The sequence below is a fragment of the Anarhichas minor genome, unplaced genomic scaffold (genome assembly GCF_050575085.1).
Source record: "Anarhichas minor isolate MPS153535 unplaced genomic scaffold, ASM5057508v1 ptg000074l, whole genome shotgun sequence".
Lineage (NCBI taxonomy): Eukaryota > Metazoa > Chordata > Actinopteri > Perciformes > Anarhichadidae > Anarhichas > Anarhichas minor.
Window position 1 is genome coordinate 9,017,284 of NW_027466520.1, and position 61,425 is coordinate 9,078,708.

Genomic DNA, 61,425 nt, shown 5'->3' on the forward strand with positions numbered 1-61,425 from the left:
GATGCCCCTCCTGCAGCAGCAACCAGCAGCGGCACCCTCAGCACTGGGAACTCAAAGTTAAATACAAATTAAACTAAATGCACTATGAGTGGATTCATGAAACAAAAGCTATGTGTCATTATGTATCTGTTTGCTGATGTATGTGCAATGCATATTAGTTCAAAAGATCAACAAGCTAAATGAGGAGAATAAAATAACTCTTCTGTTGGTACCATGGTTTATTGGATGCTGTAAGCAAACAATCAGTGCCGACTGTGAATCTGGCCTCTACCCAAAATAATCTGTGTTTTGGTGGCAGTATGACATTGGTGACTCCTCCATCAAGGGTGTTATGGCCCACAGAGTGTCACTCCACAGTGTCTATGGCACCCCTACCAAGTGGCCAATGAGGTCAGATGATGAATTACACGGTCAGTTTAACCCAGGGGCTTGGGACTTCATACACAGAACAGATTGCAGATGGTATGTTAGCTGAAATCCAGGACACCTGTGAAGCAGCAAGTCACTGTTTTCCCAATGATATGGACAGGAGGACAAAGTGAAAGACATGTAAAGGAAACACGAGGACAAAGGATCTGCCAAACCGTGCTTTAAAAAATGGCATCTCATATAGTTACTCGCCATACTATAACTAGAGCAAAGAATTTGCAGACCAGGCGTAACAATTCAGCAGACGTTTAGGTTCATAGACAGTGCAGCTGCCCCTCTTGGGCTGAGATTAATTGCTGGATGGATAAAGCCGCAGTGATTGACAGATGAGTTGCAGCATTGAGGAGACATGCGAGAGATAAATGTGGAGCAGTTCAAAGTGAAATTAGCATCGAGCACTTTGAATTGCTCGAAGGGAAGTATGCTAGAACCAAAATTGGAGTTTATCTTGCAAAATGTGATTTTTAGTCATCAACATTAGCAACACTTGGCAATTTATAGATGTAACAAGTGTCCATGTTTTTTTTCTGACTGTGCATTCAAACCAGAAATCCCTGCCTTAACAAGTATTCTATTGACAGTGTCCATTTACATTGTATCGTGTGTTGTGTCCTTGCATTTTAAATTCTCCACTGAAGGTCATGTTGCCTGCATCTGTAAATAAGATGGTGTGCGCGCAGGCAACGGAGCACATTTGACCTTCTGGATGTTTTGTAACATATATGGACTGTTTGGACTCAGTGAAATCAATGTGTCTTCAATAGAAGAGAGGAATGAAGCACCAATTGCACTTATGTACATTACAGTTTGTTTAATGTATTAATATTTGCAGGTATCTCCTTCATAAATCTACAGTTTAGAGCTGAAATAAGTAGTCGAATAAACAACTTGAGTCGATAATAAACTATTCTTTCTAAATATATATATTTTTAAGTATATTTAGTTGTTTTTTTTACTGTTGATCGGACAAAACAAGCGATTTTAAGACATTAACTTGGGGTTTGGGAATTTGTGATGGGCATTTTAAGACCCAAAAATGTTTTGATTAATCTATAAAATGTTTGGCAGATTAATCGATTGCAATTTTTTTTTTTGCCACAACCCTACTAAAATGTTATTCCACTATATTGGGATTTAGTTTTCCAACATAAACATTGCACAACTGACGAATACATTATATTTTTTTTTACTCCGAGAAGTTTTTTTTATTTGAAGTATAGTTCTCTTTAACCATGTGTCATTTTGCACAAAAAGAGAGAGAGTTTTGAGAGCGAGTGTGAGCGAGAGTACAGGCTTATAATGGCATGCTGCATTGCAGACTAACAAAGGCACCTCAACACAAATGAAGCCACAGGTAGTTTATGTGCCATCTACTGATGGAATTATTTTCCCACTGGCTCCAGGTGCAGGGCTGGGATAAAGGCAGTCTATCACCAGAGACACAGACAGCTAATGTAGCATAAAGAGCAGCTCAAAATTCAACCGTGGTCGGTGCAACCTTTTCTTGTAACTGGGTGCTGCTTAATGAACTACAAGGCGCTTTGAATGACAAATAAATTGTGTTTTTTTTTAGGTCAACAAACTGCTCAATGCATCACTAATAAGGTTAATTTGAGTCCCACCGGGCAGGAGGCATTAGCCTAAGTGTTTATCCGCTTTCGCGCTGTCCTCTGTTAGACTGACGAAAAGAAACAGTACTGGCAGTGCCACTAGAATGACACAGAGGAGGAGGCGAATGCCCAATTTGCTCATCAGGTCTGAGCCAAATGAACAGGGTGCAATCACGAAGTACTTGCTGTTTTGTATATGCTACAGGATAATATACTTGTTGCAACCGCTCTTTTGCATGCTTAAGTGAAGCTGATGAGGCTTGATGTTTGGGAAAACAAGGTGGTAATTCAATTGAAGCTCGACAATGAGCCATCAGGAGATGTGACTCAAATAAAACGGAGTAATGCATGTGTAAAGTATTGATGTGTTTACCTGTCCATGTAGTGCTGTGTGTGCTGCAAACATATGGTTCCCGGCCCCGCACGGATTTCTCATTTCCCCAAACTGATTACAATTACGAATTCAGGCGAGGCCCGGAACAGCACAATGGATATCGCCAGCCAAATGACAGACTTCCTTTACTGAAAATGGCAAGACTTTGAGGCTGCTGTTGACTGAATTTATTCTCTGAGATGCTTCCACTGCCTCGGTGCCACTCAGTCAAACAGATGGTTTAAACATGGCGGAGAGCTAAACCAGAGGCTGCTGTTAAATTCTCCAGGTCTACTGTTGCATACAGTGGGCCCGATAAGCCTCATTTGAATAATTCCCATACAGCTCTGCTGTTTTATCTCAGAGTTTACCCATCAGAAACGTGTGGTGTTGTGCTCATAACGTTGTCGGACATCACAGCACCACTGTTAATCAATAACTCTGGGCACTGCATTGTATTTTGGCACAGATATTATTGAAGTCCCCACAGACTGTGAGATTTATAATAGGCTTTGCAGAGAAATTGACATTTTAAATTCTTTTCAGCCCTGGTGTGTTCGTGGAATTTTGGAGAAACCAGTGTGAGCCGCGCTACACTGTGGGCTTCGAGCTCTATGAGAGTGGATTGTACAGTAGAAAGAAAGTGACTAAGCTTCAGTTCTTGTGTTGGGGGGGGGGGGGGGGTCTAAATCCCAAGTCTATTAAATCACTCTGTATAACAGATTAGCAGGAGCCTATTAGTTGAAAAGACTTCTGAGATTTCCCACTCCCACACGTATTCTGGAAGTCACCATGGCCCCTCTAAAGTCTGCATTACCTGTAAAACCAAGCACTTTAAGAGTAGTGATAACAGGCCAATCTTTGGGACAGGATGTAATTAAGAGGAGGACTTTGGAGACAATAGTGCGTCTTTATCTAAGAAATCTCAAGAGGGTTTATTAAAAAAACACACACACAGAGGAGGAGAGAGACAGAAAAGAGAGAAAGTCATTGGAAGTTCAAATTCTGATTCATATTGTCCAGCGTACCCGAACCAGTACCATCAGCATACACACATAGGGAACTGAGTCCAAGACTGCCTCTGCAGCAGGAGTATGTGAAGATGGATATTGTCTGCTAGGTGCCAAGACTATTTTGGGAGCCTGAGCCCCTGGCTTGTCCCTGGGCACCCTCTGATCAGCTTTGTCATCAGGTGTGAGAGCGGCTACACAATACATACATCCTGATGCTCACACTTCAGGAAAGTAATGGGTCTTTGTCCCCTTTTTTTTCTGAAAAAAAGAAATGCCCTTTTCACTACCTCTCCATTCCTTGTAGAAATTGGAAACACAGAGCGGTAAGGAACACTCTCAACCATGATAACCTTGAAGTGCGTGGCACTTTGGCTACATTTTAGGGTGCATCCCAAATGCAACAAAGAGATAATTATGTGTTTTTAACCAGAAACAAAGCTCTGACTGTGGATGAGCAAACGCAGGGTGAAAGACGTGCTTTGATGCTTCTAAAGCGAACAATATTAGCACCACATTATTCCAACATAACTCTGCAGCCTTTTCCGTGTTTGATCACGCTGGTGGAACTCGTTCTCTGACATGTATGTCTTCGTGCTTCCATTTCGTATCTCATTGCTTTTCTCTGCTTGCCTCTCCATGTTCCATTGCGCGGCAGATCTCCACGAACTGAAATTAATTCTGCGGCGCGTGCTTATATTGTTCCAGCACACACTCATACACACACATAAGCGATCCGTTCTCTACTCTCTCTCTGGTGTGTGTGTGTGTGTGTGTGTGTATGTGTGTGTGTGTACGCGCGCGCGCAGATGAAGTCGTGTCCTGGAGAAGTTTTCAATGCGTGCCTCAGAAGTACGTGGGGACTGTGGCGCATTGGACGGCCGTAGTGTTGAATGAACGGGAGGAGGAGGGAGATCGTACATTAACTCCTGCTGGCTGCGGGGACTCTCCAGTTGACAGAAGCCAGGCAGAGGGATGCACGCGGAGCAACACTGACAGCTTTTGGAGCAGAAGCGACACATGGAACTCAAACGAAAACGCACTTAATTATAATTAGTTTTGCCTAGCCGGTGTTTTCCAAGGGATTTTACGCACCGCAAAGGAGTGACGAAAACGCTGCAGGGATGAGTGTTGCGTGGTTTTACATGCCCCTGAAGGATCCCCTCTCCTGATAAAGGGACCAAAGAGGACAAAACCCTGTCCCTGGTATTTCCCCAAAGAAGATTGCAAAGGTGGAGCGATTAGAGAAGGGCTGATGACGGGACTATTAATCCTTTCAGTGCATCAAAAGCACCAAAGGGTATTAGAAACGCTTGGATGGAAATCGGGCGAGTGTTTAGAACTGTTTTTGGTTTTATATGGAACTGGTGATTAGTTCATCAGCAAGGATATTTTGTTTTCCTCTGAAGATTTGAATTAAGGAGTAGATTTGCTTTTTTTTTTTTTGTTTCACCGAAAGATTGCATGATATGAGCAGTTTCCCGGAGTGAATTTTCAGAAACTCTCATCTCAATCTTTTTTTTCTCTTCAAGTATTCCTAAATCTAAATGGAATTAGTTGAGTCTGAAGCCGTTTGTGAAAGGAACAGACATGGTACATGGGCACAGCTTCCATCACGGTAAGACATCCGTGTTCATCGGCTGAGGCACACTTGCTCCAAGCTCGTATTGCGTGCTTGTACCCTAACGAAAGAGAAGTGTACTTATCCTTTAATCGGCGTTAAATGACGCTGAGCGACAGATTTCACTCAAAATAGGAGCATGGTGTGAAGATATTAAATATCAGGGGGTGATACAGACACACTGTAATCAGCAACCTGTAAACTCAATGTTGAAGGTCACTCTATAAGTTGTTATCTTTCGGGAATTGTAATGTTTTGTTATTTTTTTAATTTCTAGTTATTTCTTGTGAAGCTTTTATTCATATCTTTTGTGATATTCATCATTTTTAATACATTGTGGTAATTGTTTAGTTTTTTAATTACTTTTTCTCGTCAAATTTGAGTCATTTCTTTATATATTTTTTCTTACCCATTATAATCCATTGCTTTTGTTGTTTTTTCGGTTATGGTTTATGGCTGACAGACTACATATGAGTCATTCAGATTAGGTGTTCACACAGATTTACAGTACTGGCCTATAGAGGTGAAGTTCTGAGCTGAGTCTATTAGCATTATAAAGGTTTACTTTACATTACATGTAAAAATGATCATAATCGATAAGATGCGAATAATGACCGGTTATTGCAATTATATTGGTTATTGTGTGCTGTTTGGGGATTCTTTAAGGTCACAGTCAGGCACAGGTTTAATTGGCATATTGCTGATGTGCAGTACATGTAAACTAAAACCTGGTGACTCAACCCTCCCTCAGCTGAAATAAAGCTGTGCACAAAACAAAGGAAATTACAGAGAAAAACACATAATTGCATGTCTTGGTCCTCAGTCAAAATGCATTTGTCTTTCTGTTCTTACAGTTGTTGCAAGTCTTCTCATACTTGGGTTGTCTGGAGCAACAAGGAAGGATACATCAGGTAATCCCCAATCACCACATCCGCGTGTCTTGACTCCCTAAAAATCCTCTCTTCAAAGCTTTAATCTTTGACTTTTTTGTCTTTTCTCTTTGCTGTATGTATCTTTAGTGAAGAACAACTCTGGAGTGAAGCCTGCAGGTCAATGTGGAACGTGGGTGAAAGAACCAGTAGGAGGGCTCTTCACTTCTCCCAATTACCCAAACAAATACCCCCCAGGCACAGAGTGTGTTTACATCCTTGAAGGTAAATATTGTCTTTTAAAGAAGCAATGTGATTCAGCTATTTGTTAAAGCTAAAGCATTTCTTGGGTTCATCCTTAGAGAGTGATGTGATTTGTTGGTTTATTAGACAGGCTGGTATTTTTTTCACATTAGGGGGGGGGGGGGGCATTTGATTGTTCAGTGCTGATAATCAGGTTAATAAAATCACCAAAGTGAATGTTGAGGCCATTAACTATCACAGATCGAGTGTTTTAGAGATAAATTGACTAACAGCCAGGACTTGAGGTATTGAGTGCGTGGGCGTGCTGATAATGAAACAAGTTGCACCTTCATCGATTAAAGCATGACTAATATTTCACTCCCTCCTGTGTGCTAGGTGGTAATTATTTGTATTGTCTTCCAGCACCCCCAAGGCAGTGTATCGATCTACACTTTGAGGAGAATTATTCAATCGAGTCCTCTTGGGAATGTAAATTTGACAACATCGAGGTTCGGGATGGACCGTTTGGCTTCTCCCCGATTCTCGGACGGTACTGCGGTCAGCACAGCCCGCCTGATATCAGGAGTAGCGGCCGATATCTGTGGATAAAATTTGTTACGGATGGTGAACTGGAAGCGGTGGGATTTTCAGCAAGTTACAACTTCACTGCAGGTACATGTTTCTGTTGCTGTTTCGCCCTCTTGCTGCTCTTGTCAATTCACTTCTTTCTTTGTGAGCACGTCAATGCTTTGTGGCCCTAACAGCAGGGTTCCAAATGAGTAACAAACATCATCCAGGAAACTCGCCCTTGTGGGAGCCTCTTGCAATTTTATTGATTGTCTGTCTGCACACACTAAGTATTTCCATTGGCAATATACTGGCATTGGCGGGGACACTCTTGTGACTGGCAAAGGCTGTTATTTCTTCTCTCTCTATATCTGGACTGATGTGAAGCAGCTCGGATTTTAATTCGGTTCAGCAGCACCACTCCACAGTTGACGGTGCTGGAAGAAGCAGAGAGAGCAACTAATCAGTATTGTCCAACACAATCGTGGCAATTACGGTTGTGTGTAAAACCTCGGCTTTCGTAATTTGCCTCATCTTCGGTTGAGATGCCATTACTGAAGAAGCGTGAGGGTCGATGACAAGGAATCAGGGCATAACCACGATTTAATGTTCCTTCGCCTACATTTGACTGGGACTAATAACACGGTCGACTTTTTTTAGTTTTTAGAGCATTGAAAGGCACAGTGCCAGGAAGCATGAACAGCATATGCCAATTTGTCTCCACATCCACTGCACCTTCAGTGGTATTTTATCATCTAAGACTTAAGTGTGTCATTGTTGATAAACACTTATGCAGTACGTCAACCTTTCACCTGAAAAACATGCTAATAGCGACAGGCTATTGAAAAGAGAACAATCGAGATGAAGTGGGACTATAGATTTATCTGTAAAGGCTTTGTGTGTGTGTGTGTGTGTGTGTGGTTTTCAAGACATCAGGACCCTGAAGCTCTTCATGGGAACTTAGTGAAGAAGTGCAGTCAATAGGAAGGAAATAAAGCAGAAATACTGCTAGCAGTTAAATTGCTTATGAAAAACGACTCTAAGGTAAAGCTGCTGTAGCTCCAAGCATTCAGTGTAAAAGCATCCCAGTACTAAACCGTCAGTTACAATATTTCTCATGCATTTCAGTGAGGGGGGGGGGGGGGGGGGGGGGGAGAAAGCAAAATATATATTGACACAAAAATCAAGAGAGTGTGAGTTATGGATATGTTCTGTGTTCTAGAGCTTGTTGTCTGCTGAGTCATGAATCTCCGAACCTGCAGCTGTGTTCTACACATAAGCTTTTTTTTAAGCTTTGCATCATTCAACGTCTTGTGCAGACCGTGTTGATCCCCCTCAAAGAGCCCATTTATTAGCAACATAGACGTTGGCTAGAAATTAATGCACAGACTGTGTGTATAATGGTGTACGTTATCTGGCTAGCTACTTCTTTAATAAATATAAGCATTTATAATAACTGTATTTTTGAGTTGACATATACATTACATACGAGATAATCTGCAAAACTGGCTTCTCTAATGGATGTCTTCAACAGAAATTTAAGTACAGTGGGCATTTTGCAAGAAACGTCACCACCAAAAATACTTCAAGCGACACAGATGAAAGATAATTTGTTATTTCCAGCTCTTGATAGTCAGAGATAAAGCAGCCAGACTACGTTTTCTGAAATGTGCAGTTGAAGTATTGTTTCTTCTGCCTGCTTCTCCTGGGAGTCTCATTGAAAATTTGCTGAGAGGAAAGGGAAAAAAAACCTGCCTCTTGACTTGATAGGAAATATCTGTAGCATATGATTTACATAATTAAAGGAGATAAAAGTCCTGAATTCACTTTACTTGATACTCGAATCCTTGAATGGTGTCTCACATCTGCAGCTGCTCTGCAAACCATGGTAAGTCACACAGCCCTCCTCTGATGAATGGAAGAGAAAAAAGAGGCAACAAAGGTGACATGACTCAGCTCCTCTTATTCTCTTTCACTCTCTGTCATTTTAGCAGCGGAGAGATAAAAACTCATGCCTCTCCTTCACATTCTGTCCTCTCAGAGCCTTGTGCTCCTGGTGACTAATGTGTTTAGTACAGAAGCCAGTGGATGAACCAGCAGTGACTAGAATCTCATAATCATATTAAATGTGGAGGTACTTCAGTGAACCACTTAACGTCTGCAGATGCTACGTATGCAGTTTATTTGAGGCACCAGAGGAAGTGAGAGATGCCGCTCTAACAGTCTCTAGAGATTCACTCAGAACAGTCACTGAATTAACTCGTCTGTCCCAGTGATGTGATGCGCAACTTATTTGTCAAACAAATTACACCCAGATGCCTCATGCTTGGTCCTTTCTTGCGTCACAGAACTTTTACAGCAGTCTTCTTTTTACGTTGTAGCTTGTTTTTGTCACCATTTCAATATATATGTGAAAATCATGCGCGCAACTATCTCATATTTGCTTAGTTCAGCCACGAAGACACACTTTAAATGATGAGACTATCTACCTGTGGATCAGTAAAAGAAAGCTCACCAGGCAATGGAGTCCAACCGGCAGGCTGCATGTGTGACTCACAGAAGTAATTAAACACACCCACGTGACTAATGGTCATAGTTAGTATTTAGTGGTGGGCTGGACAGCAGGTGGAGGGGGTCAAACACAGGACTTTCAACCACGAGAGAGACCTGTGTTAGAGGCCGGTGTTCGTGTCCCAAAGTGTTGTTGTCAAGTGACGCGTTTGTGACATTTTTCCTAAACCTTACCTTTTGGTTTGTTAACTTACTGAATGAGCGTATTACATGAAAGTGAGGAAATACCTCTGTCCACCAGACACATTAGGGCTCCCAAAGCACTGTTTTTGTGCGGCTTAAACAAACAAGACATGTTAAGTAGCAAGATTTGCAACCCATTACCGTGCATTCTGGATATTTGATCAGGATGAGGACAAACGCATGGTAATGCAAGCTTTAAATGCACACATCTGGATCAGGTTAAGCCTTAAGGTTAAGCCAACTATAAATGCAATCCATACAGTGGGACCGCTATTTTGAGAGGAAACCCATCCAGCTGTAAAAGCTCACTCAACTCCTCCCCTTCCGGACAGCTCAAGCAACCCTGGTAAAAAAGATACGATCGTAGCAGTAGCTAGCAAGTTGTCCCTCACAAAAACAGGAACACTTCTACACTGGTTTGTGTGCCATGTGTATTTATAAGTCTGTAAGTACTGTCTGACCAAAACTAGTATATTGAGATCTGATCACAATACAGGAAGAATCAAGATAATCAGAGCGCTCAATAATACAGGTGTAAATGCAAAAGCCTGTGGATTGGATTTCAATATACAAATCACATATTAACACCAGGTGTAAATAGCCAGACTTGCTGTGTTCTGTTTCCAGTCTTAGCTTTAAGCTAAGCTAACTGGCTGTTAATATATACTATCCAGACATGGAAAAGGTATCCAGCTTCTCATCTTGCTCTTGGCACAAAAGTGAATAGGCGTTTTTAAAAAATGTCAAACTGTTCCTTTAAGTGCATATTGATGCACCATTAGTGTCTCTTTTAAAATGCACGGATGCAGTACATTTAACCATGACACGTTATCCTAATGGCACTTTGAAGCATCAGGCAGAGCCTACTGTAAGTGTATGGCAGGAGTCATCACGTTCTACTGCTCCATAAGTCCAAATATAAAAGGCAGCTCAATCAATTAAGTCAGGGAAGCTTGGCATAGAAGTAGCAAACTAGAGGAGTGGTAGTAGGAAAGGGCTGGAAGCCAAAGGCCAAGGATGTGTTTGAATTTGCATAATAAAAGCTGGAATGATTTCTATTGTTTCATCCAGTCTGCCTTTGTCACTATTCTGCCCAAACATATTCAAATTGGAACATTAATTTAGTGTAATAGTTTAAATTGTGTCAACATAAGGGTGTAAGTATGATATTGAGCCGCTGTCTATGTGCTAACAGAACCAAAGCATAATCAGTCAACTTCAGCTGTCTGTCGTGAACAGTATACAAGCTTCATAGCACACATGAAGTTTCCCTCCGTAGATTCACATCCTCTCTGGAGGTTGACAAAGACAAGGTATTACATTGTGACCGGCAGCCCTATATGTTCTCACACATGCTATAGAATTGCACGTAGAATAGTTGAATACAGCATGTGCAGCAAGGGAAATTACAGAGTGGAGGAAGCATGGTGTGTATATTTCTGTGTGTGCAATTCTGTTGGGGGATTTGGTCAGCATTTCGCTTTTCAGGTCGTCCTTGGGCGCCGTGACCTTAGAACCCTGTGGACTGGTAGATTAAGTGGTGTTTCAGCACCTCAAGCCAAAGCAAATAAAAGCTGCAAGCTGTCCCCTTTTTGCTTCTGCACTCTGATCACTGGCTGTGTGCAGAGCCAAAACCTGGTGGTGAGGCAGATGCTGGTCTTTGGACACTAGGGCAGTATGTGTGCATTTCCTTGACCCAAGGACTCATGATACTGTTCCAAATATTGTGGGGCAATTAAAAAAAAATACAGCATGTTGCCCATTAGTTTTTCAGCTGCGTCTTTTGTGTCAATACATTTAAAGAAGAGACGGGAAGACTTTTCTGTGTTGAAATTTGAATTTGGATTTGTGTTAAAAAAAATCATATTAGTGGCTATGGACTGTGGAAAATGCTTGATTAAATTCGTAATTTGTAATTTAAATTTGAATATTATGCTAATTTGTGCCAAACACAAACTCATATTCACTATAGTGAAAGAAAAAAAACATTAAAAAAGGGCATCCTATTTTTCCCCTTGTGGAAAGAAATAGTCAAACGAAAGCTGGTCAGCATCCTATTCAGGCGCATATGTTGCCTGAGTCACCTTCAGTAGCACTGCCACTGTATGTTTTCTTCTATCAAGAATTCAAGCCATTTTATTTCTGATCAAGATGACACTGATTGATCTAAGCCGCTTAATGCCCAAACCAAGCTATAAATGGACTGAGAATCATTTTGAAATGAAATGAGTCGATTGACATTTAGGATTATTGCTAGAATAGGATATATGAGCCTATCATAAAGGAGACAGGACCAATGATATTGAATCTAGATGGGCTCAAAATGGAAAATTGAACCGTAGAGATTGACCCTTCGCTCTTGGAAGGAACTGACTTCAGCAGCACCATTGCCGGGGCAGAACAGAAAGTTCAGCAACTTCCCAGTTTCACATCTGCCTCCAAAGTCATTTCCCAGTGGCAACACCCGACATTTAAATGTTTCAGTCCCTTTTTTTGTTCAAATGCATCCGCTGAACTCCCAGAATGAAGTCCCCTAAAGACCCTGACATTCAACCGATTGGCAGTAGCCATATCATAATTCATGATTGTTATCATTTACTGTAATATAGGACAGAATTGAACCTACCCTCCGACCAACGCATGATGAGACAGAAGTAGCTTTTGGGAATTTGGCCAAAACATACATAGCAGCATGGCCAAGGAGATGATGAGAGTGAGAGCTGTTATTCTGAAGCTTCAGATGTTTTATCTGTCAAGATTTGGGTAAATGAGCAAAAGAAGTCAAACATATACACTATAATATTTTACTGATTGGGGGGTTGTGACTGTTTTTTGCTTCTGATTTTCAAAAAAGGAAAACATGGAAATGTCAAATTTCTTCTACACTACATGATCTTGATATGTTTTAGGGGAGAAACAAACCATACAGTTGCAGAATCATGACTCATACAGTCGTCTAAATAGATGTCTCTTAGTGAAAACTGAGCATGTGATTTGTGGTCTGACTTTTTCTATTGCGATATCTCTCAACCTAAATCCAATAAGGACTTTGTCCCACACTGCTATAGCGCCTAAGGCACTGGGAGTAAAATGTCATGTTCCATGGCCCAACACTGGTAGGGATTTAGACTCACAAAGGTGCACAGAGGAAAGGTAGATCAAATTCATGAGATAAATCTCCTCTGGTGCATTTTTCTCTGTTCTCCCAAGATCTCAGTGAAGAGTGTGTTTGCCTGAATGAGCTGCTTGCATTAAGTCACTGCTCATAAATCAACAAAAAAAACATCCCAATATTTAGCACTTTTATCAGTGCTTCCTGTCGTTCAAACACATTTTCTGGGAGTTTTCTTCCTGATTCTTCTGTGCTGCCGACTGTTTCTCTGATTGTTATGGGTCTTTTCTCTGCTGGGAAAATCTGTAGGTGTACATTACTCACAGCGTAAGTATACTCCCCATGTGTAACGCAATAAACTGAAGAAATTATGCGGGTCTCTGTGTCATTTTAAAAACAAAAAAAGTTGATGGTGGTCAGACCTGTGTTTGGAGAACAGCCTATCTCTTTTGGTTTTCCCGTGGAGCCCCTCATAGCTTAGTGCTTTTGAGTTCTGGCTGCCACATCAATCTCATTTCCCAAAGAATCTCCTGTGCTCCAATGTGAGTGAGGAAGAATGACGGTTGCTACGTTTGAGCTCAGCTGAAGACACCCATCCCTAGCAAAAGGAGATGGATGGAGTCAGTTAGCATTGCAGGCACACCTCTTGCAGCTGTGGAAGAGGACGGTCTCACCCTCGCTCTCCGAACTCATCTCTCTGTCTCTCTGTTTTCAGCAAACACTACCTCTTTTCTTCTCTCCTGGCCTGTCTCCCTGACACGCATGGCTCATGCTCTCTATGTTTTATGCACCAGATCCATGTGAAACAAGGTGTCCCATTCACTCACCTTGGCGTACGTGTTTAACATGCTTTCTGTGGTGCTCCAGGATATTCATGCAACCCGCATTAAAGGATAGTTCCAGTTTTTAACAACCTGGTTCTTATTTTTCATAGCTTTGCCCATGATTTCTTTCTGCAATAATTACACTGAACTTAACATTTTTGTAATAAAGATCCATTATACAGATGGATCAAACTTCCCATTTCAACTTTGACAAAACAAATCTCTTAAGTTGTAAGTAACAGGAATTATCCTTTAAGCGTGAACCCGCCATTAGGTTTACTCACTAGCATTTAAAACGGTACAATTTAAGTGCAAAATCACACAATTGAAATGGCATTGCTTTGGAAACTTTGTTGAACTTTGACACACAAAGCTATTGTACCTCGTGTGTTTTCTAAATTTTGAATTAACAGTTCATTCGTTTGTTAACGGTTGAGAGGCAGGAGTCAATGATACAGATAAGCTACGTCTTTTGAAACTGTAAATTCATGTCTCTAGGTTCCTCTTGAGATTGCGACCCTGTATCTCAATAACATTACCTGAATAAAGAAAAGTTAAATTCTATCATTTAAAAAAAAAATATTCAGCAACTAAGCTAGCTCGCTAACTGACAACTTAATATAATGACTGACGACGAAGCTCAGCAGGATAACATTAGCTACTGTGGAGAGCTTTTGTGACTGACTAGCAATAGCATGTTCCCAGCTGGCTATGCTGTTAGCAATTCAATTGCCAGCGACACCGACTTGCAACTTGTCAGTACATTACTACGTTTCTAAAACCACACACTTAACAAAGACGCCTGGATGAATTTCGCTGAACCACTTTCTGGTGTGCCTTCACCTTTTATTCTCTTTTTGCCTTATGTGACTCCTCTCCTTTTCTTCCTCTGACACCGCACCTCGATCCATACTGCTCAGCAGAGAAGTCCCGGCACAAAATGTTCACCAGCTTATCAGACTACGAACCTTCACTCAGGGGACAACCAATCAGAGTTTATCGCCCCGAGGAACTAAACTCACTATCCAACAGGACGGCTGATATTTACGTCCTTTGGCTGTTTCAGCCGCTCCCAGCCAATTACCCTGCAGATCAATCAGCGGCTCCGCCTGTCTCCTGCTTCCATCCTCTGTGGCAGTTTGCTACCCATGCATGCTGTTCAGCTACAGATGCTGTGGGGGTCAGGGCGCAGCTCTGTTGTAGCTGGAAGACTGCAGTAATGTAAACCATGCTGGATGTGGGGGTGTATTCGTTTGTTACCCGGTTTGGGGATTGGAGTAAAGGGGTTGTGTCTGGTATTGACTGACTGCACACACCATATGTATCAATACCCTTGTGTACCTAGAGTATGCTGGAACATGTGTGTGTGTGTGTTTTCTACACCATGCATCTCTCCAATCTGTAGCACAATTTTGGCCGCCTTCCTATTCAATCCCCTGTCCTGCGTCCACAATAGAGCGACCTATTGTGTATTCACACCATTGTACACACGATCCATATGGTCTTTGCTCTCAGAACTGCATTGGAAATTAGCTGGATTGTTCCAAGTGTGTTTTTCCCCCTGTTCCGTTGCTCTGTAGGCATAACAACTCGCCTAGGGCTCTTTGTTTCATTAGCCTATCACCGTGGTGGATCCTTGGCTGTCAAGCTGAGAGCCTGACTCTCTCCATTATGCTGTATTAGGCAGCAGTGAGATTGACCTGTGTGTTTTATCTCTGCACACATTAAGGCCTCAAACGTCGTGGAGAGTTATTCTCTTAAGGGTTGATTGAAAAGGTCTTTTCATTTTTGGAAGGTGAATGTTTTGTTCGCTCATCGCTCCTGATTTGTACCCCTGATTTTTGAAGGTTGTCGCAGAGCAGATTGCATTCCATGCTTGACGGGTTTTGCGTTTGTTTTCATCTTCATCTTATCAGGATGCTTCCTTTGGGAGATCCTGTATTAACATATGGGGATAAAAATGCTAATAACTGCCTTAAAAGGACTTTGAGTGATGGTCTGTTTTCTTTACCCACATGTTTCTCCACCATTTTCTTACATCCTTTTTGGCAGCGGATTGGACTTTGCTTTCCCTGTTTATCATCTCAGAGCAAATGTCTGATTCCGAAGGGAGCTAAATCACATTGGGCATCAAGGTAATCTAATAGGTAATGGCAAGCTTTTGTATATCCGCTAGGAGAAGTATGTCAACGTTCAACAACTAATGAGGGTAAAACCATGATGGGATTATGAAATGTGGAAATTGAGTAATCCTCAAAACATTTCAGAATAATAAAACATTTGTAGATTCAAACAGACGCCGACAACAATATATAATACTCCCATATAGGAAATAATAAAATGAGTTGATGGTACATTTCGTGAAATGAAAGTGCAGCTTGGGTCATATACTGTTGGGACCTGTAGGGTTAATGCATATCATTACCATTTGATAGGCTTATAGAAAAACCATGACAAGTGGTTTATGGTTTAAAAACTGACTGTAATTCTGAGTCCATCATATTTAATATATTCTAGGGTTCCCTAGGTTCAACCAAGGAAGGAATATTCACTGTAATAATAATGGAACAAAATATGTTTACAGGGCAGAACAGAATAGTCTGTATCAGTCTGTATCTATGCAGGGTGTAGAGAGGTGGTTCAATTGATGCCTGCTCGTTCATACCCATAATGGCAGAATTTTGAAGCGGGCCAAGGCAACATTTTATACAGAAAGACCTGCTTGACTCTACTGCTTCCCCCCCAGTTCTCCACCCGTCTGTTTGAAGGATTGATATTGCACCCAGAGGATCCATTATGTGAGCTTGCGGGCTGCTTAACAGCTCCTACAGGAAAGACCGGGTTAAATTTCAATGTTTACTGTTTGTGGTCCTGAATGTGCATGTGACATTTGGTTTTCTGGGGGTGTGAAACAGACTGCGCGATGTTCTTTGTAGTTGTTTTCACTTCACTTTGCTGAAGGTGGCAAGCATTTGCTTGCCTTCCGAAACCTTGAGTCACGAGAACTGAAAGAACTCTCAGCATGATAGCGCCACAAACATAAACATGTTCTTAGCAAGGTGTTGGTTTCCGTCAGCTTCTCTCGCACATTCTGTCGTCGTTTATCCTTCTCAAAGCTCAAATTGCTCATCCATCTGTGATAATTGAGGTGCAGGAGGGTGCGAGAGAACAATTTTACTTTCTTCTCGGTGCACCAATTGAGCCCGGCAAGTCAATTAAGACCATCGTCTTCTATTGGACGTCATTCTGGTGGAGATTGGAAAGTGCAAGGACCTGGAAAGGTCAGGAAGTCGATCATGTGTGTTCATCTCTCTCTTCTCCCTCAAACAAACACTAACAGCCTGCTGAACAGCATGGCCTTACTGGCATTTCATTTTCCATTTGGCAAGCTCGATTAATCACAGCACCCCTATACAATGCGACTCACATGGCCACCCATCGTTGCTGGCTTTCATTATTCCCCCACACTGGGAAATGTACAGCTCAAGGAAGCTGATGTGGAGGAAGAGTATACTGCTGCATGTACGCGCTACGTACAGTATGTGACCGATGCAAAGAGACAAAGAAAGAAGAAAGGAAAGAAGAATCTGGCGACACAAAGAGAGATTTGGATTGCTGTGAATAGGTTATGGCCACGCTGTGTCCTCGCAAGTCTGATAAAAGATTGGGACTGCTCCATGTCCCCTCAAGGCTCTTCTGCTTCTATCTGAATATTCATTGAGCTGACACTGGCTTTTCTCGCCACCGTCTATAAAAGGATGCCAATTGGCTTTTACCTTGTGGCCACTAATAAGCCTCTGTGCCTAAAATGCATACAAACGACTCCTCATGATACACAGACACACATTTCTGCACTTCCTTATAAACAGCCTTGAAGTTGCTTATTGCCCTTACAGTTTATTGTTTGTATGGTTGGATTGTTATGGCTGAAAAACACAATACTAGAAACTCGTTTTTCTGTGACGGATGCTTTATATCTCCAGGATTAAAATGTTATACACATACTGACTTTATCTTTCATGCATGCACTATCAATTCTGTATAATGAAATATCAGATCTGCAGCAGGGGGATCAAATTGTTTTAGGAAATGCTGTAAAAATGGTCATGTTTGTGAGGAAGAGAAAATAACGTCTGTTTCCCTGCAAATACTTATTCATAACCACCCTCGCCATGTATAGCAATCTTAAAAATTCAGGCATAATCCTTTAGGGCCTCTTCTTGCAAAATGTAGAATTCAAGTGAGATTGAAATCACCATCCCTTCCCTAGATAGCCGTGTGCCACAAGGACATCATTTTCTTTTTCTTAAATTAGAAAAGATTAGTTTAAATCTGCGGGACTTGACTGAGAATTCTGTCGCCCTCTGAGCAACACTTTATTTCTTAATATTTCAAAAGTACACCAACTTTACCTTCTGACTTAGTTGATATTTCACTCTGTCCCTTTTCGATATGAGGTGAAAATATGTGTGCTGGCTGTACTGGTGGTTAATACCAGAGGAAAATAATTTGTCTCAGTGCCAAATGAACTTCGCTTATCATTTCAAAGACCTTTTACCGTGCTCGACTGGGGTGTCTGCGGTGGAGCAAAAATTCTGTCCAAATAATTCCATCTAAAATGACAATGCAAAAGGCCATTCTACCACAAGCATGGAGCATATGTTTGTAATCACGCATTTGTGAACCAATCTCCACTGCCACAGCATTGTATTTCAACACAGCAAAGAGCAAGGTAAGAGGGCTTGAAACAGAATCCCAGGATCACTCATCAGACAGAGAAATAAAGAAAAGTGGGGGGTATGAGATGGTGGTGGGATTAGGTTTAAATCCACCTAAAAAGAATCCTCATTGTGTGTTTGTAGTTTATAGGAGAGATTGGCTGATCTGGAGGGAAGTCGGAGTCATTGATTTTATCCTGCTCTGCCTCCGAAGAGGCAAGGCTTTGTGGAAATTGTGCTAGAAAGAGCTCAGTGGAAATGTTTAAATTGAGTGTGTGGAGAGCATGGCTTTGGCGTGGCTTAAATATTAATTTGCTGGTGGCACTAGCTCTGCAGTGAGGTTTTAGCTCCTAGCGGTGGATCCCTTGACACGCTACTTGTCAAACATCTGGTGTTTCGCCCTTCCGGCTGAAACAAAGGTGATTTTAAGAAATCTGGCATTTTAGTGCTGAGTTGCAAAGCATTTACGGGTTTCCTGTTATGGAAGGCCTCCCTCTTGCCTCTCAAAAGCCTGAAGCTGGCGGGCGTGTTAGTTGTAGTTGAGCATATATACTCAGCTCTGATTGGTTGCACTGAAGTAGTACATTTCCTGTGTTTACAGGGAGTGTAGCTTGATGAAGCTCTGCCATATTGAATGGGGAAGCTGCAAGAACAGGATTTTTCTACTAGTGTTTAAAGCGCTTTGAGTTGAGTAACTCCTGTGTGGGGGGGAAGATTACGTGAGACTTTCGTTTCATATATTGTCCACAGCATGTGTCCATATGCTGTGTGCACACCTCACTGAGGTCCAAACTCAATCTGAGCCAGGCCCCCTCGGAATGTGGTCTTAATTAATCAGATCCAAATGTGAGCTAGATCCGATCTGGGAACCAACAGTCTTGACATCTGTCAATGTGATGTAATGTCGGAACAAGCATAAACAAAACAAAATCCGGCTGTTAAGTTCGTACGTATAGTAGTTTTACACTAATCATCAAGATACCACCCCTCTTCTACAAGGAGGCACCTCAACCAAACTGCAGGAGTCGCTATAGTGCAGTGCCAAGTGGCCAACTGGCTTCCCACAGCGTGATCACAATCAGTTGCGTTTGTTGAAATGTGCAGCCAATCCTATACGCTGCCAAGAACTGAATCTTCAATGCGCCCCTTATAAAGTTTTATGTGAAGGGTAAATCCATAAGTTTCCAAACATTGCTGCCCTATTCAGCAGGAAGCGCAGTTGCAATGATGTTATGGTATGATCCACAGCAATGACGCCTATTGTTGAGTTGGCAGTTTAGTTGTTAGAGTTTTGGGTTTTCTGCTGCTTTACTTTAGTAAAAAGACATTGACAGTGAACGTAGTGTTGATTTTCTTTTGGCACAGCTTGCGTTTTGTCAACACAATTTAAAATCTCTTTTGGGTGTTCTCGGTGTAATCCTGATTAGGATTGGGGTTTTTCCATTTCATTAAATGTGAGAGGGATTTCATCAGCTAGAGGCTGGGGTTCAGATGTGTGAAGCAACATAAATTATACTATTTCCCTCCTATAAACTAACGGATGGGATTATGACCGAGGCATTAGAAACCGAGTGAGTGAAAAGAGTTTACATGAGGGCAGGGTAAGTCCACCAACCAGCCTGTATGTTGTGCCAAAGGTTTTATTACATGTTCAGTCATGGAGGAACGGTGCAAACTCCATCTTAATCACTTTCCCACCTCTGTCATTGCACCCTTTTTGTATTTTTTGCTTTGAGCAATCTGTGCTGCAACTTGGCCGGAAATGTGATTAGCCTGCTCACCGAGAGCAGCGTTTCATTACAGTGGAGTGAGATCTTTATTTGATCCTACTCTTTTTGCACATTTCTCCGTTAATACCCCTTCTGATGTCTGATTAAAACTCTCACAGTAATGTGCCTTCAACCCCCACCCACACTCACACATACTCGCACTCCCTCGATCAGACACAAAAAGCCAATTTGAGAAAATTTAAAATATTTTAAAAGGATGTATAGTTATCTTACCCGTTTCCAACGGACATTTTTATGTAACTCAATTGATGCATGACTGCTTCCATTAACTTCTGAGCCCTAAGTTGGTATAAATACTCTTTTCAATTTAGATAGTGGCGACTGGTGAATGGGGCGTTGCGTTGCCGTGCATGTAGAGTATCCGCCACACTTCTTGACGAATCGCTCATTCTTTTATGATCCGGCTCATGTTCACCCACTGCAGCTCTGCTGGCACATTCAAAGAATCAGCTGCCTCCAGTGATGTGGAGACATCTCTCAATCTTTTATGGTGACTAAAGCCTGAAATTGCATATGTAAATCTTTGATAACAAAACCCTGTGCCACCATCTGATTTTTTCTTTTTTTTTTATTCATTCTGAGTCATCTCAATCAATTTGCATCCCCTTTCTGTCAGCAAATTTATCGTCTTCGTCATCCACTTCTTGACTCTCTTGCTCAGCTTTTTATGCAGTGCCGGAGCAACCTTGTATTTTTTCCCCTCACACCCATTCCTCTGAGGCGCATAGTTTGTAAATGTGTGCGAGACAGTCAGAGAGGGAGATGTAGCGACACGCTAATGGGGTTTATCAAAGTCAACCTGAATACTCTTAACAGTCTGGGCCTGAACATCAAAGCGTAGTCTCCACTCCACTGCCAACTACTCTGGACATCCATCAAACACTCAGGCAGGGGAGAGCCTAAATTGACTAAATTGGATGACGGAAATGTTTGCATTGTAAGGACAAATACTCTGATGAAGGTCTAATCCCAGCGTGTCACTTTGACTGTGATAAAACCTGAAATTTCGGGGAGTTCTCAAAGGTGTGTGGCAAGAAGCTCCTCTCTATTTGAAACCGTGTGAAAGAATGAAGAAGCAGCCATCCTTGTCGGTAAATTATGCCAGAATGCTGCGAGGCCTGCTCCAACATACTTTATGACATGCTATCGATTCAAGAGAAGATGAAAGGAAGTGCTGTGTGATTTGATTTCTCATTCAGGGGTCTTAATTCCCCCTGACACGCATCGAGAAACAGACGGTCCTTTTGATTGCAGTGAATCTGACCAACAGGGTTATTCTCTCTGGGAGATCAGAGTCTTTCTCCCCATTTTATAGACTTCAAAGGTTGCATACAGAAATATATGCAGTGTATATACAGTATATATATATTCATATTTTTGATAGCCGTGGACACACTTTAGTCCATCATGAATCTGCGTGTGCTGTGCGTGAGAGTAATGTTTGCATACTTTCCTGGCAGTGATAAATGAAAGTATATTTGTATAATTAATCAAAAATATATTGACACTCTGCACAGTATGCCCATGTAAGGGAAGAAAATCCATTATGTGAATTGCACTTTGCTTTCTCCCCTGGTCGCAGAAACAGATATTTGCATGCTTCACTTTGAATTGCACAGTTGCATATCATCTTCTGCCACATGCTGCCACTCTTTAAATGGAGCTTTGTAGTTAGGACTGGACACCATATAGAAATGGATTTTGGTATTATGCTGCTGTGCCGTGAGATTACAGCCCCCCTTCTTGTTCGTATTTATGGCTGAAATACTGTGAAAGGAGAGGTTACAGATGAGATAAACGGGACATATTGACTGTGTGCTTCAGTTTATAGCCAAGTCAAGCAGGAAACAGCACAGTCCTAATGAGAAGCAATGTAAAATGTCTGAATGAATTCAAATTATTTCCTAAACGTGTTTACAAATCAACATAGTCAAATAATTGGCATGTCAAGGACGCCTCGTAATGAAAAAGGAAATGCAGTTAATTTAACAGCCATGGTAGCAGCTCTGACATAATGTTTACTATGTACACCATCTTAGTTTAGCATTTTAGTTTGCTAACATTTACTAATGTATTAATGTACTAACTTAACCTGAAACACAAAGGACACTAGGCATACATTTTACAGGATGAGTCCGACCTGATGGTGGCCTTATATAAAATATCAGTGAATCACCAGAGTCATTTGGATTCATCCTCTGGGCACCATGAATATCTGTACCAAATTTCTCGGCAATGCATCCAATGGTTGGCATACTGTTGGCAGATATATATATATATTTTAGTGTCAACCCAAAAATCCAGTCGTGGTCGGGACAAAGATGCTCATACACAGTTTCACATATCATTGTCAAACCATATATCTCAAATTACAGCGGTAGATGCAGTGTAAGCACACTGCAAAGGCCAATGCGCCAGTGACACACACATCCATACACACACATTTTAACTGTATAGTTATTGATTGTTCCTCTATGTTGCTGAGACAGATGCTGTTTCTCCCAGGATAGTACTACACCACTTGGCTGGTGGCCTTTCTTTCTTCCTTTTCATTTCTCCCTTTCTAGCTAGATAGCTATCCTTCATCAGCAGTCACATGCGGGCACACACCCAGACACACACACACACACGCTCACCTCAAGTCATCACATCACTAATCACCTGCCTCTCGTATTTGAATTGAGACAGTTTGCAGTCCTTCACATTTGTCTTTTTTCCCGATCTCTCTCTGCCTCTATCAGCTTCTCTTTTGCCCGTTCTCCATCACTTGCTTTTCACATTTCTCGATTCTGTTTAAAGGCGTGTATTCGTTTACTTCCTTCCTTCTCTCCAGCCTCTGCCATTTCTTCACCATCTGCTGTTTCCTTATTCTCTTTCGACTCCAAAAAAACCCGCTGTGTCTCTGTCTCACTTTCTCGACAGCCAAGACCAATTTTTCTCACCCGGTCTTTGTGTTTCAGCCCGTTATTTCTGCCATTTTGCAGTAGACAGGTTGTACCCTGCCCCCGCCTCTTAGCACCAAGCTGGGCGTCTCGCTGACTTACCACTCACCCTTGGTTGATGCGGTCTGTGTCTACTTACTGGATGATTCACAAAGTCTTCGTTTCTGCTGCTTCATTGCCAAACGTTATTATAGTTCAGAGCACTGAGAAAAAATATTTCCGACCAATCACGAACTGTTTTGTGCTGATTATTTCCTAAATTAGAGTTGCAACTCACGATTATTTTCATCATTGATTAATCTGTTTATTATTTCATTTATAAAACAAATAATTGTTGACTCTATAAAGGAGCAAACATTTTTGAAACGTGTGTAAAATGTTCTAGACCTTAAGGAGACTTCAGTCTAAAATCCAAAGGTATTCAGTTTACAATGACGGCAAGAAATCTCCACTTTTGAGTCATCTGAAGAGAATTTTTGAAATTTTTACTTCATAATTGACTGAACAATCAATGGCCATAGGTTTTTTTTTTTCTTTTGGCCAGAACGTTGATGGCATTTCCTCACATTATTTTGAATCTTAAGCTTTCATTTCATTTCTCCATTTCATGTAACTATGAAATAATTGGTGCATATTGAAGGTTACAAGTTACGGAGTAGCTCCGCACATACTGTACTGTATGTCTCAGAAGTTCTGGAAGATATCCCACAAGGATGCAAGTTGCTGTTTTTGACAAGCACACGCAGATTCAGGTATAGCATGGTTCAGCAAGGTGTTAATCAGCGCTACTGTGACATTTTTGTGTTATGCTCAACTAAAGCAGCACCATGATTTATGACAAACGGTATGGAAAGTGTAGATTTCTGTTGGGTTTTTAAATAGACGGCACACAAGCATGTTTCTCGCTCAGGAGCTGCAGCAGTGAGCACACCACCAGTTTTTTGACAGCCTTTGGAGAAATAAGCAGTGGAGGAAGTGGAGCTTCGTAATAAATTCAAATGAATATTGAATGCAGTCCTTTACAAATTGCAGTTAATGCAAGAAAGCTCTTTAATGCAGCATAAGTAAGATTTTAATGAAGTCACAAACACAATGCACACGGCAAAATGATGTGACTCCCGAACCACTCCACATGGATAAAACTCCTTGTTAAAAAGTCTCTGTTAAACTTGACCATTGATGGTGCAGTAAATTATGTTTTAGGCGTCCTTCTTCTCCCCTAGAAGGCCCTCTAGTTTTCTAACAAGTGAACTGTGACCTGTTGAGTAATTTGGTTGGGGGGAATCCACAGTCGGAACAGCTTAACAAGCAGTAATCTCCTCATCTGGCACTATGTGCTGTGTCAAAGCGCAAGTGGGCTTTATTTCACTTATTCGTTGGAACCCATCAAAAATAGATACAACTATTTTTAACTTGGCACCTGTGAAATAATGCATGTGAGGAAAGGCTAATGAATGATCATAGCAGGTGACAGAAGTATTCTGGTTTAAAGCCGGGGGCTGAGGAAGAATTGGACAGATCTTGCTGTGTTTATTTATTCATGCTCAAATCTGGCAGGCATGTAGCAAAAGCTATGTTGCAGTACTGCTTTCCTGCTGCTTAGACCCCTACAGCTAGTGCTGAGTGCTAGTGCTTGGCTCGCTTCCTGTTGCCTTCTTATTGTGCTGGTGGCAGACGAGTGTCCCACTGCCAAGTAGGCCTTATCCTTCCTTAAAGCTTCAAGTAGTATTTGGGAAAAAAACACCATCACTCCTATAAATGAGGTTGGAGAACATTTTAACTCCTTCAGACTCAAATGTGACAGAAAGTGTTGTTAAAGAAAATGTCCAACCCTAGCTTTAAGTTCATCTTTATTTGTCCGTGCTCTCCAAGCTCCGATGAACTCTTTCTTTAAACATTGACGGCTTACAAATTTGAAGTTCCAATGAGAGTAAGAGGAAAATAAGCCTAGCTTGAAGTTATGAATGTTAGTCTAGCAAATGTTCATGACAGCCTAAGGAGGAACAACACTTGTTGTACTCACCTATTAGCTTTTCTTAACTGGCACTTCTTTTGCTCTGTTGTAGTCGCCTCACAAACAAGCACACGCTGATGCACAATCACACACACACACCTGCAGTGAAACACACACATGCAGGAAGGAGACTGCGCTGACAGAAGGCAGATACTTGCAGATCTTGTGTTAGTAATGATAAAATGAGTCTACCTCTCAGTGGAGGAGGTTATACATGATTTTAACTTCAAATAGTTTCCCCCGGGATCTTTACAGTGGAGGTCCAGCAATGTGCACAACATGTTAGTGTGTGCTTTCAGCAAGCTCGGAGCAGAAACCTTAAACTCCTGCCGATCTGCCCTGAGGAGGCAAAGGAAACTGGGGACGCATTTAATACATACTCACACATACTGTGCAAGGATACTAGTAGAGTAAATGAATAGTCAATCTGCTAAGCATCTTAAAGCCACAGTGTATGCATACTGTATGTACTGTAAAATACACACAGATGCTTCTATCATGAAAATGTGCTTTTTAAATGCGCCCTCATAACGCTCATGATGCAAAATCATAAAGTTGTTAATTTACAGTCTGCGATGAAAATTGTATTCAGTAAAAGAGTATATCTTTGTCATAACGATACAGCGGACATGGAGGACTATATTGTTCTGTGAGACACATATGGAGCGATAATGCACATCTGTTTGATCTAAGAGATTGGCAGTACTTACCACAGGAGGAAACTTGAGGCACTTCAGGCAAATTATCATGACTTCATTTGTTAATTTCTATTATTTGGGAACCTTGTGCAAAACAAGCAGGTTTAACACATCATACTGTTGTAAATCATATTAAGCTGCCATCTGGTTTTGACAAAAAAAAGTGTGTGATAGTGCTACGCTGTAGTTTCCAATAAAATAACATAATCTGTCTGCTTTCATTGTGATATGAGGACATACAGACATGAAGGCAATGTCGAGGAGTCTAAGTGGTTTTGGAGGTCATTCAAAAGCCGTGTTGTTGCTATAGTCTACTCGCCAGCTTTGATTCTGCTTTATTGATCGTTATCTTAAATATACATCGGACAATGCGATACAATGCGATTTATATAAAATAGATTTAAAATCTGGTTTGGGAGCTTGTGAGGGGCCACGGGAGGAATAATGTTCGGAGCACGTTCACTGTGTGCAGAATATGGAGAATGGAGATATCAAATGTGAAAAGATAAACCACGTGCCTTAATTTGAATTTGAATGCACAGAATGTAAATTCTGCGCTTTGGAATTTTTTGGGCATTTATTTTATTTCTATTGTGTACAGCCTTTTTTTTCTATGGAAACGGTGCATATAAGCATAGGCCCAAACGCATTAACATGAGATGTGTGAATGTAAGCATAACTAAACTTTAAAAACAAATCTGCCACGGCAACCTTTTACATCACGCTGACCTTGTTGCCAATCAAGTTGTTTCTCTTGACACAGAAGTCACATTACTAACAAGGCAACGCTCAACATCTCAAAGTGATGCCAGGCATGTGTGTGACATGTCAAAATCATACAAACCTCAGGGTCTGAGTAAAGAGTCTTTGATTCTGGGCTGTCGTCACTCTCATGAGTCCAAGGCTAGTGACCGTAGACCCTCACAATGACAGCGGAGCACAGACACCACAGATCCAGATAGCACACGCTGAAACTCTTCATGTCAAACACATGAACTCCAGGATGCAGGGCTTGGATGTTAAACAGTCACCAAAACAACGCTTGTGCCAGACACTCGATTTGATGGGTGGAAAAGTTGACAGTATGTCATACGATGGTTCAGTGGCGGCCTGTTTGGCGTTTCCGACCCAAGAACGATGGTCAGAAGCTGGAAGATGAAGGAGAGGGAGGGAAAGAAAAGCTTTCCTAACCCCTTTCTGTTCTGCACCATGAGATAGAAAGCACACGCGGGGAGAGTTTGACAGGAGAGAGAGGGGCTGGCAGGTTCACAGCTTCTCTCTCTGTCTCTCTCTCCACACACACACACACACACAAACATATAAGCATATACATAAAGAGAAGAAGGACTTATTTTAATACAAGATTCTGCACCATCTAAGTCCTGTCAGAGGTTGGATACGGCTCTTTTCATCATAATTTATTCAAGAAAACGTAGGTTCCCTGTCAACACCATCACCTTTAACAAGTTAGGTTTTAGGATGCAACGTGTGCCAGGAGCTCCCTGAAGAGCACTGTTAAAATATTGTTGCAGGATGATATTAAAAGTGTATTGCAGGTGCTGATAGAGGGCAAAGCCATCAAACACTAGACGTATGCAGAGCCTGTAGAAAAGATCTGGCAAGAATTATTATCTTTTTTTTTCATTGTTTTCCAGATTAAAATGAACCAAACCTTTACTGCATGTATGATACATAAGTAGTTTGTATTGTTTGTGGATGATGGTGACTTTAAAGAAATGTAAAACGTGTAAACAACAAAATAGTCTTGAGACCACCTTTTTTTTCTTCTTCTTCAGTTATAAACACAGTATAGGCTTTAGTAAAAACTCTGCAATCTTAAAACAGAGGTAAAACAGATCATTCTATTGATTGCCACCTCAACCGCTTTTTCTCCTTCTATCCATGAAAGAAGCAGATATGTCAGTGAGGTGGCGGGAGTTGATTGCAGTGGCTTACGATAGAATTGAAAATAGATGGAGGCTGAAGAAAGGGTGGATAAAAAAAAGGAAAGAAACAGGATATGAACAAGATCCAAAAGACACAGAGCAACAAATCAGTTACTAGATATTTCCCCCTTGCTCTCACTCCAGTCCTCCCAAGAGTCCAGGGTTGGAGTCGCTACATTTCATGGACATCCTAAGCACTAGGGACACATATAGATTAGACCTCAAGGGCAGTCTCACAGTGAGCCCATTGGTACTGACTGATTATAGATTCAGCTTGACTGTTCGGCTCCTGCATCAACTAAGGATATCAGTGGAAGGGGACAGTGCCACTGGATACTTCCTAAAGTCACAGTCAAGATTATAGTAAATATTTCACTAAATGCTGTCACTGGGAGCCCACAGCAACTACTGACTTTCTTTTCAGTAACAACATGCTGTACATTCAAATGTGGTTATCAAGTGTAATGCTGATATTCAGTTCACCATGTCCACCGTCTTATTCTATCGCAAGAGAAATCCATTGCTAATGGTAAAATAGCTAATGAAAGGTGACAATGCTTGGTTTTTTTGAAATTTTCTGTATATGAGTGCTTTTCCGACCGCGATGTGATTGTCCATCAGCAGATACAGTGTTGACTCTGGCAGCGGTCCAGTCTTATTAGAAGGCTTTTCAGTGGCCTTGGCTGACTGAAATGATGAGCCTGTCACCAAAGATGCGTCCATATGGGAGCATGTCAGAACAGTCATAAAAGCATTGACGGCAAGCGGTACGACAAATTGGAACATCTGGACGCTCAAAGCCGAGCATACCACGCAAATGTTATACACATGCAGTGTGGGTACTAATGTGTGCACACATACTTTCATACATAGAAACATCAAACAAATAAATAAATGAGGTTCCTGCATGACCCCTGTCTCTGGGAGCTCTTAAGACACAATATGATTGACCACAACACCATAACAACCTCATACGTCACTGTCCTCTCAATGAAATCAGTGCTGGGAGTGATCAGTCATGTGCAGAGATAGGGGTGTACGGAAATTTATTGTGTGACACTGGAGCAGCTTTCTCTTACAGCTTGATGGTAATGAGACTGCAAAAGACGGACACAGCGGTGCGGGTGGATTTCAGTTGATAGTTCATCACTTGCTCAATGTGCATGCTGATATTTGTTGCTGTGCCAACAGGGACTTAATCAGGTGTCACTGCAGTGAGTGGAGGTGTATTTATGTGTGGAAGCCTATTTGTCTGTATGAGAGAGTGGATGGATTTAACATCTTGTTTTGTGGTAGTGAATAAATCTGATGTCTATTCTCTTTTGAGGGTGTTGATTTAAAGGAACAGTTGGACGTTTTAGGTAATACGCTTTCTTGTCTGTACAGTGAATATGAAGCTACGTGCCAGAAGCTGTTTAGCTTAGCTTAGCTTAGCACAAAGTCTGGAAACGGAGGGAAACAGCGTGCCTGGCTCTGTCTAGAGGTAACAAAATTCACCAACCAGCATAACACTGCAACATGCTGTTTGTAGTTTTTGGATTAACCAAACGAGATGTAAGGGGATAAATTAGTTTTAGAGGTTCTGCTTGGCTGATTCCATTACCTTCAGACAGTCACGATCGCTGTTTCCCCCTGTTTTCATGCTGTCTTTAGGCTTTGCTAAGCTATCAGGCTGCTGGCTGTAGTTTCCTACTTAACATACGAGAGCTGTATCAATATTCTCGCCTAACTTTCGGCAAGAAAATGTTAATGTTTCCCAAAAGGTCAAAGTATTTCTTTGAGAGATGCTTGTGTCAATGTAAGCTAAATGTGCTATCTACCTCTCCAACTTGTGGTTCAAATTAATTTACATTTATGTTTTCTACGGCTTGCTAACCTTTAAAACAAATTAAACACACATTCACAACTTGCATAAAACCCCAGTTATTTGTATTTGTCATGACACAGTATATTTAAATGCATGTGTGCACGCACTGGCTTTGAAGTGCTGATATCACAGTATGTTTTTATTGATTATTGGCTTCCAGTGCCATCAATAAGTGAGATTGCCGTCTTAGATGAAAGCAGAGTAACCAACAGTGTAAAAGTACAGAAGTGCTGAGCTTTTAGAGCTGGATCAGTGTGAAAGAGGGATTGATACTCAAACATTCTGACCTGCTCTGCTACGCTGTGAGTCCAGGTAGGAAATGCTTCACTCAGCTTTTTTTTTACACACGGTAGGAGCTGTGGTTGAAGATTTTTCTCTCTTTGAGAAACGCATGTTTTTCAGGCCCTCTTCGGGGTAAAGCAACTGTTAAGAAAGCATATCAAATGTGGGACTTCTACAGTTGCTTCTACATTTTATAGTTTCTGTGTTATGTGAATTGGCTCTTGCAGCTATTGAGCACATACAGTATTTATCTCAAGTGGATCTATGATGTGCTGAATCGGTGCTGGTGCCTACAGATTCAGGCTCTGTAACGTAAGGTGAGACAAGAAAGGTCCTCACCCTTTTTTTGCACAGAAAACTTGATGATCAAGTCTTTTTTTGTCAAACTGTCAATACTAGTAATACACATTTAAAGGAATTAAATACAAGGTTCAAAATGATTTAAAATACTTAAGAATGTGGGTCTCTAAAGCCACTCCCTTTTCAAATTGAGACATTTCAGCTGTTTCCTTTTTCCCAAATTGTTGGCGAAATGAAGTCCAACACTGCGGTCACCCTCCATTACCCTCTAGTCTGCTCTGCTCGGAGTTGTTTGGAACAGTAAAACCTGAGGTTGCCAGTGTAAATGCAGTTTTCAGTGTGCAGATAGAAATGTAATATATATTAGTACGTGACTACAGTACCACCCTGCCCTTCTTAAGCATCCCTCCCCCTCTCTGTCTCTGTTGATTGCATTTACTTATTTGGATATAATGGCCATGACTCGAAAATACGCTATGCTGCAAGGAAAGCACTCAGCCTGGGTATTTGCCGTCATTATGTTTAACCACTCTGGGGGATTACTTACATGGCAATTCCATGCGATTTCTTATTTATTGTGACATTTTGACATTGTGATCACAAAAGGAATTTTCTTTTTCTTGAAATAACACCCAATGAAATGAGCGTTCCAGTTGGTGCGAAGCCAGATTTGGCAGTTTGCTGCCAGTCACCCTGTCAAACGGTCTCTCCAAGAATAATTTGCTGACTTGCGTAAATATGTTCTGCTTTTGGAAATAGACTGCATAGACAGAGTCGGGGAGGGTAAGAGCAAGACAGAGTTTGAGAAAGATAATGGCCCCTGGAACAATAAGTACAGAATATTACTTTTAGTATGAGCTTATGATTTGGAAGGGGGGAGATGAATCCAACAAATCCAATTCAAACCTACTTCTATTGGCATGAACAAACAGTTATGTAAAAACACCACATACAGGAAAAGAGAAAACCAATCCAGTTCAGTTTGAAAAAATGGCCTTATGTGTCTCCATACAGCTGCTGTTTCCAACACTGGTTGAAGAGATACCAGCCCTGCATGGATTATCCTCTGGGCTCAGTGGAGAGAGACTCAGTCAGACCTAACGCAGGTAGCCCACCACACTGAATATTCCCATTCTGATTCAGCCAATTTAACAGCTCTGGTGTGTCCCAACAGACAGTGGTCAAAGTAAAGCAGACAGGAGATCAAAGCTTGTGGGTCTGTGCATGTCAGGGTCTAGATTATCAAAAACAAAAAGAAAGAAAATGTGATAGTGGCGAGATGTGTATGAGTATGTGTGCATATGTGTGCATGTGGTTGCGTGCGAACTCAACTGTGAACTGTTAACAGCAGGCTGTAAGCTGCACACAATATGTTGCAGTGTGATATACAGCAATAGCTCTTGTAGGATTTAGTACTTATATTTGCTAAAAAAATATTTTTGCAATAAGTGTATTCACAGTATAAGGGACGTTTGTAGTGAGGAACTCACATATTCCGCAGCTCCCTTCAGTTTTACAGAGCGTTCTATCATCATTCAGCTCTGGTTTTGGCTGGTCTCCTGATATCCTGCATTTTAGTCCTGAGAATTGGTAAAGCTCCAAAATCACGGGATCTTATATTTCCCGTAGTGCATCTTTTCCTGCCTGGTCAACATCCAAGTCTTTCTGGTGACATAACGAGGGTTATTTATTCAGGCTAGACGAAGCTCCTTTCAGAGCCACAGAAGACATGAACTGTTTTCAGAGGCTGAGGAGTACTCCCTCTGACTAGTAAACTGACTCTGAATCAGTGAAGTTACAGTTTAAATGTTATAATTGACTGTACAAAGCGGTGTGTGTTAAAGCGTAATCTGCTGCTGCTGGAGGTCTCATGATTACTTTAGAATACACATGGATTTATTCACCACTGGTGCAATATATTTATTGAATGGTTATAATAGCCATTCAACAAAGCCACTGTCTAATTTAATTATCTTATTCATTATTATACAAAAAGGTCAGTATTTGCTGTTTTCTCAAGTGCTCATTGTTCAAAATCTCTCTTAGATTACTCTTCAATATGTTACTCTATAAATGCCCTGCTTGTGTACTACAGTAGTTTACGGTTTACAGTAGTAAACTGCCCTCCAGATTGCCAGCCTCGTTACCAGAAACAGATCTTAGAAGTAGCTGTTGTAGTAGCCCGTGCGTTGTAGGGATTATGTTCTCAAATGGAACATGAATGTTGGAAATGTCTCCAGCACGGCTGACAGTTCTTATTGTTGCAAGATCTGTGGGTTTTACAGCTTTCTCTGCCTCTGGTCTCAAGGACAGTTTCCTTTTAGAGCTCTTGTTGTGCTACACAGCTGCACTTGTGGTGTAATATCCTTTAATGCAGCTGTAAATGCTTTTACGGTTCTTTTCAACAATTTGTCAGTCACTTTGGTGATGGGGAAGGGAAAGAAACCGTGGAGTTTTTGAGGCCAAAGTCTCAATCTGCATCTTTCTCCCTGTTTCTTAATCTCTCTCACATAATCTCACATAATCTCACATAACTCACACTCTCCTTTATTTTTTTGCTCTGCTCGCTGATTCAGTCTTTTTAAAGGCTAATGTTCCGCACACAAATTCACCTTTAAATCACATTACTTCTAATCTTAACACAACGTTACCGTAACTGTTACTGCGCTAACGTAGCAAGCAATTTGTTCTGCATTCCTCATTTAAATCCACTTTGTGTTTGTATTGGCCACTAGCTAAAGTGCGTTTGACTGCAGTTTTTCACCCCACTGGGTCAAATTGTAGCCAGTTGTTTGCATAGAAAAGTCTGTGAGCCATTGATTTCCCCCCCCATGGGCCCTCTGGAACAGATGCAGAGCGGCAAAGTGAGTCTGCTACCTCTCATAATTCCATGACAGCGAAATGAAACACTATCTAAAGAAAGCAATCAGACTCTCAAATTACCTTTCTTGGGGGTGCATTGTTTGCAGATCAGCAGAACTGTCTTTGCTCTGTCCCTTTATGTCATTGTCTCTCTCTCTCTTTCTCTCTCTCTCTCTCTCTCTCTCTCTCTCTCTCTCTCTCTCTCTCTCTCTGTGCCTTTCAGACACTCTGTGTGCAGTAATGAGTGGTAGAGTGGTGATGTTGTGTTGATTTATTGCATGGTTGCCCAAATGGAACCTGGATGGAATGTGTCTTTCATTGGGGTGTCATTTAGATAGAAACACCTGTGATGCCTATAGGGACAGCTAAATTCTCCATCAGGAATAGATTCCCATCTGAGCCATCACTACGTTGTACACACACACACACACAAGTAAAACAGATACACAATCGAAATTCGTGAGCACTCGAAACAAAACGTGCACTCGGCATTGACAAAGCTGCACAGTCGTTCGCGAAAATTGATTTGCAATCAGATGTTGCCGCATATACAGTATCCCAGAGGTGGCATTAAAACAGTCTTTCGGTCTATTTAGCTCTACGCTCCTACAATATGGCCGGACTCGTAATACACAGTTTTAAAATCTGGTGGCCCCATTACCCACAATGCAATTCACCTGCTGGATGGGTGTGTTAATGTCGCCTCGAGCCTCTAGCCTGGAGCAGTAATGAGGAGCGAGCTGCAGAGGTCTGGTAAGCACACTTCTTCCTAACTCCACACCCCCAGGTTTCTTGCATTTGCAAACTTGCAGTCTTCAAACCCAACCGATGCTGACTTAAGGCAATTTCTCATATTTTGCACTTTTTTTAAAAACCTTTTTTCATATACGTATGTAGCAGTACTCCCTTAAGACCTGTAAACAGACTTTTATGTGTAAAATCAGTGTTCTTTTTTTTAAAGGCAAAGCTATTGAACGAAGGTTGGGACATGATCTTGAGGTGTATGGCACATGTGCAGTGTAACTGGACCTGCGAAGTTGGTTGATTACAACAGACAACACTAGAAATAAAGGGATGGTGTCCGCTCAGGTGACAGAACTTTTTGGTTACGTGTGAACGGATGGCGGCCGATATACAATAATCTATTTTCAAATAGAAAGCATTTGTTTTTGGTATTTTATTGAAGATATTTTTAAGGAACAAAAGTCCCTTCCCTTGTTATCCTTTCATAACCTGCCAGCTTTGTGGAGGGTTATAAAACACTAGCACTAGTAGCTAGTAAATCCTGCAGATGTACAGCTAAAAATATGAAGCCAATGCAGCAAAGCACATTATTAAACTTCATCAAAATGAAAGCTTGTCGCACCACAACGGTGACAAGCTAGAGGAAGAAGCATCCCCAGATGGAACATTAGCTAATAATGCTATCCCAGCATCTGCTGAACCACACGGCTTCACAAGTGTTCAATACCATTCGTAACTGTACTCCTAACTGTCCATAACTGTTGCCTGAGATGTAAAGATCACTTAACAAGCAAGCTGGTCCTTCCTCCATATTCAGTTATGGAGAATTAAGCTACTCCAAACAAAACATATGATCGCCCTTTTAATTCACTGTCACAAATAAAACTGCCTAAAAGTAAGAGAGTTAAAAGTCCTGCAGCATACCCGCCTGTGAAGACACCACTACACCACTGCAGCATACTAATGCTCAACCACACATATTCAGATAGGGTACATTGTTCGCAAGGTGCAGCGTTGCTATGTGCACTCGTCTTTGTTTCCCAGAGGCATTCTGGGAGGAAGGAAGGAGAGAAGGAGAGCAGTTAACAGTTTGGCCAATGGAGGAGATGGAAGAGCACACACACACATGCATAACTATGGACAAACAGACACACAGCCACAGACTGATTTTTGAAATCCATCACTGTGGATGAAGGTGCAAGATGAAGTGAAACTCCATCCCAGCGACCAAATTCCCTGCTATCCTCTTCAAGCCAGAATCTTGATGGGACACTTTCATTCAATATGGCATATACACTGTGAGTGTATCGGTAACTGCAGTATGGACCAAGCTCCAGCAGTGAATGTTACAGCAACAAAATAGAGGGAGATGTGAGGACAGAGAGATGGATTCGTGGGGAAAGGAGCAGATTAATTAACAAACAAGAGGTTTTTTTTTCCTACAACGGCAATATGCTCAATGGGCTGGAGACAAGAGTGAGATTTTAGTCAATGAAATCAAAACTAATTAAGGAAGTAAATGAACAAAACACCCAGTTAAAGACATTACACCACATCGTTTTTTAGAATGCAATATATTGTACCCGTACAGAAATCTATTACTGCAATTGTGCATCTAAATGTCATATCATATTAATGATACGTCATGTCAATTTACATATAGTGGAATACGAGAGAGAGAGAGAGAGAGAGAGAGAGAGAGAGAGAGAGAGAGAGAGAGAGAGAGAGAGAGAGAGAGAGAGAGAGAGAGAGAGAGAGAGAGAGAGAGAGAGAGAGAGAGAGAGAGAGAGAGAGAGAGAGAGAGAGAGAGAGAGAGAGAGAGAGATTTGACCAAGACACTGTATCCTTATCTACTTCAAGAACTGTCCTACAGCTGTTTCCCTTATGAAGATCAATAATGTATTGCATGACTCATTAGTCCACACACAAGGGCGGAGATCACACAGTTCTTGTAATCTATCTGAAATGCTGTGACAGTTCGTCCTCCAAGCTCCGACAGAAGATCTCTTCATTTTAAACTGATACCATCTGGATACTGCCGCTGGGACACACAGTATCGGGGTTAAGTGCCTTGCTCAAGGACAATTGAGTCATTGATGGCTGAGATAAGGGTTGGGGTTACTCAGCAGCTATTTTACACTGAGATTTCCCAGCTAAGCTCCTCTCACTTAGTCACGCATCACATTTTGCATTCAGCGTATGATAGTTTTGGTGACTGTTGTAATATAAACAGGTCAATGACAGATCAATGACAGGTCAATGACAGGTCAATGACACTTTTGTGCACCTTAAGCACGAGACACACTCCTTTACTTTTTCCTCTGCAGACTAGTTCAGTACAGTTCTTCGCAGGATCGTTGGTGTGTAACTGGTGTTGCACGTTGCGTGGCGTTGGGCTACACATCGCTGCTAATCGCTGTTTGGGGCGCAGACCCAGCTCACTGGCCATGACACCCAGGGTGTGTTGAATCATATCAGTCCCCGACAGATCCTGTGGCCTCCTCTTTTCACAGCTACTGTTCTGTGTAGTTGGGTTGTCATCCGCACGGTCAACAAAGCCCTTTCGAGTGGGTATTAGCTATATAGCTAATCTCTACAGCACCATTTGATCAAAAAAAGGGGTTTTCACAATAGCCTTTTGTTTGCTCAGGCAGTGTTTTTGAATAGTCCAGTATGTAACATGCATGTTTGTTCTGGGAGTTGAAAGCTGGGTGACTTGCTAGAATGAAAACTGCAGACACGCACTCGATTCAGGGAACTGTGGAAATATGAGACAATCACCTCTGCCAAAATTGTGCTTTAGCTGTGATTGAATGGGATGGAAGTAATCAAACTGGAAAACCTTTTCTTTTCCTTCCACATCTCTCTGTACCTCTTCATCTGTCTGTCTTTCCACTTCCATCCGCAGCTGTGTCGAGTGTGATTAATGACAGCCATTCAATAGCTTGATCAACCACTTTAGCAGCGATTGTTAATCAGATGCTTATTTAAATGTCACTGCTGAGCAGCTGAGAGGAAATGAGGCCACTGGGAAATTGAGTTTTTCTGTGCGGGCTGGTTATGTGTGCGCACTCTGCATGTTTGTGTCCTTTGGTTTCCTGGAATATTGCCACACATTGATAATCATGAGTCTCCTTCATATGCTGTTTAACACACATTGGGCTTAGCAGCTAATACTGAAGGGATGCAGTGGAGCCTAATGTTCAATTCCGAACGAGCAGTAGTGTGTCTCATTAATAAAACATTGTGCCTGTATTATGAAGAGCAATACATCTGGGATTGTACAGTTACTAGAAATTTACATCTCCTGAGAGTTCTGCAATGCTCTGTTTCATTTGTGTGCATGCGTGCGTGCGTGCGTGCGTGTGTTTTCTCAATAAAGGACTACACCAAACGAAGCCAATCAGGGCCTACTCATCATTTGTTTCAGATTTGTTTTACTAGAACACACTCCTAATGATTATTTTTATGTCTGGCTGCCAAACTGAATTACCGTCGCCCCACAGCAAGCACTATAAACGTGTTTTTGAAGCAATATGATGTGAAAATTTAAACTGGCATTCGAAAGCTGCTCGTGTTTTCTTGTGGGGGCATTTGCACATAACTTCTGTAATTTCTGCTCTGTCTCTGTGCATTTCTCTAACTTTGCTGGCAGCGCTTTCTTACACAGGTGTATACTTGCATTGGTGTGAACATTTTTGACAGCATTTTGCTCTTTGAGGAGCTCAATATGTGCATGAACGGTGCTGCGGGGCAACTTAAAGTCTCCGGCTTTAAAGTGAGCATTTTCTGTGTTGCAAAGGGTAAATACAGTAAGCCCCAGAAGATTACACTCCTAGTCGAGCTTTATGAAGAGAAGAGAGGGTGTGGCCTTGTGTGGATGTGCTCTGAATTCAGCTCAGTCAGGCAAAGCCATTTATACAATGCAGTGGCGACTGCTATCGAGAAGCTGCAGTGTGAATACAATGGAAGCACATACAGCGTGCTCTAGTGAAATTTCTGTCTGTGCCCGCGTTGGTGTGTTATTATGGTATTTATTATTCATCGTAGCAACATACGGCGATGCTTTTGAAGTTTCATGTTCAATCAAATATTACACAGTGACCGAGCTTAGCCTAAGGCAAGGTTGAATCCCGTTCTGTGAAAATAGTACACGTCATTTATTTTGGTCATTTATTTGGTACATCAATCATTTTATCAATCCATGTAATTAATTGAATCGATTAATCAAGGAGGGCAGCGAAGGAGAGAGGGGGTGATTGATGACGGAGGGGATGGAACTCACCTGATTGAAATTCAGGAGCAAGAGTCTAAAAAGGTCAAGGGTTGCATGGGAGGCATTTATAGGCACAGCAGCCCTTTTAGTGGGACCTGTGTTGCCATGTTAAGAATAGCCTTTATCAAAAGTGGATGTGTGTGTGTGTGTGTGTGTGTGTGTGTGTGTGTGTGTGTGTGTGTGTGTGTGTGTGTGTGTGTGTGTGTGTGTGTGTGTGTGTGTGTGTGTGTGTGTGTGTGTGTGTGTGTGTGTGTGTGTGTGTGCCTTCATACATCTTGCATCTATTCCTCTGAGGTTGCTTGGCCTTGTGTTCATGGTAGGTTAAGTGATGCCAAAGCCCAATAATAAATCTCTGGCGCAACCAGGACAGCTGACCTGAAGGTCACTGTTTCATTAACTGTCTTCCACTTTGATTTTCTCATCCCTCGTTCCTGTCTGCCTCCCTGTCGGCCTACCTGCTAGCTACACACTCTGAAGCATCCCATGGAGGGCAACATGGAAAGACATAGGAAGGAGGCTGTAGTTATGCTAAAAGAAAATGTGCAGGGATAGTTCGATATTTTTGAGGAATACACTTATTCACTTTCTTGCTGAAAAGATTGATGCCACTCTCATATCTGTATGTTAGATATGAAGCTATAGCCAGGAAACAGTTAGCTTAGCTTAGCTTTGCGTAAAGACTGGAAACAGCTAGCCAGGCTACCCAGAAGCTCAATCCACCTACCAGCAAACTCACAAAATAACTTTGTTTCCAGTCTTAGTGCTAAACAAGCAACAATTAATCGGGAGGGAATTGTAGTGTAAGCCTCAGGAGAAGCTCTTGAGTAGATTCCAAGCACCTCCTCTGACCGCCTTTGTGTTCACATGAATGTTTTACTAAGTACCATGTTGGTACTGAAAGCGCCAGGGAGAGAGGGATTTCTGCAGCCTTGCTAGATTTGTTACAGGCATTCAACTGGCTCTTCCTCTTTTCACCTTAAGTGGAGGTTGGCTTCTTCTGATTCCCCACCAAAGCGCCGCTGAAATTGGGCCAAGAATCTCTCTCCTTTGATTATAGGTTTCATGCAGCAAGTGCCGTTTCATTCAAAAATCCTGTCACCAGGACGTGCAGTGTTGCCAGGTATACAGGTCTTGCCCTTCATGTCCTGCGTACACAGTAAAGCTCTGAGTCATGTCTAGACAGAACAATTAGGGCATACATACAGACAAAATAACAGTGACATTTAGGCAAGGTGTTCACGGTGTGCAATCAGACCTCATTTTCCACACTGAGCTCAGTCACTGGTAGCCATGTCTCGAATTGGCAAGGAACAATCAGATTTAATGTGAAGCCTTTTTTGTATTTCCCATTTTCCGCAGGCCCTGTCCTCAAATGAATGCAACCCGGAGCTCACAGCTAACGGCGTATCTTTGAAAGCACAACTGCTCTGTCACTAGGCTGGAAAGAAAATGGAATCAGCAGGAATGTATTGAATGCCGAGGGGTGTTTTTATGTCGTAGCATGGCGACAAACGTGGCCTGCCGTGTCGTTATAGTGGAATACAAGCTCAGAAATTGGTCGAAGAACAATTGTCCTGCTACTTTAATAGTTATATATTATTTCCTTTTTATCGTGTTGAAAGCTGAGGCAGAACTATTGGGTAAAGGTTTTAAATATGTGAGAGGGAGGCTATGAACTATGAAATTAAGGTGAACTGTAACCGAAATTCACTTTTACATACACACAATGAATTATTTCAAAGTAATTTTCTTTGGAGAAGCGGATATATCTGACATTCTGCCCGAGCATTGGTTGATAAAAACGCACAATCATCACTGCACAGCACACGCAGAGCTGATGACGTGAAAGAACGGGAGAGTTTGTTCAAAAGTCAATTTCTGTCTCGTGTGAAGTCATCCGAGGAGCGATATTGAATCTATGGGGATGAGAGACTAGACTGTGATGTTTCAGTAGCAAGACGAGGTAACACACCTCAGCAAGGCCGGGCCTGTTGATGTAATTTATTGCAACATTGTAGAGAAAAAAAAAATGTAAAAAACCTTTTCGCTTCAAGCTGACTTTCAAAACTTCAGCAGAGGCGTCCCTTATCTTGTTTAGCCGACAAAACGTATGGCCTCAGCTTTGTTAAAGTTTATTTTCTTATACTCGGCATGTTGAAGTTTGGTTAAGGATTAGATTCGTAGTCCCCAACGGTCTGCTAAAATTTTCTGAAACCTTTCTTGAGGATATTTCTAATGTTTTTGCTTTTCCATTTATCTCTGTTAAGCTTCAGTTCTGTTTTGTTCAGACAGTGCAAAAGGGAACAAAGATAAACTCAGGGGAGTTTTTATTCATATTTAGTGTGTCAGTCCAAAAAATATTATCCCTTTGTATTCTTATCGAGACTTGCAATCGGTCCTATAAGTCAACAGTGACAGTGGACTGGCTGTTATTCCCCCAGAAAGAAAAGGCATGGTTTGTACAGCTATACTTTGTCTAAGAAAATGTATCTGGTCCGATTATACTAAACCTAATTAAGCCAAATTACTGTCAAAGTCGCTGTAAAATACAGCTGCAAATTCTAGTGATTAGCATGTTGAATCGAACCCAAAGAGAACATCTTCTGCACAAGAGTTTGACCTTGATCCTTGAAAATTGCTTGCAAAGCCTCTCATGCCAGTAAATGTGGTTGATTCCAGATTTGAAGTAATGGCTCTAATGAGGGTATTTTACATAATTTTAGGGGAGTGGGGATACTGTGGGGAGCTTATTCTCTTCATTTGGTTAGCATAAGAGTCATTTAGAGTAGGTTATCTTTGGTCAGAAAACTCCCACAGACTTCACATGTGCCTGGAGTAGACTTTTACACACGTATACCTCAATGTGTGTAAAAGTCACACATTGAGCTATATGTGTGAAGAAGTACAGGATTTAATTACTCTATCAAATGCAGACTGTATGCACATGCAACATGTCACATTGTTGTAACATTTTAGCCACACTAGTGCCACCACTTTGGTCCAGACTGAAATATATCAACAAAAAGTGATTGTCATTCAATTTGGTACAGCCCTCATGATTCTTGACTTTTCATCTAGCACCAGCGTCAGGCTAGAATTTGACGGGCAGAAGACAACATGCCAACAGCTTTCTTTAATTAAGGCGACTGCAAACTAGAGGGTGTAGCAAAGCAAAAATAATTTAGGAGTGAGGGCAGCAATTTGTAGTTTTCTCTGGAAGTTCCTCTGTACATTGTTACACCTGGTTGTATTGCCTCTGTGCGGATCCTGACTTTGTAATCATGTATTAATAATGAATGCCCCCCACCCCTCCTCTGCTCTCTCCACAGATCCGGACTTTGCAGACATGGGAGTCCCCCCACCTCTGCCCTGTAGGTATACTCCCTCTCTGTCTCTCTGTCTGCTTCTGTGTCTTCCTCTCTCTCTTTCTGTCTTTATCTCACTTGTTATCACATACACACTTTCTTTTTTCTTTATCTCAATAAGCCTTTTCATGCTGTGGTTCCTCCAGTTATTTGTATTATTTGCGTTCTAGTTTTTTAAAGTATGTCCAGGTGTGTAGGCTACCTGTGTGGTATTTGTTAGCTTGAACTGCACATGCGTGCATACAGTATGTGTGCATGTGTGTGTTTGTGTGTGTTCATGCATATGCGTTTGTTTCAGCCTGTCAGTATGACATGGTTGGTCCAGAAGGTATCGTTGAGTCCCATCAGATCACCAGAGACGGGAAGGCTGACGCCACCGAGGCCGTCGACTGTAAATGGTACATCCGCGCTCCGCCGCGCTCCAAGGTTAGTGACGCTAAGCTACGCTCCCATCCAACTGTGAATTACATTTACTGCCAAATTTTGAAATGTCACACGAAATAAAGTGGAAGTGAAATTGTATTCCCATCAGTTTCAGACAACAAATTAAGAAAAAAAAACTGCTGTTCATTTGGCAAATACTGCATATCTTCATTCATTCATTCCAAACTTTCAGCTTCAACTTCAAGACTTTGCTATGTAATTTTTCTATTCATTTTCTGTTTCCATATAGCATTCCTTCACACACGCAGTAAGATCAGGGGTTGCAAGAGGAAGCTTTGATATTGCATTGAGGTTTGTGTGCAGATGTTAGCGGTATCCTAATGTGAGTGTTTGTGGCTGTGGGGGAACCTGTTCCTCTGCTGGGGTCAGTTAGATAGGCAGAAGGGTTTACTTGGGGTCTGGCCCATTTTTTAATCAGCAAGCTGTTGCCAAGAGGACTGGAGAGGGGGGGGGGGGGGGGGGTTAGACTGGTCAGACAGACAGAGAGAGGGGGGGAACGTAAGTGCTGATGAAATAGTGTTGCTGTGCAGTTTGACCCTGAGGCCTCCGACAGTCTGCATATGTTTTCTCCGCCAGTATTTTCCACGCAGCCCTGCATGCATATACAAATACTAACATACAAACACACACACATACACACCTTTATTACATCCCCTTACACACACTAGACATGCTGCCTTATCTACCAGAGTTGCCTGTGCTGCATTAATGCTACGGGATTAAAAGTTGCCCGAGGGAAGAACATTATAACTTCTCATATGGCTTGGTCATATACGCACACACACACACACCGTTTAGCCCATGACTGCAGTTAATCTACTCCTGAAATAATGTTGGTCTTCTTCTGGGTGCATTTGCAGGGCTTGATTTAATAGAATAAGACCACGGTTTTACTTAGACTTTTATAGAACATTTCAGTCAAGGACAAAAAGTATATTATGAGGCCTGCATTTTGAGGATTCAAAGGGGCATGGTCACATTTATAATACTGTAATTTTAAATGGTGAGGTAAAATATACCTTATGTTATAATGGCTTCAAGTTACAATCTCGGAGATCTGTGTTTTGTTCTCTTTGGCGGCACCCATGGTGATAAGCAGTAGTTGCAGGTGTGTTTTGGAGAGCGCCGCATGATATTTTTCCCGCGAATGTTGCTCCAGTTTGTAATACTGCAAGTGCAAGGGCTTTTATCAGAGGGCAACATGAAATTGAGGACATCTATCTATTGCCTCCACACGGCTCTCAACATGGCAAAGTTCTCAGAGTGTGTGTAGTCTTCTGCTACTCACAAGAGTGAGATAAGGCAGCTGCCATGTCAGCTTAACCGTCACTACTTGTTTCAATAATTCAGCACTAGTTAATGTTGTCACTGGCCGTAGAGATCTTTTATTAAAGTCATACAGTCCACATTGGAGAAGATATTAAACTTTGTTCCATCATTGATAAAAACTGACTTTTTCTTGCAGGTTTTTTATTCGGTGCTGCAGGCTCTTACTATACACACCGCTACTTATGATATGACTGGCTGATAATATTGGTGTGACTGTGATTCATGGCCACAGCAGTTACTTAGCTCTTATCTGACACATTCTTCGGGGTCGCATATTTCCATCTAAAGCCTTGTCTCCCTTCAGAATGTCCTTCGGATTCAGCTTCTTTAGGTCCCAAGGCCACAGGAACCATATGACTGCATCATCCATCTATAGAGCCATTCTTTTCATCATCAGCACGGATAGAGCCACACAATACTGTAACTTTGAAACAGGTATTAGGAGGGACCCTGTCCCCGGTTAAATGTTACAATCAATGCAAAAAGGCAGCATTAATTTGTCAGTCTCTCTAAGTGGAGTGCGTAATTCAGCCAGTACATTGCAGCTACAGCGCCAAAGACGATCATAAGTCTTTGGCTAAGGCTGTGTATGTGCATGAAAGAGCAACAGAGGGATCGGGCCTGGCAGTATGATGTATTTTCCTTGGTCTGAATCAGTGTCATTTTTCGCCCTGCAGGAGTGTCTCACAAGGCAAGTCATGGGCCAAAGGCTGACAGTCAGTGGCACTGATGGACAAGGCAGCAAATACGTTTTTTAGCACAAATCTATCTTCAGTCACATACAGTCCTGAAGCTCCCACATCCACTGTTCATGCTCAATCACGCACAAAATATATATAACTTACTGTACTCTCTTTCTAAAACACACACACACACGCTCGCATGTTACCGCAGTGAGGGATGCAAAGGACGCCACCCACCACATCAGTGTATGTGCTGCGTGCTTTCATTTCCCAATGCTGATACAGTACTGCACTGTACCCACTGTGCCAGAAACAGAAGAGAGATAATGACATCCTATACCGGAGGCTCTAATTAGACTGTACCGGAGTGCTCCAGAGAGAAGGGAGGAGAGGGGGACAGGGGAGGAGGAAAAATGGGAAAGAAGGGGATAAGGGAAAGATGTACTTAATAATGCATTTTCTCAAATATCTAAATGTATCGGGAGGAAGTTCAGTGTCAAGATGGCAGATGGGATTGCGTGAAAGGTAACTAAAGGGGAGACTGGCTGAAAGCGATACCGGCAAGTAAGCAATAATAACCATGTGTTGTTACCAGAAATGACAGCACTGCACCAATTCTAATGCTATAATGTGATTGCTTTACACCACCATGTGTCATTTTAATTTCATCCTATAAATAGATTTCACAGAAACTACCTTGAAGAAACGCACTAATTAGCTATTACTAGCATCCAACGTAACTTAAAAGAAAACCCAACAAACATACAGCTAGAGGCAAGGCTGTGCAACACAATATCACACTTTGCAGACATACATATACAAAATAACAACTCTCAATAATAACTCTCGTCGACTGCATTTGGTATATTTCTAGTATCATTTCATCTTCTTGGGGATTCTGTTTGGACAGCTGTCCGAATTCAGCTGACAGCTGTTAGTTGTAGAGGAATATTTTTAGTTGCTTTGTTTTGACTCATAACAGCTACTGCATTTTCCCAACCATCATTTGTGTCTTGTCTGTTTTACACTGTCTGGATTTTGCCACCATGTCAGCCTGCACTGTCTGACACCTTTTGTGTCTTTTCATGACGGTAATGGCCTAAATACGGGCCTTCATTTTGACTGTAATGAACAGCACGTACACTGTTTCAGGCGCCTTTTAGCAACAGTGAGAACATATTCCTCCCTAGTCAGTGATGGATTCTGCGTCATTATTGGGGCGCTGCAGAATCAATGAGGAGGCAGCCTATTTTCCTGCTGGAGCCAATCTCTCGCCTTACAAATTGGTGATTGTATCTATCTGATCCATTACCGTCATTTTGCTTTGTGATGCCATCTGCAGTCTGATTTTTCTTCATCTCCAGCCAGTTGGAGGAGTTCAGCAACAAGAGCTGTGGAAAAACAGCTTACTTGTTGGTTTGTGCATGTCTCCCTCACATAATGAGGCCTTTCTTGATGGACTTTCCGCTCAAATTTAGCGAGCACCGACCACGCATTACTTCACAGGCATGAAGAACTGCAGTTATTATTCTCCCATGCCTAAACATGAGCGAAATGGGAACGACTGCATTCTGTGGTACCATTTACATTTCATGTCATAAAAATAATACATTCTTGATCGAAGACCATAAGGCTGCCATCTTTTACAACATAAAAGGGTGCATGTGGCAGTATGGGGGTAAAGGATTCTTTTTCTTTTATCACTGTGTTGGCCCTCTCTGGCGAATAACAATAATTGAAAAGACTTTTGTTTCTTGGTTCTTTCAAGTTTAGCCTGAAACTACCAGCACTTACAAAGCTAGCCATGTCCTGAAGCCGCATTTCCATCTGTCCTGCACAAGCGTTTCAGGTTTTGAAGTTCACACTTTCGGCAGGACAACAGTGCCATCGTTTTAGTGCTGGATTGGTTTACATTGTATTAATACATAAAAAATGGTAATATCTCTGTCATACTGCTGCTCTTGCACCACAACCCCTATTTGACTTAAACTAGACCTGTGGAGGACAAACCTATTAGCTGCAACATGAGAGATACAGCAAGTATCATCAAGCAATTCATCATTGATGTTAATGCAGAGCTCTTATAAGCTGTGAAAAGACTTCGGTCAGATAGATGATAGACTCAACTCACATAGAGATTGTTACACTGGTGCATTAGTGCAGCTCTAAAACATGTCATAGATAATGGCATGGCCAAGAGTCAACAGCCACACTAGCAGCTCTCATCATGCTGCTCACAGTAACAGTGCATGCTGATTATAAGCAGGTATAATGTGTACCATGTTGCCCATCTTAGTTCAGTGTGTTAGCATGCTAGCATTTGCTAATTAGAACTAAACACAAATTACATCTGAGGCTGATGAGAATGTCATCGGCTTTTTTTGTATTAAGTCATAAACCAAAGTATTGGACAAATTTAAATTGTGACCAAATGATAACGCTAGATGAGAAATGAGGATATGTATGTCTGTCCAAAATCTTGGGCCAGTCAATCCAACAGATGTTTACATATTTCACAGGATAAATGAAAACGTTGAACTGCTGGTGACAGTGGATGAAAATTCAAGGGTTACCAAAGTCAGTAGGATTCGTCCTCTGGTGAAAAAAGATGACTCAGACTAGTACCAGAAACTGTATCATGGTCAAGCTCGGAGATTATGCTCTTTAACAATAGTCGGTTCATCGCTTTAGCCAGCCATTATCACCAGATGAAGTCTATTGAAAAAGTTGAGTGTACACTTGATCAACAATGTTTTGTATTTGTAATTAGTCTCCCCTGATGGAATTAGCTTACAGCCTAATTTGGCTGCGCTGACAATAGAATGATTGGGCCAAGTGACCTAATTAACATGCTTATAGGTACTTTTTTACCGATTACTGCCTCATGAACCTTGACATTGACTATAACCTTTAGGATGACGCATAAAAGCAGACTTCTTTGGCAATATGCCACGTGGAATTGAGCCATTTCTAAACACCATCGACCCATAACAACTACTTTGTCCTTCACTCTTTCGTATTGTAAGGGATTGCTGACAGTTCTCTTCAGATCCTAAATTCTTCATATTTCTGAAAAAGATATTCTTAGCTGCATTTTATGAATGTAATGTCTTTCTGAGTTCATCCACCCTGTTCAAAACCAAATGTTGTATCCACCATCTCAATATTTCCATCACATTTAAAAGGCACTGTGCTGACAATTCATACTGTATCGGATAGACCACAACAGCACTCTACAGTGACGTCTGCTAAGAAATTGTTTTCAGAGCATCTTCCATCTTCCAGTCCTTCCTGCAGGGGTTAAGACATACATTTTAGGAAAGGCACATCTCTATTTTATTCCAGTACCACAGCATTGAAGACCAAAATAATGTCCTTAGTCTTGTGACAAAAACCTTAAGAGTGGCTGAATATATGACAAATCTTTATTAGATGGAAGATTTTTGAATATGGAATCCAGGGGGAACTGGATAACTTGTTTCCCCCCTCCAATCCATTTCACTTGTCATGTTGTTGGAGCCGAGTTGACATTCCAAGGTCCATTATCCTGCTACATCTGCAGCTTTCGTCTGTGGGCATTTGAAGCGTCACATTTCCCTGTCACAATTGGGGAGCGATCCACTCATTAACCGTAATGACGGCAAGTGCTGTGCGCAGCCAACCAGAACCATAGCCGGGATTGGGCGATCTCAGCCAGATGAACGAGTGACAGATGATGCAGAGGCAATAAGGAAGTATTACTTTCACCTAGAATAGCTGTTGAGTCAAGGTGGTTACCAAGGTGGATATTTCACTCAATAAGGGATCGTTAAGGTAATAAAATAGTCCATATAGCTGTCACGGTTTTAAAAGCTTCGTTATATACTGTATATGTTTGGTATCCATGAATTTGAAAGAATGGGTCTGAAGTTAACTGTGAATGGATGACATTTTCTCTCTTGATAATCTAAAGCTTGTGGCAAAAATGTCCAAAGTCTCCTCAAAGTTTAACAAGGTTGTAGGTTTTATGTAATGCTTTATCCCAACAGATAATGAGTCTAAAGCTAATGGACCCTGAGACCCCCTTTCATATGCGTGCGTAATGACTTCGTACAAGCTGCAGTCTGTCTGTCTTATTTCATTACAGAGCCTCTAAATCAGGCTCTGGGATAATGAGTAAGATGCACAGGCCATAATAGAAATGATCTGAAATATTTTCAGTTCACCTCTTTTTATTTCCACATCTTTAAATTTCCTCATTTGATCTCTGCCTTTTCTCTCTGTATTTTCCCTCCTCTCTGCCTCCGTGCATTGGACAGATCTACCTGCGTTTTCTCGACTATGAGATGGCCAATTCCAACGAATGCAAGCGCAACTTTGTGGCAGTGTATGATGGTGGCAGGTGTGACATTTTTAACCTCTCATTTTAATAAATTATACAGAGGCTCAAAGTGGCCATAATTACTCATTCATTTTAGGCCCTTTATCTTGTGATCATGACTTAATCATCTCCTTATCTTGAGATAACAACTTACCATTGTGCTTTTTCTTTTGAAGACTTTAATATCTAAATATGTCATGACATGAAATTAATGGTTTTGACAAGATACAGTTCCTTTGCCGTAGTCTGTCCATGTCAAGTTAACCTCTCATGTCGGGTAGCACTCTGAGAACTTAAGGCTGAAATAAGATTAATTACTTTACAGGAATCAATTTCTGACACAAGGAGAAAGAGCCTATCATAAATTTATATTCAAGACAAATTGTGGACAAATCTTTGTCAGTTTAAGGAATAGTCCAAAAAATTCAGAAATACACTTGTTTGCTCTCTTGGGGAGAGTTGCAAAAAGTATAAACTCCAGGAAGTCACTGCACCCAGCCCAAAAATAGCCAAGCACATATCCCCCATAACACCACAACTTGTCGTTTTTGCACTTTTTTGTACGGATTAAACAAACAAGATTTAAAGGTGCTGATAGGTGGATTGTGTTACCCTTGGACTGAGCCATAGCTGTTTCCTCCTGGTTTAATGTCTGCTGGCAGAAGCAATTGAAAATGAATAAAGCAAGTGTGTTTTCTAGAATATCAAACTATTCCCAACTTCACTTGCAGAGCCGGAACCTCTTTTTATCTCGAGATCATGAGATATTTAATTCATGATCAAAGAAAACCATATTCAATATCTTGAGAGAAGGAATTAATTGAATCATTAACTGCAGTACGCTTTCAACAAATATGAGCTCCCCAACAATCTAATTTGTTATCTTGAGATTACCTGGATATAAAGTTGTGATCACATGATATTGGGCCTTAAAATAATCGGAGCAACCGTGGGTGCTGTTAAATAATGTAGATAATTGAGTTTCACATTGAGATTCAGAGTGAATGTCCATGATACTTGATATTAAACTGCAGATATGTTATCTCATCCTGACTCATCTCAGTTCGGTGGAAGACCTGAAGAGCAAGTTCTGCTCCACGGTGGCCAACGACATCATGCTGGTTTCCACACTGGGCGTCATCCGCATGTGGGCGGACGAGGCCAGCCGCAAAAGCCGCTTCCGCATCCTTTACACGACCTACCAAGAGCGTAAGATTCCTACACTCACACTCATGCTGTTTATCATAAAGATGTTGACTGCAGCATCACTCACCTAGGAGAAACTGATTGGCTTTATTAATCAGACTCCATGACAGCGACATTGACGCCAAAAAAAAAAACAGGTCTGGTCTTTATTGGTTAAAGGAAGATGGAGGCACAGTGACCATGTTTATGGCAACTTCTATTGGATGCTTTTAATGGAAAAGATGCTGTCGGAGGCTTCCATTTAGTTTCATGACCATTTAAACAGCAGCAAGCAGGAAACCAAGGAATGTGATTTCCATTATAGGGAATATTGCCTGTGGGTTATTACGGATATGATAGTATTGGTGGATTTTAGGTCAGTGCTGCAGCACTACCAGCACCGTTCTTAATAGATAGATACAGAAAGGGAGAGAGAGAGAGAGAGAGACTGAGACAAAGGAATATCTGGGTGAGCAACAGTATGTTCACATTTCCCCATTTTCTTTTAGCCGACACAGCACACAAACTCTTCCTCTTTCTCATTCAGTGGCTCCTCATTGATGGAGCTTGTAGTTTGACAGGGGTTGCAGAGGGCATTCTTTGTACTAGAGAGGTGGTGAATGAAGAGGGTCTCCAGCTTGTGAGTATATGTCAATGTCATTCGGCGCCTTTTCACTGCCGCACGCGCACACACACACACACACACACACACACTGCACTACTAAACATTGCATCTTTTCATTTTTGGAACTTGAAGAGGTATCTCTCTCAGTAAAAGGCTGCTCAATTTTTTGTTTTTTGTTTTTTGTTTTTTGTTTTTTTTGTACATGATTCAAATACAAGAAATACATTAAATCAATTCAATGAGTTTCAAAAACATCATTTGCGGTTCCACTGGTATTTCAGAGGTGCTCTGCTCTTTCATTTTTATGATGGCAAAAGGAAACACCATGCTTCCTTTGAGATTGCTTTATTGTTGCCTCAGTGCGTCATCTTGAGATTGTGGCTGTTGAAAAGAAGAAATAATGCATCATGGATGAAGAAATATATTCAAAAGCCAGTGATTATTTAAAAGTGAGCTGAATTTACTTTTTCATCCTCCTGCATGGTCGATTGGATTTATTGAACGTCACAAACTAGACTCACACACTTAACGAGTCCGTTGTCGCTCCTCACATATCTACAACATGTCTATGTCGGTCGTATGTGTATATTGTAGCAATACGATTCGCTTAGTGTCTCGCTTCTATAGAATAAGCGAACAGCGTCAGTATTCGTTGTTTGTGTTGTGAAGTCAGTGGTCCCCTTTCCGTAAAGGCCTTCACACCAAGCAGAGCCAGGATGTGCTGTTGCCAGGGCAACGCCTCTGCTTAAGTCACTCAGGCGATCCCCAGCCAGACCTCAGCCTTTAGAGCAGCATCCACCACAGCTCAGCAGCACTGCACCAACCCTGTCAGCAGCAAATGAACAGGTGTACCAGAGAGGTGATACAGTCTAGTGATACTGTCTGAACTTGCTGCGAGTGCAAGTCAACTTTTTATTTATTTTTTTCAAACAGTAAAACGTATTATAGTACATTGGGAATAGCGGCGTAACGCTGCTTATTTCAACTCACACCGTCATTTTGTCACAGGGTAAGATTTGTTTACAAGATGTAATGACATTTTAATTATAGGCACATAGTTTTTGGAAGATTTTAACCTTGTTGATTTCATAATAAGTAATAAAATAAGTAGATGATCATTCTGCATTGCAGCTCCCTGAGAAACTGAAAGGCGAGGAAATCAAAAGTTTCATTACCATGTGAATAAAAAAATAATTACATTTTTAAAATCATTTCTGGGAAAAGATGGAGAGCAGGCGAGAGCAGTTGACAGAAGAGACAATGTAAGGTGAGGTACAATGTGCACCATGTACCACAGAAGTGAAATAAGGATGAAAGGAAGACAATGTGTAACTGCTACGAGTGAGCACGTGTACTCTTTTCTCAGGTGCACTCTCTATTTGCAGGGCCGTTTTTACAATAAGCGTTCCCTTGCTACAGTAGATCCCAAGCCTTTATATGTTTGTTCACAGCTGCTGGTTCCCAGTGGGACCAGCAGTTTTTAGAGAACCATTCACAGCTGCTGACGCCCAGCAAGATGCTCCGATGGGGACAACAACGTTCCCAAACGCAGAAATCCACATTTATTGTCCGTGCTGCGTTCACACCTGCAGATACTACTGATCTTGCTCTGTTTCCAGACACACACACACACACACACACACACACACACACACACACACACACACACACACACGCACACTCTTGCTATGCAGAACTACAGTGTAAGATTACCAATGTGAAGTATAAGTAAGTGAAGCCTATCTTCACCCAAGAAGCAATTATGTCTCAGGTGATAAATGTGCTCGTGTGACATCACGTCTGTCAGCATTGTTACGCCTCATCAACAGATACCCGTCTCTGGGGCTGCAGATGGAAAATTGCTCTGGCTTCACTACACACATCACTTCTCGTTTCTTGCTAAGCTTCTTTGCTGAATGCATGAAAGAGTTTAAGAACAACACAGTGTGCTAATGTCTGTTAGCATACTGATCTTTAGATCCTAGGATTATATCATCTCTACGCACTTGTTATCTTGGTTACTTTGGGATTATAAAGAGTAGTGAGGGAATTAGATGAGATTGTAGAATTGTAGGATAGGAAACAGGGATGGATGGATGGAGATGGATGGCTTTTTGGAAAATCCAGCGTTTGGAGAAATTCCATGTACTGAGATTTTGTTGAATGATAACAAAAGTAGTAAATGTAATGTATTCCACTTAATCAGCTGACAAAGCCCACTGTTTTTGCTCAGTAATAAATGGAAAGAGGAAGGACATCGGAAATCTATGAAGGTGCCGGTCCATGCCGTGCTTTAAAAACCAATAACATACTTCCTACAGTATATTTCACTGGTAACCAGTGAAAGGAGGCCAGTGCCGGGTAGATGTGGTCTGTCTTTGTGGTGGTACCAGTGAGGAGCATATGGTAATTAATTAAGGCAGGAAAATAAAAATATATTGTCAACGTTACGGGTTAAAAACAAGAACCAGTAACGCATAACCAGTAATTGACAGTAATGTCCCAAATTAGAGCAAGTTAGAGATTATGTCACTGCAGACGTGAGCGCGGAAAAAGCATCATTATTGCAAAAGGAAAACAACATTGACAACATCAGACAAAATAAAGAGATATCATCCTCGTATTCGAGAAATAGCCTAACTACACTGGAACAAAAACACAGCTCTATAATGGTTATTTAATTAGAATCAATCATGATAACCATGTGTTGCTTCTAGCGCTTCACTATAGAAACATCTTCGCTCTTGGAGCCCACCTCTACAGAGACACCCAGACTTCTTTCATCAGCCACTCATTTAGGAGTTCATTCATGCTTCCAGCAGTGACTTGGGATGTTTCTGTGTGGGGCGAAGGGGCACTTTTACTACAGAATGTCTTGAAATTAATTTCGCAAGAGATTAGTGCGGATCTCACTCTTCATATCGTCTTGTCTCATCCTGTGGTGTGTGTGTGGAGGCGACAGGAGGCGAAAGAAGGAGTGGACTCCCTCTGCTGGTTATTAACAAAACAATCTTTGGCATACAATGCATGAAAGAAAAAGAAAATGATGAGAAAGAGGCGATCGGATGTAGGGGGAGAAAATGAGAAGAGGGGTATCGGAAAACACACACAGAGAGCCTGCGTGACTCAGGAAGTGCTGGCAAAGGCCCAGACAGGATGGGATACAGAGAGAGATAGAGATAAGTCACTCTAATTTACTGTGTTATTATTCACTTGGGATGAGTGCTGGGATGAAAACAGCCATACATTACTGAGGTAACACTGTCAAATAGTCCCCAGCTCTGCCATACCACTGGCAAGCTGCTTTAGTGCCCGTGTTGTGTTTTGAGGGGAGAGAGCACTACACTACAATTATCTAGCAGGTGACAGTAAAACGGCACTCTACACTGTAGATTAAATAGGACAAACTATCAGCATGTCGTTAGCGTGCCGTGGCACTCTTCCTCACTGTTATTGACCATAGGACACTGATTTTAAGATCATGTCTCACTGATGGGTGGCTCTTCTTCTTATGACGCGAAGGCAGCGCTGTGTCTCGGGCCACACAGGCAGAGCGGGTGCCATGGTAGATCATGTGTCTGAGGACAAGCTCGTGTTTATGGCCTGGTTTAAATTTGTGTTGATGTGGGCTGTGCACCGAGGAGAACTAAACAACGTCTTGCGTGAATAGAAATTATTTGTTTTGGGGGTTTGTTCTGAGTGCAGATGATTGCGAAATGCCGTGGCTAGCTTTTTGGTCACCACACACATACAGTACGCTCACATTTCAAGAAATTCATATCCAGAAGTTGTCTCTGCAAATGTTTGAAGAGGAGGATGAAAATTCATGAAGAACAGATGGGTTCGGGGGGGGGGGGGGGGGGGGGGGGGACAAGTCTGATTTGAGTAATGCCCATCCAAATTTATTTCCTCCAAATCTGGCACACTGGCACAACTCTTCAGCTGTAAATACTGATTTGTGCTGCAGCATATCTAAAGTGTCCTCCACATCTGCTGTTGTTAATGAGCGGAGAATCACTAAAAAGTAAAAGTTTTCACTCAACTGTTTATATGGCTTCTGATTAGATTACAAGTGAGTAAGTACAGGGTAGTGATTCAACTGAGTTAAGATAGTACTACTTTATAATTCTGTAACTGTTGTTGTCATTTGTTTGTCCCGTCCAGCTCCATGTGACGCAGATGCCTTCTTCTGCCACAGCAACATGTGCATAAACAACACCCTGGTGTGTAATGGCATGCAGAACTGTGTCTACCCCTGGGATGAGAACCAATGTAAAGGTGAGATGTTGCTTTTTTTTTAGCATCAAGAAGAGAAACACCAGGAGAGATCTGTTTGAGTGTTTCAGCACCACGGAGAGCGACAGCAAAACAGAGCGGGTTTGAACATACTGTACTTTTGGTGTGAGCCTGATACACTCTTACCAGTGCTTATCACGATTGCTATTAGTAGGATTAGTTGAATGCATCGTCCACTGATCCTGTTCTTAGTCCAGGTCTTTGTTTTCATTCTTTGAAGGTGCCCTTATTTGACCTTGTTTCCATATCTTACAGTAAACAAGGTCCTGTGTATTCTCTGACCTTGCGATACTGTCAATTTCTTAATTTCCTCTGTAGTTTGATCCCTCATGCACTCTGAATTTTAAAGCCAGCGGATCTATACATTGATCCCCAGTGTCTCGCCACTGGCAGCTCCATCATTTATCTGCACCTCAAACTGAGATTGTGTTATTGCAGCGTCTTCGTATGCCACATGATGCTGTTCCGATAATTAGCTGAGATGTGTGAAGACATCTGCATTATAACCGCCAATTAATTAGTCTTCTGTTCCTCAGCTTTTCATGAGCCATCACCGTATTCCAAGAACATTTGATGAGATCTTTACTGTCGCTCCCCTGAGCCCTCTGGCTTTGAAACTCCCACGACAATAACTACAATTTATTTTTTTGATGGTCGTATCGCTGTTGCGCTTCACTTGCATTTAAGTTGTGCTCTAGTTTGTTTGTGCTTCAAACGTATACAATGTGCACATTCACACTCTCTCCCCTGGAGGCCTAGAACCTAGAAAAGCTGCACACAGAGATGCTACGGTACTGTAACTCTTTCTTAAGCATGGCAAATAAAAGATTGCCTCAATTAATTAAACCCTACGCTGCCTATTCGTCATTTAGACTAAGATACCTTTCCACCCTGCAGTCAGAGTTTGAAATTGTGCAGAACTCAGTCTGAAGAGTCCATGTTTTTCAGCCTGTTAATCTGTCTTCCACCTTCTCTCTAGTAGTAACGCGTAGTGGTACTGCAGTGCCCACATTTGTCCTCATTAGTGGTAAAATGTCAAGTCTTATTCCTTTCTCCTCTACATTCCTAATGTAACCATTTTGCTGTCATTGAAGCTCAGTGTGCTGTGCTACATGATCATCCAGCGTTTCAATGCCAGACCTCTCCACACACTGTTAGTCAGTCTTTGTGGTTTCCCTCGTGATAAATACACTATAGTTATGACCCAATGTGACCTTTTCTCCGTCTTTTCAATAGCTAATGGCAGTCATGGCCTTAATCTTGTACATGATGAGGTCCATTTGTTAGAGATTTCTTTACATGTGACCTACGGCGTCTCCTTCTTTGAGCTGTTGCAAATTAAATCTTTGACCATTTGCTAAGCCCCACCCCCCCTTAACTACTAAACAGCTCACTTTGAATTACAAAAGCGCAGAGCAGAGAGATGTTTTTTTCCTGATATGCGTAGAGCGTCCAACAACAGAGGGTGTCTTTTGCTGTACAGATTATGAAGCCCCCTGAGGCAACTTTGTGATTTGTGATATTGGCCTATATATTTTTTAAATTACTTGACTTTAGTGCGTGTGTGTGTGTGTGTGTGTGTGTGTGTGTGTGTGTGTGTGTGTGTGTGTCAGTTAAAAAAAAAGAAACCATCCAAACTCTTTATATACAAACTCTATATAAACAGAGTATCTCATACAACAGCCCCTGAGACATCCAGAGCTTGAAAGGCCTGACGTGCCTAATGACGCTTGCTAAGCTATGATTGAACAACCACTGTTTGTGCGAGGGGTTCAGCCAAGGGAACAGAGCTGGTGATCATAGTTCTGTTGTCTCATTGTGATCGTTATCTTCACACGTTTTGCCAAGCATTTCAAAGGGACGTGTAGTTAATGTTCTCATTAAAGTTCCCTTTCTGTTGTGATGTCTTCTTACCCATGTTCAGAGAAGAGGAAAGCCAACATCTTGGACAACCTGAACAACACAAACGGGACCATAATTGGTGTCACTTGCTGCATCGTCCTCATCCTCCTCATCGTCTCCGTCATCGTCCAGATCAAGCAGCCACGTAAAAAGTACATCCTGCGGCGGGAGGATTTTGACCCCACCATGTTCCAGGAGGTCTTTGAGCCGCCCCACTATGAGCTGTGTACTTTACGGAGCGCCACCACAGCTGCAGCGGCCTCAGCCGACTTAGTCGACCTGGCAGAAGACTTTGAGAACTACCACGCCCTTCGCCGTGCCTCCTCTCGCTGCATCCACGATCACCACTGTGGCTCCTTCTCCAACCCCGGCTCCGCCCACATATCCCAGCTGTCCCTCAGTGGACGCGGAAGTCGCGGGAACCTGAGTGCCCGAGACGCAGGGGCCGCCACTCTGCTCACAGACCTCCCGCCCATGGCAGTGCGGCCCTTGCTGCCGTCCACTGGGAATCGCAGGAGCATCTTGGTCATGAAGCATAGCTACTCGCAAGAGGCAGCGGACAATGGATGCGACCTGGACGACGACCTGGAAGAAGTTCCCACCACCAGCCACCGGCTTTCACGCCATGAAAAGGCAGTACAGCGGTCAGTATCCATAGATTTCTGATGAGGAAAAAACAGCAACCGTAGAGTTAACTATGGGGGATGTTTGAAATGTGTGTGGGATACTTAGGCCTACATCAATTTATGTTTTCCTCTTATTTTAGCTTTCCTCCTCTTCCTCTCATTCTTTTCTTTTAAGTATTATGATAAGCATCTTCTTTTGCACTGATCCCTGTCCTTTCTCCCCTTTCGATCATTAAAAATGTTTTTTTTCACAAAGGGCTAAATTATGTTAGAAAATGTGCCCCCCTTTACATGTCAAGCGCCCCCTGCTAGTTTGTCAGTGATTCTTAGCTCACTCTACTGTATTTTGAGGTTTGTTACAGCTCTTTAAGCAAATACAGACCTCATTTTAGAAAATATGAATTATTTTTAGTTTTGACAGTTAACACAAGGGCTTGAATCTGTGCCTCGTAAAGACGACTAACTTCACTGACATGAATGCAAAATATCATAAAATATGCATTTATATTCCTAACTGTGATACTGAAATGATATAGCTTAACATATTGGCATGAACAAGATTTTCTATCTAAAAAAAAAGAATATTTTATTGTATACTTGCACCATGACTGCTTGAAAAGTAACTGTATATGTTTACAAAAACACTATGTGAAGCTATCGGAGTACATTTTGGGGGAAAATACGTTCCTGCATGCACTTTCTATGTGCTCTTTCCAGAGTGGTCTTTACTGTTTATTCATTTTCTACAAGTCTGCATGCGAGGCTCCCAGAGACTAGCAAAGCACTAATGACGTGTTTTTTTTTTGCTGTTATGTAGCACATTATGCATTCTGACCTCTCTATGCAAAAGGATATTTGATATTAAATGAAAGAGCCATGACATTTCAGGTTCTGCCTCATTGGCTCTTTGAGCAAACATGAATCAGAGTACAACACAACTAGGGTCTAAGAGACAATTTCAAGGTAAGCAACCCTATCCAACAATCTAAATCTCTATATGTTTTTTGTGTAGTTACCATTTGCCCAGTAAGTATATACTTTAATGTGAGTTAGTTTTCCTTTTCTGTGATTTTTGCCCGGGTTTATATTGTTTTTTTATGTTTTTTTGTATTTGTTCATTTTCACCAAGATGGTTTTCTTGCTTGCAGCCATCTTGCCCTCCGACTGAGTTTGTTTGAAGTATTTTGTGATGCTTAAGTTAACTGTATGTCCTCCCGAGGACATACATTGTATCACTCAGTGGACATTCATTAGCATGGACTTTTTCAATCATCTTTAGTTGAAAATGTTATCAAATAATATGTCTAACCTCTGCACTTTTCTCCCAGTAGGCCCACAGAAAATAATTCATATCACTCATGTGAAGTCACTTGTTAAGTCCACATAAAAGCACACATTGGAAAGCAGACGCAATCCCACGCTTTCATGAAACTATTAATGATTTTTGCACACACTAAAGAAAGCACATAATCTCTTTGTCATTTACAAATATTTCCTGATCACACATGTATACTAAGGTTATGCATGGTTTATGTCACTTGCAGTATTTGATTATATGTTTGGTTAACTGTGAAGCATAGTATTTATGCCTGTGTGTAACAGTTCATGTGTATGCTCCACGGCTGTGCTTTCATGAGGTTGCAATAAGCATAATACGATACGGTAATATAAACATTTTGATGAACACATTTGAGATGTAAATAACCGACGAGAGAAACTTGTTCATTAAAAAGTTACATTTCAATGCAGAGTGATAGTAGTTCGTGCTTGCAGCTTTATGCTTGCATAACATGGAGCAGTCACATAAAGTGCTACCTATTGTTTTGTCTTTTAATGTGTAAAGTGTGTGTGTGTGTGTGTGTGTGTGTGTGTGTGTGTGTGTGTGTGTGTGTGTGTGTGTGTGTGTGTGTGTGTGTGTGTGTGTGTGTGTGTGTGTGTGTGTGTGTGTGTGTGTGTGTGTGTGTGTGTGTGTGTGTGTGTGTGTGTGTGTGTGTGTGTGTGTGTGTGTGTGCTTATGTTCTACATTATGTTACATTGTCTCCATCATGTAGACTTCTTGAGAATAGTGCAATCCTGGATCAGTACGAACGGGCGTCACTCACATATGAAAAAGCGGAGCGGAGATTTACACCAGCATGATGATGATGATGATGATGATGATGATGATGAAGGGACACTTTGACGAAAGGATATTGAAAATGTATTCATGTGCAAAGATGAACACAAAGGACTAGATGAAATGCTGTGAAGCGCATCAGCTCTGTACGTACTGTAGTCAGCCCACATTTCATGTCTCACTGGAAAGAGACGGACCTTTAGAATGATCACGATTACTGATTATTCATTATTAATCTTTAAATTTGGGATGTTAGTCAGAAACATATCTGTCATAGTCATTGATTCCTCGTTGATAACTAAATTAATGTGATCAAACATCTTCATGTTTATTTCTAAGCATGTATTTTTCAAATGAATAGCACACGTTATGATTTTTATCGCAAACTATAGATGCTTGCAGTTTTTCAAATCTAGGAAAACTTATTTTATTAGTGAAAATTTGAATTAATTACTCACCTTAATACATTTAAAGCTGTTGGAATACCCAGAAGCAGTTTAATTTGGATAACAGTTCAAAGCCGAGATGTGTGGCTTGTGCATGCGTCTTTTGTATCCATTAAACATTAACCTACTAACATTAAAATATGAAAAGCCCCCCCATCCACTAATGCATAAGAGAGACATAGAGAGTAGTGAAAAAAAGCATCTTCAAAATGAATTAATTGCACTGCATGCTGTTGCTAATCCAAACCATTGGGTGAAGATAATTGCGCAAATGAATTTCACCGTTTTCATTTTTCACACTTTAAAACATTTTTTTTCCGACAAACATATTTACTTCAAGTCTGTTTGTCTTCTAGCTCTCTTCTACTGTCGGAGCTTAATATCTTTGTATTAAAACAGACTTTTATACTAGTACAAATTGAAAGGATGATTTTTACAGTTACTCAAATTATCTTTCAGGGCTGGTTTTACTGATGCTTTGTAAAATAAATGACAATAAAGCTTCTCCTTTTTTCTTTTTCTTTTTTAAATCGGCTTTTGGTCAACAGTTCCTCTGTCCCTTTAGTGTGTCCTCAAACTGTCAACACACGATATTCATGTCTCACCTTCATAAATAGATGTTCGTTTATTTGTTGTGGCTGATTTGCTTTAGACGAAGACCCAAACCAAAAAGATTTGTTTCACCAAGCAGGACAATAAAATCAGTCCTAGAAGGTTCAAATAGTCACAGACAGACAAGTTAAGGGACTGTTTACGTTGGTCCTTATGAGGTGGACCCTATATATTCTGCAGAAGGGACGGATCAGCCTCACACTCTAATGACGCTCACTGTTGGCAGGATGCTTTTGTAGGAAACACAACCTTTAATATATGGAAGGAGAGAACAGTAGATCAGCTGTGAGCACAATGAGAAACTAGTTGCACTCACTCACATATGACATCGCTTTTCTCACTTTGTCATCGTCTGAGTTCCAATTTTCCTCTTACTGTCTCTGTTTTTATGGTGTTTACCATCTATGTGTACATTATTTTCTGTATTCAATGTCATGTATGTATTATTTACATCCATGCTCTCCTTTTCCACCATATACACACACACAATCACACAGATCCATATGTCTGCACATACTGAATAAAATGTTTCTTTTCTGTACTCGCATCGCTCTCATGTCTGTGTGTTGTCTCTGTGTTGTATTGTTTTGCCCACACTTCTGTCATAGATATTTACAAAGCGGTCAAAACAGCTCACACAAATACTCCTCTCTTCCTCTCTTCTTTACGCTCTCCTGAACACACACACACACACAAAGTCACAAACTCATCTTCCCGTATAGATGGAGGCAGACAGCTGAGTAATTAAGTAAGTCTGAACCAATTTGATCACAAGCAGCCCAAGCAGCAGATGAGAAGTGTAGGGCCCCAGAACAGACTTAAAGTAATAGTGTTTTTATTTCTCTGCAGATACATCAGAGAGATGCAGCATCATTCCTCTGCATCTTGCCAAGTTTGACAGCATTCGAAGCTAAGGTTTAACTCCCTTGCGTCTTGAGTGAACTGTTGCCCTGAGCAACTTTACCAATGTAGAGATCTGTGATGAGAAAAAAAAAAAAAGGTTTGTTGTGTACGCAAGTTTTTCTTCTTTGCTTTGGGACCGCAGAAGTGCATTTTCCCCCACACCTGTGCTCCACAAGAGGCTGGGATTGACGAGCGGTGGAACACTGATGATATCTGATACGGGACTGAAACTTTGTTTTTTTTGTAAAAATAGAGTACCTTTAATGTAAAGTTGTTCTTGGAGAAAAAAAAAAAACAATCAGGTTTTTTTAAATCAGTTTCATGTTACCATCAAAATATGAAACTGCATATTTCAGCTGCTGATTTCACATTATATTTCTTATTTTGATGTAATTTCTTTACAGTAGAGTATCAGGTTGTTTTTATATCCAAACAAGTAGAGAAAGCCTTGTTGAGAAGACAAACAACTGAATGTTTAAAATAAAGTGATGTTAAACTTCATTAATTGGTGCAGAGGCCAATACGTGATTCTACTGACCCATCAACTAACGTTTATTTATTCCCATTTCACAGATGTCTGAACATTAATTACTTACTTTATCTTTGACAAACTTCATTTCATTGTGGTGTTTTTTTTTTTTTTTAACCTGTTGGCATATTAATTTGATAACAGAAAATGCCG

General features: G+C 41.4%; 1 protein-coding gene across 2 annotated transcripts; it reads left to right on the forward strand.

Moving 5' to 3' along the window:
- Positions 1 to 4,239: 4,239 nt before the first annotated feature.
- neto1l (neuropilin (NRP) and tolloid (TLL)-like 1, like) lies at positions 4,240 to 58,805 on the forward strand. 2 transcript variants are annotated; one of them, XM_076080790.1, is made up of 11 exons: positions 4,240 to 5,040; positions 5,898 to 5,954; positions 6,063 to 6,197; positions 6,579 to 6,827; positions 41,181 to 41,222; positions 41,515 to 41,642; positions 47,971 to 48,053; positions 49,096 to 49,241; positions 54,007 to 54,120; positions 56,063 to 56,684; positions 58,718 to 58,805. In XM_076080790.1, exons 1-11 carry the CDS (start codon positions 5,013 to 5,015, stop codon positions 58,803 to 58,805), a joined length of 1,692 nt encoding a protein of 563 aa, XP_075936905.1. In that variant the 5' UTR covers positions 4,240 to 5,012. The 2 variants fall into 2 exon arrangements, with proteins under 2 accessions (XP_075936905.1, XP_075936906.1); XM_076080791.1 differs by lacking the exon at positions 58,718 to 58,805 and adding an exon at positions 57,555 to 57,615.
- Positions 58,806 to 61,425: the final 2,620 nt, after the last annotated feature.

Coding starts and splice junctions, on each gene's coding strand:
- neto1l (XM_076080790.1), top strand. CDS start 5,013: ATGGTACATGGGCACAGCTTCCATCACG. Junction 41,223..41,514: donor AGTCCCCCCACCTCTGCCCT/GTAGGTATACTC, acceptor CGTTTGTTTCAG/CCTGTCAGTATGACATGGTT. Junction 56,685..58,717: donor CATGAAAAGGCAGTACAGCG/GTCAGTATCCAT, acceptor TCCATCATGTAG/ACTTCTTGAGAATAGTGCAA.